General features: G+C 38.0%; 3 protein-coding genes across 3 annotated transcripts; all 3 read right to left on the bottom strand.

The window, feature by feature from the left end:
• Positions 1–12,432: 12,432 nt before the first annotated feature.
• On the bottom strand, positions 12,433–13,356 carry LOC118015572 (olfactory receptor 4A15-like). The gene has a single exon (XM_035012314.1). The coding sequence runs from the start codon at positions 13,348–13,350 to the stop codon at positions 12,433–12,435; it is 918 nt and encodes a 305-aa protein (XP_034868205.1). The 5' UTR covers positions 13,351–13,356.
• Positions 13,357–31,747: 18,391 nt separating this feature from the next.
• LOC118015571 (olfactory receptor 4A47) lies at positions 31,748–32,677 on the bottom strand. Its single transcript, XM_035012313.1, has one exon. It carries the CDS (start codon positions 32,675–32,677, stop codon positions 31,748–31,750), a length of 930 nt encoding a protein of 309 aa, XP_034868204.1.
• Positions 32,678–42,164: 9,487 nt separating this feature from the next.
• On the bottom strand, positions 42,165–43,076 carry LOC118016270 (olfactory receptor 4C12-like). Its single transcript, XM_035013712.1, has one exon. It carries the CDS (start codon positions 43,074–43,076, stop codon positions 42,165–42,167), a length of 912 nt encoding a protein of 303 aa, XP_034869603.1.
• Positions 43,077–65,549: the final 22,473 nt, after the last annotated feature.

Genomic DNA, 65,549 nt, shown 5'->3' with positions numbered 1-65,549 from the left:
ACAGGGTAACAACAATCAGAGAGGGTGGATTGCCTATCCCAAATATAGTCTTTGTGAGTTTTGTTTTGTTTTGTTTTATAATTTTGCAGGGGTGGCCCTAGATACCCACAGTGTACTTTATAAGAACTCAGGTTCTATATTCTGGTTTGGAATCTAAGCCTCAGAATCTATACTTACCAACTGTGTGACCTTGGGTAAACTACTCACATTATCTGCATAATGAAACATAATGGCATCTAACACATAGGATGGTTTTAAAGATTAAATACAATAATCCAAATAAAGCTCTCCAAAAACTATCTGACAGGTAATAAGCACTAAATAAATTCAGGTTATTATTTACCTTTATTTGTTTCCCCATGTAACTTTAGTGCCACATCTCTATAATTAGTTTTACATGAGTTTACATGAGTCACTATCTTCTCTCATAACACAAAGGGACATTCCCTGAGGGATGGATGGATTGACTGGGTCATTGTCATATACAATTACAGAAGCTGTCCTTTCTTTATGCTTCACATCACTGTGTGTAAATGCCCTGTCTCTTTCTCCACATCTCATTCTCCTCTTTGCAATGTATCGTTAAATCTAAATTCAATCAAAGGGGTCTTCATTTTAAAAATAAGAGGTCAACTGGGTACATAATACAATGTGTCCATTTTATTCATAATATTTTAAGACCCGAAAAATAAGAAAATATCCATGTAATTAACCCATAGGCGGACATAGATACTGGCATTTTCTTTAAGATTCTATAGATCTCATATCTAATAAAATTCATGTATTCCATTTTCACAGACACTAAAATTCACTTTCTAATAAGGTATACATATTATAGGTCAATGAATCTAACAAGTAACTAAATTTCTCTGACCTCAACTTTCCACACTGTAAGTTTTAAATTTCCCTTTGTAATAAAGGTTATTAATTTAAATATCAAACTGTTATTTGAGGTATATACACACAAGAATAGAAAGCAGAGATTCAAACTGTCATTTGTACACCAATGTTCATAGCAGCATTATTCACAATAGCCATAAGGTAGAAACAATCCAAATGTCCAAAAACTAATGAATGCATATAGTGTGGTATGTATAAGACAATGGAATAATATTCAACCTTAAAAAGGAAAGAAAGTCTGATACATGCTATAACACGGATAAAGCTTGAAGACACTATGCTAGGTGCAATAAGACAGACATAAAAGGGAAACTATTTATAGTTTCCCTTTTATAAGGTATATATAGTCATAAATAAACAGTCATATTCACAGTATAGCAATGTTTACCAGGGGCCAGGGGAAGGAGGAAATGGGGTGTTATTGTTTAATGGGTGCAGAGTTTCAGTTTGGGATGATGATAAAAGGTCTGGAGATGGATGGTGGTGATGAATAGACAATAATTAATTATGTATATTTTACCTTAATAAAAAAATACCAACAAAATAAAATGTCCACACAGGTCCAAACATTTAAAGATACTATATACAAAGTAACAATTTATAAAGGGCTATAGTAATCCTTACTACTATCCAATATATTAAGATACAAACTAAGTAATTGTTGGATTCTTCAAATTATATAAAGCAATCTTAAAAAGTTATTTTGAAGACCATATATATGTCAGGTTTACTGCTATGATGTGATTTATTTTTCTCAGTATATATTTAAGTAGTTCTAATATAAAATATTGGAGAAAATTACTGCCACTGTACTTATTCCAATAATATTTTATAAAATAGAGAAAATGCATGTACTTACTATCTTATTCCTGGAGTATCTGGCATAAATATTTTAGATCAAATGGTAAACCTGTTCCTTAAGAAAGACACATAATTTATTACAAGTAAGTCTATTTTGCCCTATTCTCATAGCAGTGAAGAATTTTTCTGAGTATGTTACCTGGTTTTTCTGTTTCCTCTTTGGTCACTTGTTCCAAATCCACACTTCTGAAATTCTATTTTTGGTCCTGGGAGATAACGGCTTATTTGGATGAAGATAAATCAGGATTGCCACCACATCAACCCTGGTGTGATGCAGAAAAAATGTCAGGACACACTTTGTCACTGCAGCCAGAAATGCTTTGTCACATGAGGATTTTTCTCTCTCTGCCTGCACAAAGCATGAACTTTCATAAAAATTTAACAGTTTGGATTATGGAATTATCCAGAGTTGATTTCAAGAATGTACAGTTGACATGATTGACAAATCATTGAATTTGAAAGCCATCATTGACATATGTACCAAAAATCAAATGTAAAACTCCATTATTATGTGTAACTGACCAAATTAATTGAATAAACATTTAATAGCATTTTTTGTCCATAATGCAGAGATCTGGGTAGTCAAAGAAATGGATATTTTGGATTGTTTGGGATATTTCTGAAAGCATTCACATGACTGTTTTAATATGGTCCATGCCCAATAATGTAATGGGTTGTTGTTGTTTTTTTTTCCCTCCTGACAGCAATATTAATCCCCAAAGAGAAACCTTCTTCCAGGTAAGGAAAGATATGATGGGGCACTAAATCAACAATGAACAACAAATTACTTGGCTGAATTATTAAAACAGTTTGTCCCCAAGGCTGTTTGTTCAAGATTAAACTCACTGAGGATTCATGCTCTTGAGAACTGAGGTTTTCCACATGATCCATATTTTCAGAGGATTCTCCTGGCCAATCACTTCAGGAGAATTAAGTGGGGGAAAAAAACAGCAATATAACAGCAAGGAGAAGGTCACTTACTAATAGCAAAGATATAAGGTTGCATGAATAAGAATTCTTTATTTTCAATTAATCAGCGTATATTTGAATTTCTCAAGTTGAAGAGGGTACTGGAGTGACGTAAAAAGCCTGTGTCTTTGTATATAAAAGACATACTTAATAAGAATAGCACAGGATTATTGGTAATCAATACACTGAAAGTTTCCATTTAACTCAGAGGGGGTAACACCCACATACAAAATTCCAGCTCAGAAGTTTGGCACAAAAGAAGAGAGTCTTTCTTAAAAAGAAATACAGGGGCGCCTGGATGGCTCAGTCGTTAAGCATCTGCCTTCGGCTCAGGTCATGATCCCAGGGTCCTGGGATCGAGCCCCGCATCGGGCTCCCTGCTCTGCAGGAGACCTGCTTCTCCCTCTCCCACTCCCCCTGCTTGTGTTCCCTCTCTCGCTGTGTCTCTCTCTGTCAAATAAATAAATAAACCTGAAACCTATTTTAAAAAAAAAGAAATACAGAAACAGGTGATTAGGATGTATGATTTGAAAGCAACTATTGCAAAGTAATATAAGGGAAAAAAAACATAAAGACTAAATCCAGAAATATTTGACATTTGATATTCAGATGTCTTTTATAAAATGTGTTAAATCTGAATCTCTCTACAAATGCTCTGAAAAACATACTATTTCTTTATTTATTTTATTTTATTTTATTATGTTATGTTAGTTACCATATAATACATCATTAGTTTTTGGTGTAGTGATCCACGATTCCTTGTTTTCATATAACACCCAGTGCTCCATGCAGTACGTGCCCTCCTTAATACCCATCACCAGGCTAACCCATCCCCCACACCCCTCCCCTCTAAAACCCTCAGTTTGTTTCTCAGAGTCCATAGTCTCTCGTGGTTCATATCTCCCTCTGATTTCCCCCCTGCATTTTTCCCTTCCTTCTCCTGATGTCCTCCATGCTATTCCTTATGTTCCACAAATAAGTGAAACCATATGATAATTGACTTTCTCTGCTTGACTTATTCCACTTAGCATAATCCCCTCCAGTCCCATCCAGGTTGATGTAAAAGTTAAGTATTCATCCTTTCTGATGGCTGAGTAATATTCCATTGTATATATGGACCACATCTTCTTTATCCATTCATCTGTTGAAGGGCATCTCGGCTCTTTCCACAGTTTGGCTATTGCGGACATTGCTGCTATGAACATTGGGGTGCATATGGCCCTTCTTTTCACTACATCTGTGTCTTTAAGGTAAATACCCAGGAGTGCAATTGTTAGGTCATAGGGTAGCTCTATTTTTAATTTTTTGAGGCACCTCCACACTGTTTTCCAAAGTGGCTGTACCAACTTGCATTCCCACCAACAGTGTAAGAGGGTTCCCCTTTCTCCACAACCTCTCCAACATTTGTTGTTTCTCGCCCTGCCCATTTTTGCCATTCTAACTAGTGTAAGGTGGTATCTCAATGTGGTTTTGATTTGAATTTCCCTGATGGCTAATGATGATGATCATTTTTTCATGTGTCTGTTAGCCATTTGTATGTCTTCTTCAGAGAAGTGTCTGTTCATGTCTTCTGCCCATTTTTTGACTTGATTATTTGTTTTTTGGGTGTTGAGTTTGAGAAGTTCTTTATAGATCTTGGATACCAGCCCTTTATCTGGAGTGTCATTTGCAAATATCTTCTCCCATTCTGTGGGTTGCCTCTTTGTTTTGTTGACTGTTTCCTTTGTTGTGCAGAAGCTTTTTATCTTGATGAAATCCCAAAAGTTCATCTTTGCTTTTGTTTCACTAGCTTTTGGAGATGTATCTTGAAAGAAGTTTCGGGGGCCGATGTCAAGGAGGTTACTGCCTATGTTATCCTCTAGGATTTTGATGGATTCCTGTCTCACATTGAGGTCTTTCATCCATTTTGAGTTTATCTTTGTGAATGGTGTTAGAGAATGGTCAAGTTTCATTCTTCTGCATGTGGCTATCCAATTTTTCCAGCACCATTTATTGAAGAGGCTGTCTTTTTTCCATTCCATATTTTTTCCTGCTTTGTCGAAGATTATTTGACCATAGGGTTGAGGGTCCATATCTGGGCTCACTATTCTGTTCCATTGGTCTATATGTCTGTTTTTGTGCCAGTACCATGCTGTCTTGGTGATCACTGCTTTGTAATATAGCTTGAAATAGGGCAACGTGATGCCCCCAGCTTTGTTTTTCTTTTTCAACATTTCCTTGGTGATTTGGGGTCTTTTCTGATTCCATACAAATTTGAGGATTGTTTGTTCCAGCACTTTGAAAAATGTCATTGGAATTTTGATTGGGATGGCATTGAAGGTATAGATTGCTTTGGGTAGCATAGACATTTTAACAATGTTTAGTCTTCTGATCCATTAGCATGGAATATTTTTCCATCTTTTTGTGTCTTCTTCAATTTCTTTCATGAGCGTTCTGTGGTTCCTAGAGTATAGATCCTTTACCTCTTTGGTTAAGATTATTCCGAGGTATCTTATGGTTTTTGGTGCTATTGTAAATGGAATCGTTTCTCTAATTTCTCTTTCTACAGTTGCGTTGTTAGTGTATAAGAAAGCAACTGATTTCTGTGCATTGATTTTGTATCCTGCCACATTACTGAATTGCTGTATGAGTTTTACTAATTTGGGGGTGGAGTCTTTTGGGTTTTCCATAAAGTATCATGTCATCTGAAAAAAAGAGACAGTTTGACTTCTTCTTTGCCAATTTGAATATGTTTTATTTCTTTTTGTTGTCTGATTGCTGTTGCTAGGACTTCTAGTACTATGTTGAACAATAGTGGTGAGAGTGGGCATCCTTGATGTGTTCCTGATCTTAAGGGAAAGGCTCTCAGCTTTTCCCCATTGAGGATGATATTCTCTGTGGGCTTTTCATAGATGGATTTTATGAATTTGAGGAATGTTCCCTCTATCCCTATACTCTGAAGAGTTTTAATCAGGAAAGGATGCTGAATTTTGTCAAATGCTTTTTCTGCATCAATTGAGAGGACCATATGGTCCTTCTCTCTCCTCTTATTACTGTGTTCTATCACATTAATTGATTTGCGAATGTTGAACCACTCTTGCATCCCGGGGATAAATCCCAATTGGTCGTGGTGGATGATCCTCTTAATGTATCGTTGGATCCTATTAGCTAGGATTTTGTTAAGGATTTTGGAATCCATATTCATCAGGGATATCAGTCTGAAATTCTCCTTTTTGATGGGGTCTTTGCCTGGTCTGGGGATTAAGGTAATGCTGGCCTCATAGAATGAGTTTGGAAGTTTTCCTTCTGTTTCTATTTTTTGAAACAGCTTCAGAAGAATAAGGATTTCTTCTTTGAATGTTTGGTAGAATTCCCCAGGGAATCCATCAGGCCCTGGACTCTTGTTTTTTGGGAGGTTTTTGATCACTGCTTCAATCTCGTTACTGGTTATTGGCCTATTCAGGTTGTCAATTTCTTCCTGTTTCAGTCTTGGCAGCTTATAGGTTTCCAGGAAGGCCTCCATTTCATCCAGATTGCTCCATTTATTGGCATATAGTTGTTGATAATAATTTCTAATAATTGTTTCTATTTCCTTGGTGTAGGTCATGATCTCTCCGCTTTCATTCATAATTTTATTATTTTGGGTCCTTTCTCTTTTCTTTTGGATAAGTCTGGCCAGTGGTTTATTGATCTTATTAATTCTTTCAAAGAACCAGCTTCTAGTTTCGTTGATCTGACCTACTGTGTTTCTGGTTTCTAATTCATTATCTCTGCTCTAATCTTAATTATTTCTCTTCTAATGCATGGCTTAGGCATTGTTATCCAGCAAGGCTGTCATTTAGAATGGATGGAGAGATGCAGAGCTTCCACGACTGGCAGAAACTGAAAGAGTATGTGACCACTAAGCCAGCCCTGCAAGAAATATTAAGGGGGGGTTCTATAAAAGAAGAAAGACCCCAAGAGTGATATACAACAGAAATTTATAGGGAAAATCTATAAAAACAATGTCTTCACAGGCAACATGATGCCAATTAATTCATATCTTTCATAATCACTCTCAATGTGAATGGCCTAAATGCTCCCATAAAATGGCACAGGGTTGCAGATTGGATAAAAAGACAGGACCCATCCATATGCTGTCTACAAGAGACTCATTTTGAACCTAAAGATACATCCAGACTGAAAGTGAAGGGATGGAGATCCATATTCCATGCCAGCGGACCTCAAAAGAAACCTGGGGTAGCAATTCTTATATCAGACAAATTAGATTTTAAACTAAAGTCTGTAGTTAGAGACACAGAAGGACACTATATCATTCTTAAAGGGTCTATCCAACAAGAAGATTGAACAATTGTAAATATCTATGCCCCCAACATGGGAGCAGCCATCTACATACGCCAACTGTTAACCAAAATAGTCATATTGATATCAATATGTCAATTGTAGGAGACCTCAATACTGCACTCTCAGCAATAGACAGATCATCTAAGCAGAAAACCAACCAAGAAACAAGAGCTTTGAATGATACACTGGACCAGGTGGGCCTCATAGATATATACAGAACACTCCACCTTAAAACAACAGAATACTCATTCTTCTCGAGCGCACATAGAACTTTCTCCAGAATAGACCACATACTGGGTCACAAATCAAGTCTCAACTGATACCAAAAGATTGAGATTATTCCCTGCATATTCTCAGACTACATGCTTTAAAACTGGAACTCAATCACAAGAAAAAATTTGGCAGAAATTCAAACACTTGGAAGCTAAAGACCACTCTGCTCAAGAATGTTTGGATCAACCAGGAAATCAAAGAAGAACTTAAACAATTCATGGAAACCAATGAGAATGAAAACACCTCAGTTCAAAACCTATGGGATACTGCAAAGGCAGTCCTAAGGGGGAAATACATAGCCATCCAAGCCTCACTCAAAAAAATAGAAAAATCCCGAATTCACCAACTAACTCTACACCTTAAAGAAATAGAGAAAAAGCAACAAATGGTGCCTTTGCCAATTTTTTAACCAGTGTCTTGTTTTGATTTGTTTTTTCCTATTTAGTTGTATATGTTCCTCATACATTTTGAATAGTAACCCCTTATAAAATATACGACTTGCAAATATTTTCTCCCATTCCACAGACTGCCTTTCCATTTGGTGCAGAAGCAGTCTGGATTTAGAACTTGAGATCCTGAACTTCAAGCTAATGTCAGGATGAATTGAGATCTTAACTGGCCTAATCTCTTCTGTGTCCTCCCTCTGGAAGCCCTGAACTGCCATTTTACAAGTCTGACATACTCACTGGAGAGACAGGCTACATGGAGAAGGAGAAGGAGCCAGAAGATCCCAGTCTTCCAGCCATCCCTGCCAAGGCACAGCTCACATGAGTAAAGTCATCTTAAACACTCCCTAATAGCCCCTAATCAGCTGAATACCAGAGAGGAACCTCAGTCCATGCCACATGGGACAGAAGAATTGTTCAGTCAAGTCCTCAACAAATCTATATGCAGTCAGATAAAGACTTGTGTATGGCAATATATAGCGCTGTGTGTAGACAGATACAGGCTTATGTGTGATGATACCAAATACTTATATATACACATATGCATTCATATGGGTAGTCAGATACTCACCCTTGTGTTGTCAGATACAGATCTCTGTGTGTCCACATATAGACACACATATGAAGTTGGATACAGACCTACAGATCATTGAATATGTACCTACATGTGGTTATACAGAGCTACGAGGTCAGATACAGATCTCTGTGGTTGGATACCTACTTGTGTATTGTCTAATGTAGGCCTATGAACAGTTGTATACAAACATACACCCATGCCTTTCAGGACTGTGCTGTAATTCATGCCAGCAAAAGACACAGAGCCCTTTCTGATCAGCTCATTGAAAATGTGAACAAACTGAGGGTTATGGAAGGGGAGGGGGGGTGGAGGAATGCGGTAACTGGGTGATGGGCATTAAGGAAGGCATGTGATGTGATGAGCACTGAGTGTTATATGCAACTGATAAATACATCTGAAACTAATGATGTACTATATGTTGACTAATTGAATTTAAATTAAAAAAAAGAAAATGTGAATCAAATGTAAATAAGACAAGCTGCTTTTTAATTAAGAAAACCAAAAGGCAAGATTTATGTACTCTATGGAAATGATTACAAAATTTTATTGAGACATTGATCAAGCCTTCACAATATATGTCTCATTCTGGATGGGAAAACAAGATATGAAAACATGCCATTTTCCTCAAAATCAATGTGGAGGGTCATGAAATTCTAAATATAGTTTTATGGGAAGGTTTCAAACTTCACAAAATAATCCCAAAGTTTATCAGGAAAAGTAAGTATTTAGAAATTGCAAGAGACTTGAATAGGCTGAGTAATTAAGGGAGATTATTCCTACAAGGTTTAATACACGTTAAAATCCTTGACTACTGACATAGAATGTTAGTGGTAGGGAAATACACCAAAGGAAAAGGAGGATCAGGGGGAGGAGGAGGTGAAGGGAGCAACAGAGGAGGAGGGGAAATGGGCCCCAAATCAAGCATATTAATTGTATAAAATTTGACATATTAAATTTTTTTTTTAATTTTAAGATTTTATTATTTGACAAAGAGAGACACAGCGAGAGAGGGAACACAAGCAGGGGGAGTGGGAGAGGGAGAAGCAGGATTCCCGTTGAGCAGGGAGCCTGATATGGGGCTTGATCCCAGGACCTTGGGACCATGACCTGAGCCAAAGGCAGACACTTAACCACTGAGCCACCCAGGTGCCCCAAATAGAAAAATTTTAAATTATTACTGAAATTAATAAACTTTGCAGATTATTTTTCTTGTTAGAGGAAAACAGACTTAGATATGTCCTCATCACAACAAAAATAAATCCTAGATCATTTAAAAAGAAAACTTTTGGGGGAGTTATTTTTTTAAAAAATATTAAAATTTATAAATTCACTGAATGACAGTAAATGACATTTTCCAAGTGATGTACTAGAAGAAATCAAAATGTAAAAGAACATTAAAAGATAACATCTTTATATAAAAACACCCATAATTATAACAAAACAACATATTGTAGCAAATATCAAAGAAGACTAAATATTTGTTGCAAATACACACATTTAATGAAGAAAAGACTCAAAATTCTCACTCCAGTAATTCAAGAATTTGAGAATGCAAGTAACTGTCAAAGTTCATGGAATGGATTTTATGTCCCAGACATTGTGCAAATACAGAGTACAAAGGCAATTAAGTAATGTTCCCTGCCTTAAGGGAACTTACAGACCAATGAACATAGATAATTAACCAGGATTTTTATCTCATCGCTTGAAATAAGTATACAAATTTGGAAATTAACTAAATGTCTATCTAAGTCCATTTGAGTTGCTATAACAGAATACCATGGACTGGCTTCAACATCATTTACTTCTCATAGTTCTGGGGTCTGGGAAGTCTAAAATCAAAACACTTGCAGATTCCATATCTGGTGAGAGCCTGCTTCTTAGTTCACAGTTTACTGTCTTTATTCTGTTTCCCTACATGGCAGAAAAGGCAAGTGAGGTCTGTAGTGTCTCTTTTTATTTATTTTTTTAAATATTTTATTCATTTATTTGACAGAGAGAAAGGGAGAGAGAGAACAAGCAGAGAGCATGGCAGGCAGAGGGAGAAGCAGGCCCCCCACAGAGCAGAAAGCCCCACGAGGGACTCAATGCCAGGGTCCTGGGATCAGGACCTGAGCCAAAGGAAAACACTTAACAGACAGAGCTGCCCAGGCATCCCTGTGGTATCTCCTTTTAAAGAGACACTAGTCCCATTCATGAGCGCTCTACCTTCATGACCAAATCACCTCCCAAACACCCCACCTCCAAATACCATGTATTATACAGGATTTAACTCATGAATTTTGGGGGGAACACATATATTGAATCTATAGCAAAATCTAAAAGATGACTTAATTACATAACTTCTGATAAAATCAAATGTTTACTATCATTTAATGAATAGTGTCATTTTGGGGAAGACTTTGAGATGACATAATATATCTCCATGTAATAATAACTGGGATAAAAATTGGGATATAAAGTTTTTCATACACTGTTACTTACCAGCGAAAAGGCTCCATTCCCCATAGCCTGAGCACCTCATGAATCCAGACTAAATAAGGGAGGCAAAATCATGAGTTTCTTTGACCACATGCTTCCTACACTATTAGAGACAGATAATATTTTCTTTCAAACCTCATCCAGAGGGCGCCTGGGTGGTTCAGTTGGTTAAGCGGCTGCCTTCGGCTCAAGTCATGATCCTGGAGTCCCGGGATTGAGTCCCACATCGGGCTCCCTGCTCAGCGAGAAGCCTGCTTCTCCCTCTGACCCTCCCCCCTCTCATGTACTCTCTCTCATTCTCGCTCTCTCAAATAAATAAATAAATCTTTAAAAAAAAAAAAAAAAAAAAAACCTCATCCAGAGAGAGGGAGGCTTATGAAAGAGGTCTCCATTCAAGAAATCTGTATATATTATGGCCTCTTAATTGCCTAATAATCTGCATTGCATTAACAACAGAGGTAAGAATGGCATGCCATGTTATCAACATCTTTCTTAACAATGATATCACCCAAAATATCTGGTGTCAGGTTCTGTATTGCATACTTGAAGCTGATGAATTATGCATTATGGTAATTCCATATATGAAAGGAAGGGCCTAGGTCCCTAAAGAAGGCTATGAAACACTGTAAGCAAGAGTAGAGATGGGGATACTGAAAAACGGCAGAGATATTATCAGATAGTCTAAACTATCAGGGAAGATTAATGGATCATATCAATGATAATATAACACCAAACAAAGCTTCTCCACATGAGGAGATAATAGGATTCCCCACTCAGAAAAATAAGTAAATCTAACTTATATCTACATCTTTTGTTCAGATTTTTTTTCTTCACTTAACTTCTTTATGACTAATATTATAACTTGGAAGGAACATTCCTTTTCAATCCTATATGCTAAACAATGAACAAGATTATATAATTAAATAACTTGCAAATACAAAAATAAGACATATACTTCAAGTATTAATAGGGGTTGCCTTTGTATGGAAGGAGTGAACCAAGTATTTATGTCATATTTCTTAAATTGTTTCTCAGAAATACATAACAAGCACTATTAATTCTGAAAAAGTACAGTTATGTGAGAGAGAAATGTGTGAAAATTGTCCAGTAATGAAAAAAAATGTACAGTATTGACTATAGCATAACTCATCACGTAGAACATAAGCCTATAGTTTCAACAAAGACATTTTATACTCAAAAACTACATACCTATTTTCCTAACAATTTATGAAAATTTTAGAAATCTATTTTGATCATTGGAAGATTTACATCTTTTTTTTTTGAAGATTTTATTTATTTATTTGAGAGAGAGAGAGAATGAGAGAGAGCACATGAGAGGGGGGAGGGTCAGAGGGAGAAGCAGACTCCCTGCCGAGCAGGGAGCCCGATGCAGGACTCGATCCAGGGACTCCAGGATCATGACCTGAGCCGAAGGCAGTCGCTTAACCAACTGAGCCACCCAGGCGCCCTGGAAGATTTACATCTTAAATGCTTTCATCATATGCAAGTTCATTAAACCTGAAGATAAATTTACTACAAATATATAATCCTTTCCTGCATGGAGCAGCTCTTCATTGAAAAAAGGTAACACATTTCTCTTCGGCCTCATTTTCTTCTTCTGGTCCACAGCTTTTTCATGGCATTTTTCATGTCTCCATTTCTCAGCGTATAGATTAGAGGGTTTAACATAGGGGTGATAACTGTGTAAAACACAGTCAAGAATTTATCGATGTGTAAGGTAGAAGGAGGTCTCACATACATAAAAATGCAGGGGACAAAGAAGAGGACCACCACTGTAATGTGGGAGCCACAGGTGGATAAGGCTTTGCGCCTCCCTTCCTGACTATGGGTCTTCAGGGAGTGCAGAATGACCCCATAGGAAATGAGTAAGACTGTAAAGATGACCACACAGATTGCCCCATCATTGGCAACCACAGTGAGGCCAATAACATAGGTGTCAGTGCAGGCAAGTTTTAATAATGGGTACATGTCACAGATGAAGTGGTCGATGACATTGGGACCACAGAAGGGAAGGTTGTAAACAGAGAGAAGTTTAACTACAGCATGCAAAAAACCTCCAGACCAGGCCGACAGCAGCAAGAGAACACACAGCCGTTGATTCATGATTGTCAAATAATGCAACGGTTTGCAGATGGCCACGTAGCGGTCATAGGCCATGACTACCAGGAGTAAAATCTCAGCACCACCAAATAAGTGCCCTATAAAGAGCTGGGACATGCAAGCTTGGAAGGAAATGGTTTTCTTCTCATAGAGTAAGTCTATAATCATATTTGGAGTAACTGTAGTAGAATAAACAGCATCCATAAATGTTAAGTAACCAAGAAAGAAGTACATAGGGGTATCCAGGGTTGGGCTGACCACCACAGTCACCACAATGAGTAAGTTGCCCACCACTGTCACGATGTAGATGATCAAGAACACAACAAATAATATTTTCTGACCTTGGAGGCTCTCAGTGAGCCCCAAGAGGACAAACTCAGTCACATTGTTTCTGTGTTCCATATGTTCTTTTGCATGTCCTTTTTTCACAGTTCAAGACAAAATTAGCTATGAATATAATGATTACTGGTGTCTTCCTGAAATCTAAAACAATCTGTTTATTCATTTACCTAATAGGCATTATAGTTTCTTATGTTCCAGTACTTTTAGAAATTACAAGAATACAGGCTGATTAAAACATGCTCCCTAACCTCAGCAATCTTGCAGACTAATGGAGAGACAAGTCATTGAGACATGTGTGAAAAGGAAACATTATTAAGTAAGTGGGTTGCTACAACCAATTTTCCATATGGAAGCTAGTAAAATTATACATATGGCGAATTCCTCATACAAAATTTTTTAAATGGATTATGGTTAATGGAAACCTAAAACAAGATTTATATTTACTTCCCAGTTAATAAAAGAGATGACTTTCTAACTTCTAGAATAGAATCCTCTTAACTAGTAAGTGAAATCCCAAATTGATATATTTCACAATTTCAAAACATCTTAAGGATTTAAAAAATATATCATAATGTCAATAGATAAAAGTAGATGGGGAAAAGATTTACATTTCAGAGGACATACAGAGTTAATATCAAAATAGACACAGAGCTCTAAGCAATTAAATAAAAGATAAATGAACCAATGGCAATGTGAGTAAATCATATAAACAAGCAATTAAAAAATGGCCAACACACATATGCTATGATACTGAAACTCACCTGTGAACAGAAACATAGGAACTGAAGTAATTGCTTGCTTATGAAAGTGTGACTTTGGATTCTTCAAAATCATTCATTCAAGTCTGTGGATGCTACACCATCCTCTAAACTTTCACAGATCAGCAAACAATGTTCAGAGAACATGTCAACTGAAACCATCTGTAGAGTTAGAAGTATCTTGCCCATCAAAATATCCTTAAACCTCAAACTAGTTTCTAAAAACACTGATGTTAGAGAAAGTATATTTATTCTGTATCTTTATATATGAAAATAGCCAAAAAGAGTGTTACAGAACTGAGCTAATTTCCATATATTCTAGTAACCATAAAGAATCCCTAATAGAGCTGACTATCAGATTCACACAGGAGAACTTTTAAAAGACTGAATTCCAGCACCGTCAACATGTAAAATGTAAAGCCTACTTTGGAGTCTTACATCTGATTACACTTCCTGAGTTACCTGCATGCTGAAACACCATTCAATCCAGGGTTGCAGTCCCTTCTCCCTTCTCTTTTGTGCATTGATGCCATCTCTGTGCACACAGACCAAGAAAACACATGCACCATCACTGGACCTTGAACTGTCTCCGTGTGAACAATGCTTTCCACGTTCGCAGAAAGTTGTATTCATTTCAGTCTTTCAGAAAAAGGTTACCTCTTAAATTGCTGGGATTTTCAAAATGAATACAAAGGTCCTGTAATCTAAACAAGTCTGAATATTGGCTGTGAACAAAGAGACTCAAAATCTTCATTGATGGCAGAATTTGTCACAATAACAAACGAATGATAACCAGCATTTTGAGGTTAAAAAAAAAAAAAAGGAAAAGGTCAAGTGGGCACCTGGGTGGCTTGGTCAGTTAGGTGTCTGCCTTTGGCTCAGTTCATGATCCCAGAGTCCTGGGATCAAGTCCTGCATAGGGCTCCTGGCTCAAAGGGGAGGGGGTTTGATTCTCCCTTTGCCTCTGCCCCTTCCCCCTGCTCGTGCACTCGTTCTCGTTCTCTCTCTCTCTCTCTCCCTCTCTCTCAAATAAATTTAAAAAATCTTTTAAAAAGGTCAACTTTGTGGGAGAGAAAGTTGTGAATTGTTAAAAAAAGTTTATGTGGTTATGTGGTCAGTTATATCGGTCTGTCTTCACAAAGCATAGTTAAACATTGGATTCCCTGTATGGAGAATAATTTCATGTACATACTTCATTATGTTCTGAATCCTTCATTTCGATTCCTTACACCAGTCATTGAACACTGATCCAAACACTCTCCTAGATCAAGACAAAGTGTGTAAACACTTCATCTGCATTTGAAATACGACACAGATTGTTGAGCCATTCAAGTGGTACATCTCCAAGGGTGAGTCTTCCCTAATTAAATTCATTGGGACCTTCATCATAATTTTGAGGGTAGACCTGCATCTCCAGAGATGCCACCAAGATAATCACCATGTACAACAGAACTTGAAGAAACATGTCCTCTGGGGGTCAGAGGGGGAGGACATGGAATCCTCAAAGAAAAACTTGAGAGTGAATCACCAAAAGAGAATTGTCCAGTGTGGACAGAAATAAAATATGTAAAAAATCCCTTCTTTCAAGCATGACTTTCAAAATAGGTAAAGCTATTTCAGTTAGGTTTAAGCAATGTCTTTGCACACAGACACCCAAACTGACTTCCAGAACATCATGAAAGCAAATTTCGTACAATCCATTTAAACGTTGCCTCAAATGTAGATAAGGCAAGATTCTCCCCTAAGGAGAAGAGTCTTAAGTTTGTCACATAGGGGCACACAGGCAAGTTGATAGAACATGTGTTAGTATGGGAGTGGGGAGGGAGAAAACAATGTGGGAGGATTCCACTTACCTCAGAGTGCTCAGAGAATATTCACCAAAATAGACACTACACTTGGCCAGAAAACAAGTTGCAAAGGACTTCAAAGGACTTAAATCATACAGAATATATATAATGAAATTCAACATAAATATAACAGTGTTTCCCAATTATTTACAAATTAAATAACATAAATTCAAATTACCATGGATTAAAGAAGAAATATCAGTGAATAGTTTTTATTTATTTTTATTTTTTAAAGATTTTATTTATTTATTTGTCAGAGAGAGAAAGAGTGCAGCAGGGGGAATGGCAGGCAGAGGGAGAAGTGGCTCCCTGCTGAGCAAGGAACCCAATGAGGGACTAGATCCCAGGACCCTGAGATCATGACCTGAGCCAAAGGCAGATGCCTAACCAACTGAGCCACCCAGACATCCCAGTGAATAGTTTTTAAAATAAAGTTTCAACAGAAAGATAATGAAAGGGATGTGTGTGTGTGTGTGTGTGTGTGTACTGGGTGCAGTTAAAGGAGTGCTTAGAAAGAAATGTATAGCTGTAAATAGAAGTATTAGGAACCAAGAGACATTACATGAAATGAAGTAATAAGCCTCCATCCTAAGAACATTAGAAAAGGAAAAACAAAATAAACCCAGAGAACATTGTAGAATGGAAATATTAAATAAAAGATAGAAACCATGGAAAGAGAAACTAATTGAATAGAAATTGGAATACAAAATAGAATAGAGAAAATATATAAATCCAGGAAGTGGTTCTTTCAAAGATTCATAAAACTGATAAGTTCCCAGCAAAATGGATTAAGAAAAACTAAGAGAAAGAACAAAGGATAAGAATTAAGATTGAAGAGTGCTCCATCACTCCATTCTACTGATCTGAAAATGATAATAAAAGAGCATCATAAATGAATTTATGGTGGCATACATGCCATCTAAGAAAGTGGAGCTCTGTTATGAAAGATACAACCTTCTAAAGAGACACAGAAAAATAATTAAAAACTGGAATAATCTGGGGTGCCTGGCTGGCTCAGTCAGTGGAGAATGTGACTCTTGATCCTGGGGTCATGAGTTCAAGCTTCATGTTAGGTGTAGAGATTACTTAAAAAATAATCATAATATTTTTTAACTGGAATAATCTAATACTGTTAAATAGATAAATTCTTTAAAATCCTTCCCCCAAAAACAAAAATTTCCTTCCCATACACCTTTATCAATGTAAAAATTAATCAATATAAATTAAAAATTAATCAATATAAAAATTAATCAAAACATAGTACCAATCTTACATAAACATGTTCAGAAATAAGGGGAAATTAAAATACACCCTGACTCATTTTAGGCATCCAGCATAACCCTTACACCAGAATGAAACAAGAGCATCACAAGAACAATAATCAGACCAATCTTTTAAAATTTCCCTATTCACAGGCAAAATAATTTCATGCCTAGAAAATCTCAAAGAATCTATAAAAACAGTTACTAGAATTAATTAGTGAGTTTGGTAAGGTCATAGGATACATACATGGTCAAAAAATTTCATCATATATCTATAAACTGACAAAAAACAACTTGAAATTGAAGTGTTTAAATGTGCCATTTAAACTAACAATAAAAATCATGAAATCCTTAGGCATAAAATGCATAAATATATGCTGTAATATGCTTAAACTACAGGGCGCCTGGGTGGCTCAGTTGGTTAAGCGACTGCCTTCGGCTCAGGTCATGATCCTGGAGTCCCGGGATCGAGTCCCGCATCGGGCTCCCTGCTCAGCACGGAGTCTGCTTCTCCCTCTTCCGTTCCCCGCTCTTGTTCTCTCTCTCTCATTCTCTCTCTCAAATAAATAAATAAAATCTTTAAAAAAAAAATATGCTTAAACTACAAAATACTAATGAAAAATGTCAAAGGAAAACTAAATATGTGGAGAGATATACCACAGTCAGGAATTGGAAGACTCATTACTGCTAAAATCTCAAATCTCTTCAAAATGATCTATAGATTCAATGCAAATCTCAACAAAATCCCACTAAGATTTTTTGTGTGTGTAAAAATAAGTTGATTCAAAAACTTATTTATAAAGGTAAAATAACAGGATGCCTGTGTGGCTCAGTTGGTTAAGCATCTGCCTTCGGCTCAGGTCATGATCCCAAGGTTCTGGGATCAAGCCCCATCTCGGGCTCCCTGCTCAGCGGGGAGCCTGCTTCTCCCTCTGCCTGCCGCTCCCCGCTGCTTGTGCTCTCTCTCCCTCTCTCTCTCTCTCTCTCACAAATAGGTAAATAAAATCTTTTTTAAAAAAAGAAAGGTAAAATAATAGAATAGCCAAATTTAATTTTGAAAAGAACAAGTTCAAGAACTTAGATTACCTGGTTTCTAGACTTAATATGTAGTACTGGAGTAAGGGTACATATGTAGGTCAATGAAATCAAATAGTCTAGAGAGAGACCCTCATATTTGATGACTTATGATAAATGTGTAGAGGCAATTCAATAAAGAAATAATAGTCTTTTCAACAAATGGTGCTGTAATAAAAGGATATCTATTTGCAAAGAGTGAACTTTGATCCATGCCTCAAGTCATAAAAGCTAATCCAAAATGGCTCAGAGCTAAAGGTTAAACCTAAAACTATAAAACTTCTCTAATGAGAACATCAGAGATCTTTGTGACCTTGAATTAGGCAAAGATTGCCTAGGTATAACAATAAAAGAATAATCAATTAAAAACGATATATTGAAGTCCATAACACAGAAATTCTGCCCTTTAAAGTATATTTTAAACAAAATGAAAAGATAAGACACAGACTGCAAGAAAATATTTGCAAATTATATATCTGACAAAGGACTTGTTTTCAAAATACATAAAGAACTCTTAACTTTCAATAATAATAAACAACTCAGCATACAATGGTCAAAGGAACTGAACAAACATTTCACCAGAGAAGATACATAAATGGCAAAAAAGCACATGAGAATTGTTCAACATCATTAGCTATTTGGGAAATGCAAATTAAAACTACAACAAGATATCACCACTGACCTATTCAAAGGGCAAAATTAAAACCCTGACAATACCAATTTCTGACAGAGATAGAGAAAACCTAGAAATGTCATTTGCTGCTAGTAATATGCTACACTTTGGAAAACAGTTTAAATAAAAGTGTTTTATGAAATCATACACCTACCATAAAAATCCATCTCTTCCACTCCTCAGAATTTATCCAATTGTAATGGGAACTTATATTCATGCAAAAACCTATACATGAATATTTATAGTAGTTTCACTCATTATTTCAAATATCTGGAAATAACCAAAATATCTCTTGATTGAAAAAGGGATAAATAAACCTCTCATATATCCATAGGGTGGAATAGTATTCAGCAGAGATTTTCGATAAAGATGGCGGAGGAGTAGGGGACCCTATTTCAACTGGTCCCTGGAATTGAGCTGGATACGTACCAGACCACTCTGAGCACCTACGAAACCAGCCTGAGATGTAAGAAGATCTGCATCTCTACAAAGAGAACATCGCAGGCAGTTGGTTTTGAGGTACAAAGCAGGGAGCCATGATTCTGCGGGCAGATATCAGAGGATAAATGGCAGCGGGAGGGTGCCTGGCCATGGGGATCCTACACCACTGGTGAGCGACAGCCTTGCATGCTGGGGATGGGGCACAGACTCGCAGACTGGTAATGGCAGGGAAAGGACTTTAGGGCAGCCCCTGGGGCGGAAACCCGGAGCTGCGTGGTCGTGTGTGGAACTGGGAGTGGCTGGCGGTTTTAGAAGCACAAAGGGCAGAGACGTGCCCCGACCTGGAGGCAGGTCTGGGAGCGCTGCGGAGGGGTGCACAACCCAGGACGCTGCAGTTTATAGCAGCACGGACAGAAATGGAGACAGTGTGGCCTGGAGAGCTCACTGAAGAACAGGAAAGTCACTTTGTTGTGCTGGGAAAACTGGTTATCAATAAGCAGAAGAATGGAATTGGACCTGAGCTATTGGGGAGCTGTTTGCATTCCTCAAAATTCATATTTTCAAATCCTAATGTCCAATGTAATGGTATTAGGAGGTGTGCCTTTGGGAGGCAGAGCCCTCATGAATGAAATGAATGCCCTCATAAAAGAAGCGTATTGGTGAGGACGTAGAAAAGTTGAAACCCTGTATGTTGTTGGTGGGAATGTAAACTGGTGTGACCACTATGAAAAACAGTATGAAAATTCCTAAAATAGTTGAGTATAACTATCCTATGATACAGCAATCCTACATCTAGGTATATATCCAAAGGAAATGATTATCAGTATTTTTAAGAGATATCTGCACCCCCATGTTCATTGAAGTATTATTCACAATAGCCAAGATACAAAAACAACCTGTCTACTGATGATGAATGGACAAAGAAATGGGGCATGTATAAACAATGGAATATTATTCAGTTATAAAAAAGAAAATTCTGCTTTTTGAGACATGGATGAACCTGGAGGACATTAAGTGAAATAAGCCAGATACAGAAAGGCAAATGATCTCATTTATATGTGGAAGCTAAAAAAAATAAAAATAAAAAAAAATAAAAGTCAAATTCATAGAAGCAGAGAAGAGAATGATGATTGCCAGGGAGTGGAGGTTGGGGAAATGTTCAAAAAGCTTTCAACCTTTCCCTGCTGAATGTGATGCTAGTTGTGGATCTGTCATATAGGGCCTTTATTATATTGAGGTACATTCCATCTATGCCCAATTCGTTGAGAGTTTTTTTTTATCATGAAAACATATTGAATTTCTGTGCTACCAATTAATAATCCACAGAGGATTCAGAAAACAATTTCTTTTACTAGAGCATCAAGAGGAACAAAATACTTAAGAAAAAGCTTAAACAAGGAGACAAAAGTCTTCTACACTGAAAAACTACAGTGTTGCTGAAAGATATTCTAGAAGACACAAATAAAAGGGAACTTATATGGTTCATGTTACTAAGTTGTCAGTGCTACCTAAAGTGATAAACAGATTCAATGCAATCCCTAACAAAATCCAAAGAAATGTGTTTTTGTTTTTTTTGTTTTTTGTTTTTCAGAAATAAAAAAATCCATCCTAAAATTCAGGTGGAAATTCAAGACACTCCAAGCAGCCAAAATAACCATGGGGAAACAAACAAACAGTTGGAGGATGTCCTGATTCTAAAACTAACTACAAAGCTATGGTAACCAAAACAGTGTGATATTGGCATAAAGACAAACACAACAATGGAATAAAATACAGATCCTAGAAATAAACCTTTGCCTATGTGCTCAAATGATTTTTAGCAGGTGACAAGGGCATTCATTGGGAAAGGACAGATGATTCAAAAAATAGTACTGTGAAACTAGATATCCACATGCAAATGAATGAAATTGAACCCTTAATAACATACACCATACAAAAAATTGACTCAATATTGATCAGAGACCTAAACTACCACCTGGAACTATGAAACTCTTAGAAGAAAACTTCATAACTTTGGATTTGGTAATGATTTCTTGGGTAGGACACCAAAACCATAGGCAAGAAAAGAAAAAAATACATAAATTGCACTTTATCAAATTTAAGAACTTTTGTACATCAAAGGACACTATCAACAGAGAGAAAAGGCATTCCACAAATGTGAGAAGATATCTGCAATTGATTTATTTGATAATGTGTTTGTATCCAGAATATATAACAAACTTACACATCTCAAAAACACACATACAAAAAAAACCACCATCCTGATTAAAAATAAGCAAAGGACTTCAATAGACATTTCTCCAAAGAAGATATGTGAATGCCCTATAAGCACATGAAAAGATGCTCAATGTCACTAATCATTAAGGAATGCATTTTGGAACCATAATGCAATACTATTTCACATCCAACAGGAGAGCTACGGCCACAAAATGTAAAAATTGTAACACATGTTCAGAAAGATCGGAACAACTCTGCACTGCTGGTGGGAATGTATAATGATGTAGTTACTATGGAAAATGTTATGGTACTTCCTAGAAAATTAAGCAAAAAAATATTATATGATCCACAATCCCACTTTGGGGCATATACACAAAATAATGGCTATCACAGCCTCAAACAGATCTTTCTAGACCCATTTTCATGGCAGTATTATTCACAATAGCCAGAAAGTAGAAGCAGCCAAAGTGTGTACTGACAGATAAATGTACGAACAGAATGAGGGTACATGCACACAATGGATTATTATTCACCCTTAAAAATTAAGGAAATTCTGGCATGTGTTAAAACATACATATCCTACAATGAACTATGCCATATGAAATGAGACAGTCACAAAAAGACAAATATTGTATGATTCCATATACATAGGTACTTAAGGTAGCCAAATTCGTAGGCAGTAAGAAAACAGAATGGTGGCTGCCTAAGGCTCCGAGAGAGGGAATGGGGAATTAATGTTTAATGAGTGTGGAATTTCAGTTTGGGAAGATGAAAAAGCTCTGGAGATGGATGGTGCTGATGCTTGCATTACAAACATCAGTTAACTTAATTAACCATCATGACAACATGAATTAACTCAATGCCACTGAACTATGCACTTACAAATGGTTACAAACATAAGCTGGAGTAGCTGAGATGGCAGCATAGTAGGAGGACCCTAAGTTCACTTTGTCCGTGGAACACATCAAGATAACCTTCAAATCATTCTGAGTACCCAAGAAATTGACCTGAGAACTGACAGAACAAATTGCACAACTAGAGGAAGAGAAGAAGCCACAGAAAGGAAGGTAGGAAATGTGGAGATGTGGTTTGTGGGGAAAGGGATCCCAGATGCTGCGGAGGGGAGGGAGTACTGGTTGCAGAGAATGGTGAGAGAGAATGGAGCACACAGGGATATACATAAGGAGAACATTTCCCCAAAGCCATTGGTAGGGAAAATGAGAGGGGCTGATTTTTGTAAGTTTTTGCAACCAATGGGCCTCAAACACTGGAGTTTTAGAGGTCCCTGGGCATGGCTAGGACAGAGACCTGAGGAAGTTGCCCTACTCCTGGAGAAGAGGCAGGCAGGTAACCAGGCCAGACAGCACAATCTGAGGATCACCTAAGGTGCATGGGGAGAGATTGTTTTTACTTTTTAGTGCACATCTCTGAGATGTTGCATTGGTTTTCTGGGGACAAAAGATTCAGCAGGCTCCATTTCCTTTCTCCACCCATTAGCATAGGCACAGAGACACCTGCTGGGAGTGGCTAACCTGGACACTGGCTCTTTAGCCTGCTTTTCTCCAAATACCATGCCCCTGCACTCTGTCAAAATTGCCCTTCTGGCTCAAACCTGCAAGAGTCCCAGCACAGCAAGACCATCCTCCAGAAGACCAGGGCAGGTTCCTGCCACACTGAGTCCTAAAAGTTTAGAGTTTTAAAAGTCAGCAGGCTTGGCTGGGTTAGTGCCCAAGGTGCACTGCGCTGCTCCAGGCAGGCAAGCAACCCAGAGACAGTGTGAAATCAGAGATCTAGAAAACACTGGGACACATGAAGGAAAATTATTTACTCCTCTGAAAGTGCTTTCGTGAGAGCAGCAAGCATGGACTCCCCTCTCTGGGGACAAAGAGCTTGCTAGTGCCATTTCCCTCCCCCACCCCTCAGCATAGACCAGCTTCGGTAAACAGCACATTGTCAACACTGGCTACCTAAACTGCTTACACCAAGTATCTTCCCCCTGTACTCTACCGGTAATGCTTTTCTTGGGCAAGGGTACCTAAGAACTAGAGCAGCAGGTCCCTTCCCCAGAAGACCACCAGAAACCCCTGCATTCACCATGTCTACTGACCATAGAGTCCTTCAAAGCTTCACTTCTAGTGGAAATATCATCAGGTCTCCTTTAACAAGCAGACCAGAGCATACTTAGTTAAAACTTGCCACACTCTGCCCAAGGACCAAACAATCCCCTCTGCAGGCAAACAGAACCTTTGCATGCAATTGACCTAAGCAACAGAGCAGCCCAAACACAGTAGCAAAGTACATGCAGCACACACCAGACACTTCCTGAAGCACCAGACCCTGGACATTATATGATCTCTTCTACATAAAACCATTACTCTCAGGAACAGGAAACATAACAGACTTTCCTAACACACAGAAGAAGCAGAGATCTAGTCAAAATGCCAAGATGGAGGAATTCATCCCAAAAGAAAGAACAAGAAAAGGTCATGGTCAAGTATCTAATCAAAACATATATAAGTAATAAGCCTGATGCAGACTTTAAAGCAATAAGCATAAGGATACTAGCTGGGATTGGAGAAAAGCAGAGAAGACATCAGGGAGACCCTTACTACAGGATAAAAGAGCTAATTAATCATCAGGCTGAAATGAATAATGCAATAACTGAGATTCACAACTGACTGGATATAATGACCACAAGAATGGAAGAAGCAGAGACATGAAAAAATGATATAGAAGACAGAATTATGGAAAATAATGAAACTGAATAAAAGAAAAAGGTTTGAATCATGAAAGTAGACAGGGAATTCAGTGACTCCATCAAACATAACATTTGTACAATATGAGTCCCAGAAGAAGAAGAGAAAGAAAAGGTAACAGAAGGTTTATTTGAGGAGATTGTAGCTGAAAAGTTTCTTAATCTGGGGAAAGAAACAGATAACCAAATTCAGAAGACACAGAGAACTTCCATCTAAATCAATAAAAGCAGGCCAAAACCAAGATATTGTAGTTAAATTTGCAAAATATAGAGATAAAGAATAATCCTAAAAGCAACAAGACAAAAGAAGTCCCTAACTTATAAGGGAAGAGAAATAAGGTTAACAGCATATCCCTCCACAGAAGGTTGGCAAGACAGAAGGGAGAGAAATGATATATTCAACATGATGAATGGGGAAAATCCACAGCCACAAATACTCTAACCAGCTAGGAAATCATTCAAAACAGAAGAAGAGATCAAGAGTTTCCCAGACAAAGACCAAAGGTGTTGTTTCATTGAGATAAGTATATAACAGTTTCCTTATACTTCTACCCATATATTTGAAGACACTCTATACTTCATAATTTAGTTGAAAGATACATTCTACACAATACTGTTTCATTGAGTTAAGTATATGGCACTTTCTATACATTTCCACTGATACTTATGGAAATGCTTCTAACTTAATTAAGGAAAATGTTGATAGAAAGATGCATTCTATGTTGAAAAAAGAAAACCAAAGCTGGAGGCACCACAATTCCTCACTTCAAGCTGTATTACAAAGCTGGAATCATCAAGACAGTATGAACTGGCACAAAAACAGATACATTGATCAATGGAACAGAATAGAGAACCCAGAAATGGACCCTCAACTCTATGGTCAACTAATCTTGGACAAAGCAGGAAAGAATATCCAAGGGAAAAAAGACAGTCCCTTCAACAAATACTGTTGGGAAAATTGGACAGCCACATGCAGAAGAATGAAACTGGACCACTTTATTACACCATACACAAAAGTAGACTCAAAATGGAAGAAAGACCTAAATGTGAGACAGGAATTCATCAAAATCCTAGAGGGGAACATGGGCAGCAACCTCCTTGACCCCCACTGCAGCAGCTTCATACTAGACATGTCTCTAAAGGCAAGATAAAAAAACAAAACAAAACAAAAAAGCAAAAGTGAACCATTGGGACTTCATCAAGATAAAAACCATCTGCAAGCAAAAGAAACAGTCAACAAAACTAAATGACAACCTACAGAATGGGAGAAGATACTGGCAAATGTCTTATCAGATAAAGGGCTAGGATCCAAAACCTATAAAGAACTTACCAAACTTAACATCCAAGAAACAAAAACTCTGGTCAGGAAATGGGCAGAACACATGAAAAGACATTTCTCCCAAGAAGATATACAAATGGCCACCAAACACATGAAAAAAAAAATGCTCAATATCATTTGGCATCAGGGAAATACAAATCAAAATCATAATGAGGTACCAACTCACACCTGTCAGAATGCTTAAAATTAACAATTCAGGAAACAACAGATGTTGGTGAGGATGCAGAGAAAGGGGAACCCTCTTACAATGTTGGTGGGAATGCAAACTGGTGCAGCCACTCTGAAAAACAGTGTGGAGATTCCTCAGAAATGTAAAAATAGAACTACCCTATGACCCAGCAATTTTACCACTAGGTATTTATCCAAAGGATACAAACATAGTGATTCAAAGGGGTACATGAACCCCAATGTTTATAGCAGCATTATCAACAATAGCCAAACTATGGAAAGAGCCCTGATGTCCATCGACTGATGAATGATACAGAGGATGTGGTATATATATAAAATAGAATATCGCTCAGTGACCAAAAAGAATGAAATCTTGCAATTTGCAATAACATGGATGGAGCTAGCTATGCTAAGTGAAATAAGTCAGAGAAAGACAAATACCATTTGATTTAACTCATAGGTGGAATTTAAGAAACAAATCAGATGAACATATGGGAAGGAGGTATTATCCAAAGGATACAAACATAGTGATTCAAAGGGGTACATGAACCCCAATGTTTATAGCAGCATTATCAACAACACAACTTACACAACTCAATGCCAAAAAAAACAAATAATCCAAATAAAAATAGGCAAAAGACATGAACAGACATTTCTCCAAAGAAGACATACAGATGGCCAACAGACACATTGGAAAGATGCTTAACATCACTCATCATCAGAGAAAATGTAAATCAAAAATACAGGGAGATATCACCTCACACCTGTCAGAATGGCTAAAATCAAAACACAAGAAACAAGTGTTGGCGAGGATGTGGAGAAAAGGGAACTGTTGGTGGGAATGCAAATGGGTACAGCGACTGTGGAAAACAGTATGGAGGCTCCTCAAACAATTAAAAATAGAATTGCCATATGATCCAGTACTTCCACTACTGGGTATTCACCCAAAGAATATGAAAACACAATTTTTTAAAAAGATTTATTTATTTATTTTAGAGAGAGACAGAGAGAGAGTTAATGAGAGAGAGCATGAGCTGGGGGAGAGGGAGAAGCAGGCTCCCTGATGACCAGGGAGCCTGACCCAAGGCTCGATCCCAGGACCCTGGGATCATGACCTGAGCCAAAGGCAGTTGCTTAACTGACTGAACCACCCAGGCACCCTAGTGAACACACTAATTTGAAAAGATATATGTACCCCTATGTTTATTGCAGCATTATTTATAATACCCATATTATGGAAGCGTCCATTGACTGATGAATGGATAAAGATGTGGTATATGTATATGTACAGTGGAATATTATTCAGCCATAAAAAATGAAATCTTGCCATTTGAAACAACACAGATCTAGACAGTATAATGCTAAGTGAAATAAGGCAGAGAAAGACAAATACCATATGATTTAACTCATGTGGAATTTACTGAAAGAAAACAAATGAGCAATGGGGGAAAAAAGAGATAAACAAAACAGACTTTAAACATAGAGAATTGGTGGTTACCAAAGGGGAGGTGGGCAGGGTGATGGGTGAAATAGATGAAGGAGATCCAGAGTACACTTATCGTGATGAGCACTGAGTATTGTATAGAATTGTTGAACCACTATACTGTACACCTGAGACTAATATAACACTGTATGTTAATTATACTGGAATTTTAAAAAATAGGAAAAATTTAAATAGGAAGTTAAATTTAAAATTTTAAATAGGAAAAAAAATTTTTAGAGTGCCACAAGAAAGAACTAAGGTGATTTCACTAATAGGTTCATGTGGTGAATACAAATTATAGAATAGCTAGAGTATATGCAAAGATCACTGGCTTCAGATACACCAGCGTAATTTGTCTAAAAGTAGATATGTCATCCAAGAACAAAACTAGTAAATTAAAATCTCCAGAGCTGTATTCTGACAGTCTGGATTTTACAAAAAATCTAACTAAGTCTCACAGTACATTGAACTTTGACAACCAATTAGACAATATATAAATCTAAATAGGATATTTTTACAATGATAAAAAGTTTGTCCCTGGACCTTTCCTTACAATGTCTATATGTCAAAATAAACATACTTTGGACAAATAGTGCTCATGTTCCTCTGTAACATAGAAATTATCTTTTTTCTGTTCCATTCAATAGACAAATTTATCTTATAAAGTTATAGATATCTCTCAAACTTACCATTTTTACCCTAGAACTTCCTCATGGCATTTTTCATCTCCCAATTTCTGAGTGTACAGGTTTAAGTTTAATAAAGGAGGTCCCATGCTATACAACACAGCCACAGCCTGATCAGTGGAGAAGGTGGTGATTGGGTGCAAATATATAAATATTCAGGACACAATACTAAGACCACCACAGTGATGTGAGAAACATAGGAGGACACAGCTTTGTGTCTCCTCTCCAAGCTACAGGCCCTAAGGGAGCATATGAAGGCCAGCTAGGAGACCATCAAGAGGAAAATGTTCACAGGCAGATGAATGCACTGTTGACAGCAACAAAGAGACCAAGTGTATGAGTGTCCATGCATATGAGTTTCACCCAAAGATTTACATCATGCACGAATGGTCTATGACAGTGGAGCCACACACAGGCACCCACACTGTGAAAAGGACCTGAATGGTTGCAAGGACAAAGCCTCTAATACATGCCACCTGAAAGAGGAAGCCATATCCCTGTCACTCGTGATGATTTCATAATACAGGGCTTCACAGATGGCCACACGGATGCTCAGCAAAGACATAAGTCACACACTTCCTGAAAGAGATGGTTTTTCTTACAGCAAAAGTGCCAAGAAGCATTTCAGGGGTCATGGATGAAGAACAGCAGATATCTAGAAGGGATGAGTCACAGGCAGAAAAATGGAAGCAGTACCCAAGGTCATGAAAGATGACTTGTTGAATGAAAAGACCTGCTCATGGATAACAGTTCTCAGTCCTGGAAAGCAGTAAACTCTTCCTAAATAAATCTCCTTAAATTGAATATTCTTGAACATAATAACTGACTTTGTTTTGTAACTAAACTCACTTTAACTTAATTGTCAACTTATTTTAATGTTAAACATTTATCTTATTTACATGTAAACTTATTATTTTAAACTTGAATTTGAAACATCAATATGTAAGACTAGGTATAAATCTGAAAAAGAACAGAAATGAGAGACCACTAGTCTCATCGCATATCAATATGTGCTATATATCGAAACATATATTTATGTCAATTGGGACACGAATAAAGAGATCAATAAAACAGAATAGTCCTGAATTGGATCCAAATACAAATGGGACATTAGAATATAATAGTCAGGATTTCAAGTCAATGGTAAAAAAATAATTATGCAACTATAAAAAAAAACAACTAAAATTTAGAAAAACAAAATTCAATCCCTGTTTAATTCCTATATCAAAATAAATTCTCAATGAATCAACAGTTTTAATATAAGACCAAAAAAAGTACTTAACAATTAAGCGCTAAAAATAGCTGAAGAATATTTTGGTATGAATGAAGTGAGGAAAGTCTTTTTAAACAAGATACAAAAGAAAAAAATTAAATATAAAATGTAAGAAAAATTGTTTACATGCCAAAGGATGTAAAAAAGTTAGTATAGTATAAAAAAGTTAAAAATATCACATATACATAGGATAAAAATTTAAAAATACCTCAAGCCAGAAAAATAATAATTATATATACAATAGTAGAAGAGATCATTTCTTTTTTTTTTTTTTTAAGATTTTATTTATTTATTTGAGAGAGAGAGAATGAGAGAGAACACATGAGAGGAGGGAGGGTCAGAGGGAGAAGCAGACTCCCTGCCGAGCAGGGAACCCGATGTGGGACTCAATCCAGGGACTCCAGGATCATGACCTGAGCTGAAGGCAGTCGCTTAACCAACTGAGCCACCCAGGCGCCTGAGAAGAGATCATTTCTTTAGTATATAAATGACTCATAAAAATCAGCATGGGAAAGGTCAACAATTGAGTGAAATAGACTTTGATAGATAATCCACAGAAGAAGAAATACAAATCATGTTAAATATATGAGAAGGTGCTCAAACTCAATTATATGAAAAGGATTTGGGGGGAAAAAAAGGATTTTGGTTAAAGTATAAAAATGAAATAAAATAATTTTAATCAGATTGTTCCATGCTTTAAATATTTATTAGGTACAGGTTGTTGAGAATGTGGACAGAAGGCCTCTCAGACTGTGAGCAGCAGTGTAGCTGTAAGTACCACCTCAAGGATGACAGTTTGGCAATAACTATGAATATCAACATTTAACTATCAGACCATTGATTGACTCAAATACATATATCAACAACTCCACTCCTGGAAACTCATCTTTGCACATATTCAAAAACATGTATTTATTGCAAAATTCTTTGTCATACAGAAAGTTTAGGAACAATCCAAAGAGAAATGCATACATTAATTTTAGTATATATTTATAAGGGAGTATTACCTAGTACAAGAAAAACTAAGAGATCTGTATAGACTGGTATGGAATGTCTTCAATGTTGCAGATGATGTCACTTATACATAAAATCTAAAAAACAAACAGAAACAAAAACAGACTCAAATACAGAGAACAAACTGATGATTGGAAGAGGGGAGGGGCTGCGGGGACTGGCAAAATAGATGAAGGTGATTAAGAGGTACAAACTTCCAGTTATAAAATATTCAAGTCAAAGGGTATAGTGCAGCATAGGAAATATAGTAAATACCACCGTAATACCTTTGTATGGTGACAGATGGTGACTATACTTATCATGGTGAGCATTTTGTCATGTCTATAATTGTCAGCACCAAGTTGCACACCTGAACCTAAGACAGTATGTCAAGTATACTTCAATTAAAAATGAAAATAAAGGGGCACCTGGGTGGCTCAGTTGGTTAAGCGACTGCCTTCGGCTCAGGTCATGATCCTGGAGTCCCAGGACCGAGTCCCGCATCAGGCTCCCTGCTCAACAGGGAGTCTGCTTCTCTCTCTGACCCTCCCCCATCTCATGTTCTCTGTCTCTCATTCTCTCTCTTGCAAATACATAAAATCTTTAAAAAAAAAAAAAGAAAAGAAAAAATATACAAAAACTATGCTAAAATTAAAAGTGTATTTAAGAAAGATGTTGCATGGACAATAAGCAGGGCACATGATGTAATGAGCACTGGGTATTCCCAATGAAAAACCGAACTCTGCATCTGAAATTAATGATACATTATATGTTAATTAATTGAACTTAAAATAAAATAAACATTTTTAAAGATGTTGCATAGTAAAAGCAAACATCTACATAAGCAGAAAAAACACACATATACGTATTTAAATGCACATGCATTTGTAAAGATTATTACCTCATAAATCTTAAGAAACCGATGAAGTGACTGCAAGAGGACTAGAGATCACGCTGAGAGATAAGTAGGAAACTTATGCTGCACCTTATCCTATTTTGTAAGGTTTTCATTTTTGCTATTATTACCTATTACACTTCCAACTTTTCTTATATAAGGCAACTGAAATTTAACAAGGAAGACATTCTATACATGATTGAATATTTTAAATAGTATAATAAAATGATTAAATGACAAGAATCTAATTAAAAATAATACCATGTCTCAGAAAAAATGTAAAAGATAAATGCACAAATTGATTAAAATTTAGTGTAATCATATAAAAATTTCCTCACTAATGCATTACCTATTATGGATTCTTTGCTATAAAGGCATTATACCAATCTAAGTGAAGTGATACACAAGACATTATAGATCTTATATTCTAGCAGGGAGGAAAACTTATTACAGTACAATCATCTTGTCCATTCTTAATTATAATTACCAGAAATTCTTTGACGAAAGGAAAGTCAGAATCAGATTTAAGACTTCTGCATTCTAAGGAAATGAACCCTAATGCCAAATGACTCTCTTTGTGGTGGAAGATGTGCTCATTTACTACAAGATATGATGTTTCTTCCCCAGAGCTTCTTCATAGCATTTGTTATCTCAGAATTTCTCAGAGTGTAGATCAGTGGGTTCAGCATTGGCGTTATGACTGTATAAAACACACTCAATGATTTGTCAATGGAGAAGGTCTTAGCAGGTCTTACATACATGAAAATACATGGAACAAAGAAGAAGACCACCACAGTGATGTGGGAACCACAGGTCTGGAGGGCTTTCCACCTCCCTTCTGGACTAAGGTTCTTTAGAGAGTGCAAGATGACACCATAAGAGATGAGCAAGAGCACAAACACAATAGTGCAGATCAGTCCTCCATTGGCTGCAACTAAGAGGCCAATGACATGGGTGTCTGTACAGACCAATTTCAATAAGGGGTACATATCACAGAAAAAATGATCAATGACATTGGGACCACAGAATGGGAGCCCATAAATAATACTAACTTGAATTACTGAATGGAGAAAACCTCCAACCAAGGACATTGCCAGCAGCACAACACATACCCACTGCCTCATGATCACCAAATAATGCAAGGGCTTGCAGATGGCCACATAGCGGTCATAGGCCATCACTAGCAGAAGAAAGACCTCTGATCCACCAAAAAAGTGCTCTGTAAATAGCTGGGTCATACAAGATTGGAAGGATATGATATTTTCCCCAAAGAACAAATTTGAAATCAGTTCAGGAGAAATAGATGATGAATAAATGACATCCATAAATGATAAGCTAGCAAGAAAAAAGTACATTGGCGAGCCCAGGGTCTTACTGACAGAAACAGTCACCACGATGAGTAGGTTGCCCACCATGGTCAAAATATAGAAGAGCAAGAACATAACAAAAAGTACTTTCTGCTCCTTTGGATTCTGTGTGAGGCCCAAGAGGACAAAGTCAGTAACATTGTTCTTTGTTTCCATTTCCTTGGCTCTGTCTATTCCTTATAGGTGCTGACCTAAGTTATTAGAAACAGTTTACCTTTAAAACAAAGGGAAAAAACTTTTAATACATTATAAGCTCATTTTTTTATTTATTCAATAAAAAATGGACATGGAAAATCTATTTGTGTCAAACCTTTCACAATTGGTATCACCCAGTTGAATACAACATGGTTTCTTCCCCTCAGTGATTTCATATATAGGGTCAGACCATTACACACCAATTTCATAAGTGTCACTATAGGTATATTCATGCAGACTACGAGTTCCCTGTGCCAGAACACATAAATCAACATGGACTCTGGGAAGGCTTCCTAGAGAAAGCAGTACTTTAGCTGAGTTTTAAAGGAGAAGTGAAAGAACAAGAGAGGATGGAAAGGGGACTCCATGAAAGATGCACCATGTATAAAGTCATGCATAAAGTGTAATTCCTAAGTGAAGAATCACTTAAGGTAATTTACATATTCAAAGTGGGAGAACAATGTATGAATGGCTTTCTGTATACAACTACCTAAATGACATTTCCAAATGGGTATCAATTAAGCATTTATTAAGATAAGTTTTTAATTTTCCACAACAAACCTATTCCTTCCTAAATGACCTCCATCTCATTACACAGTACAAAATATTTTGATGAGAGGAAATGCTGCAAGAACATCTATTATTTGTCATGCACAACTATATATATATCACATATTTCCACATTGTGTGTATGTGTAATATATGTACACCTATATATATATATTTATATATCTACATCTATATATGCACACATATATAGAATCACATTTAATGTACAATGTCTTATCTTTACTGTAGCAAGTACTGTTACCCCACTTTATAGTTGAAGAAACAGGCTTAGAACACTTAATTTTCTCAAAGTCATACACCCTTCAGTGACAGAGATGGAATTAAAAACTAACTTTGATTGACTTCAAATCTCTTGTGATTCCAAAGAACTTTTCAACCTTTCAATACTTATAAACTCAAGTTTATAAGAATTTCCTGCATAATAAAATAATTCACACAATTGAAAAACCTGGCTTCCACCATTAACCCTCATAGGCTTACTTTTTGAAGACTTGTTCGCAGTCAGCAAGAGGACTTTTTAACTAACTCATAAAGACCTGGAAATGTCTCTTCCATCCAGTATCACCACTGAGGACAAAAAGCTGCATTAGTACTTCAAGATATATTTGACTTCACATGACTGTGTCTGTCCATTTTCCACACAGAGTCCTCTAAGTAATTCGGAAAATTGTTATTATTTGATTGTAGACTATTTAAAAGGAATTCCACGATGCAAACAGAAAAAAATTTTCCACATTAGGGTAATTTATCAAGGCAGGCAAACCTATGTAACCTAAGAAGTCAATAACAAGCTCTTTTAAAAAGGCAATTGTTCCGTAGAAACTAACTTCTTTTCTAGTACCTTCAAAAAAAAAAAAAAAAACCTACCATTCCCATTTTGGGGCCATCTCATTCTGTTAGTATGGCAAAATTAATTGTACTGAGATCTTGAGAGGACATGTGTGAAATGTCCTCCTGAAAGAGTTGTAACAGTCCTGAAGAGAACAGCAACTTCTCCTCCGTAAAGACAAATATCACAGGTCATTTTTCACCTTCTAACCAGATATATCATTGAGTCATGCAATTGGGAGTATGTCCAAGACTGACTCCTGCTTTATTCTATTCACTGTGATTTTCCACCAAATTTTAAAAATTTAAAAGAACATCTATATGTAAGGATACTTTTAGACCTATTACCTTATGGAGAGGTTGGACAAGAAGCATGGTGAACTATACAGTCCCAGAGAAAAGAAACCAGAACAGAATATGCAAGAATGGTGGGATAACTACCAAAGGGGTAACATATATGTAGTAGGAATACCAGAAAAAGAAGAAAAAGTAAAAAGAACAAAAGCCCTATTTGAAGCAATATGACTTAGAATTTTCCCCCAAATTAATGTCGAAAACCAAGCCTCTGGAAGCTCAGAGAATACTTCATAAGATAAATGCCAAACAAACAAAACACCATATAGAAGTATGTCATATTCAAACTTCAGAAAATCAAAGATAAATTTTTAAATCTTGAAAGCAGCTAGAGGAAAAAACATCTTACCTATAGAGGAGTGAGTATCTGACATTAAGCTCTAGTAGTATAAGTGCTTGACATTAAGTTTTTGATTGCCAAAGCATCCATTTCAAAAGGCATCCATCTTGAATAAACATATTGCCAGCTTATGACACAGCTACTAGGAAAGGAACAGGATACGGAATTAAGTCACCTCCACTCATGAAGTTCCCTCTTTCAGAAATCCCTGGGTAACTTCAATAACTGACCACTTGAGTGACCCTGCTTCTCCCTTTCCATGCTCTAATTCCCACTCTCGTGCTTTATATTAGCCAGTAAAGACTGAACCCACGAAACCCTAGATACCTCCTTACCACCTCCAGACCCTAGCAGAGGCAGAGCACCAGGTCTGTTCTCTCTCACTCTCTTCACCTGCAACCTCGGGTGTGGCCCTCGGATATGCCGTGTACTAGTCCTCCAGGACTAGGGCATAATAAATCTTGTACCTCGAAGTTCCCTGATCATTTCTACTACAGTCAAGTATGTCCTGCAATCATAATAAGAACCACAAGAGCCAGTCCAGCCACAACACTGGCCTCAGCAGGGGAAATGTCTGTGGGGACTTAACTACAAGTAATCCAGGTCCAGGTGAGTGCCACAGGCATTCCTGGGCAATAGCATCACTATCAGTAGTCTGGGACTACCACCACAAGGAGCAGAGGCACGGATTACATCCAGCTTCTCCTCAGAAACCACGCAGGAAAGAACTGAATGGAGTGAAGTATTTAAAGTGTTGAGAGAAAAAACACACACCAAGCTAAATTTCTGTGCTCTTTGTAATTATCCTTCAAAAGTGAAGAAGTCAAACTCAGAATCAGAACAGAGCAGTGGTTGTCAGGAGCTGGGGGTAGGGAAAGGGGGAGATGTTGGTCAAAAACTACAAAATTCCAGCTTAAGATGAATAAATTCTGGATATCTAATAATCAGTACGGTAACATAGTTAACAATACTGTGTTATATACTTGAGAGTAGATCTTAAATCTTCTCAACAAAAAAAAATTTAATTATGTGAGGTGACCAATGTTTTAACTTACCTTTTTGTGGTAATAACTTCACAATATATATGGTATACCAAATCACATTGTACATGTTAAACTTATAAAACATTATATGTCAATTATATTTTAATCAAGCTGGGAAGAAAAAAACCTACACCTGGTTTTTCTAGCAACTTTATTCATATTAGTCAAAACATGAAAGCAACCAAGACACCCTTTGGTAGATGAGTGGATAAATAAGCTGTGGTACATCCAAACAATAAATATTATTCAGCACTAAAAGGAATAGCTATCAAATCAGGAAAGGACATGGAAGAAATTCAAATGTGTATTACTAAGTGAAAGAAGCCAATCTCAAAAGGGTATATACCCTATGATTCCAACTATGTGAAATTGTGGAAAAGGCAAAACTATGGAGACAGTGAAAAGATCAGTGGCTGCCAAGGAGTTCGGAGAAATGGAGGGATGAGCAGACAGCCCACAGAGCATTTTTAAGGCAGTGAACCTACTCTGTATGATGCTACAATGGTGACTACATGTCATTAGACATGTGTCCAAACCCATAGAATGTACAGCACCAGGAGTGAACCCTAATGTAAAGTATGGACTTTGTGTGATAATATTTCAATATAGGTTCATCAGTTGTAACCAATGTACCACTGCCATGTGAGAGGTCCATAGTGGGAGAAATTTGCATGTGTGGGAACAAGGATTATACAGGAACTCTCTGTACTTCCTGTTCAAATAGCCAGAAGCTGAAAACTTTCCTAAAAATAAAGTTTATTAATTTTTTAAGGTGATATGTGTCCAGGAAGAGGAAGCACGCAAATGCATGTGGATAAGCTGGACGGCCTGAGGGCCTGCATTAAGAGCCAAGGTCCAAACAGAGATATGAGGCAAGATGGAATGAGCTTACCATTTTGAACCTAGCCAATCGTGGATTTTAAACAGAATTCCAAATATGTTGGAGAGAGGTGACCAGGATTAATTAGTCTTCTTATTTACAATAGCATAACTTTGGGAACATTATTTTAAATAGCTGTAAGCCTCATTTTTTAGCTCTAAGAGAATAATATGTACTTCAAGAAATGATGATGATTGAATGATATAATGTATGCAAAGTGCTTGATGACAGTAGTACAATACATTTTGGAGTGATTTTTTAAAAGGATTAGAGTCACTAAAGTAAGATAAATGTTTTTGTTTCTCATTGAGAAAAGCTTCCTTCTAATAAACAGTTCAAAATTAGAGTAGAAGAGGTATTTGGGAAGGGCTACTGCATCAATTGCTACACTATGCTAATGCTACGAGGTGAAGGACCATGCTCTCCCTATGTGTTTCTACTTCAGCACTAACCACAACTATTAGCACAGGAGGTATTCAGTAAAAATAAATGATATGAATAACTCTATGGTATCAACAATTTTCCTGCTCTCAACTTCTTGTGGTCCTTCATTTCTTCTGCTTCTCCTCCTAGGTGTAGGACAGAGACTGGGACCCCCTTAGATATTAAAAACTAAGGGATAAATGAAACCCATTTTGTGAGCTCCCATCCCCACTGTGCACATCCAGAGTGTGTGGCTGCCCAAAAATCTCTTAAAAGCATCCTGCACATGTTAGTTTCTAAAATATGTATCACTTTCCCAACATAAAATCCAAAGAACCTCATTTTTTTTCCCTGTCACCCTGCCACTTGGGTGCAGGCATGTGATGGGTTCTGCCAACCAGGAGCATGCGTACAAGTCTTGGAATGGAAGTCAGATATCTGGGGATAGGTGGTTCCAAGCATCGAAGTGGCTCTGAGGTCAGGAATGTGTGTACCACTGCAGTCTAGCCAGGGCAGGGTGATCCTGGTTACGGCACAGGCAGTAAGTAGCTCGCTTAGCATGCCAGTCCAGTCAGGTATGCTTCTGCAAGCTCTTCCTGATCACTCAGCCTAGAATCTGTGATTCCCACTCTTCCAAATATCCATAAGCTATTTAACTGCATATCATATATCCCTTCTCCTTAAGTCAGCTACAGAGATCTGCTTAGTATATCAGCTAAGAACCCCAGCTGATATACTAACTGAACTAAAATTCTCCATTTCAATTTTATCACCAAGAATGGAAAGTCACCAATTTCAGAAGCTTCCAGTTAACAAGGTACCTTTTAAAAATGCATTTATTCTTAAGAGAGTTAAGTGGAGATGGTGGCCTTTTATTCAGTAAGCATTCATGAAGCATTTACTATATGCCAAGTCTACTCTAGTTGCTGGAAATACAGTGGTGAACAAAACAGCCAATGCATCTACTTTCATAGAGCTTACATTCTAATTGGAAGAGAGAGAGAATAAACAAGTAAATGAGATAATCAGATGGTGGAGATGCTATAGAGAAATTGGGAGTGATGTAACAAAATAACTCAGGGAGATAGAGAATGGCTTTACACGGTGGGTAAAGAAGACCTCTAAGGAAGTGGCAGTTGAGTTGCAAACTGACTGGGGACAACGATCCAGGCATAGGAAGGTCTAGAGGAAGAGTCCTGGGGAATAAGGACCTAGTTCAAAGGCCTATAGGCAAAAATGAAGCCATTGCAGCTGGATCTAGTGGACAAGGGAGAGAATAATATGTAGGGTCAAAAAGATGTGCTTGAGTGGGACAACTGTATGGAGATGTACAATTTAAGCAAATGCTTTCACATGGGAAAAAAATGTAGAAATTAAAGAAGCTATGAGGAGGCAAAGTGGAGATCAATGTCATTGGCTACACCAAATCCACCAAAGAAAACACCTGCCAGAAAGCACAGGCAAGTTCTAGGGAAAGACAGTTGCTTGAGTACAGATGCTTTATTTCATTTCATCTTGATTTTTTAATGATTTTATTTATTAATTTGAGAGAGAGCAAGAGAGCTTGTGAGTAGAGTGAGAGAGCACAAACAGTGGGGGAGAGGCAGAGGGAAAGGAAGAAGTCGACTCTCCACTGAGCAGAGAGTCTGACAAGGGGCTCAATCCCAGGACCCGGGGATCATGACCTGAGCTGAAGGCAGATGCTTAACCCATTGAGCCACCCAGGCTTACCTCACTTCATCCTGATTTTAATTAGAGCTGAAATAATTGTAAGGTTAATGTTGCTTGGTGATCCCTGAGTCAGAAGAGAGTAGTTAATGACACTCACCCATGTCAGATAGAAATCCCCTTCACACATACGGAAACTCCTCTCTAGTGTTTTTTTTTTTTTAAAGATTTTATTTATTTATTTGACAGAGAGAGACACAGCGAGAGAGGGAACACAAGCAGGGGGAGTGGGAGAGGGAGAAGCAGGCTCCCCGCAGAGCAGGGAGCCTGATGTGGGGCTCGATCCCAGGACCCTGGGACCATGACCTGAGCTGAAGGCAGTCGCTTAACCAACTGAGCCACCCAGGCGCCCCTCTAGTGGTTTTACTCATGACCTTTCAGCTCACTGTCTCTCATACCTGAACACAGATATGCGCTATAAATTCTTGCTTTGGGGTCTTCCTTGAACACAAAACTTAGAGAGGCCCCCTGCCTTCTGATTCATTATATCACATTCTTCAATTTTTAAGCACTTTTCTCCTTGAATGTTACTTTTTTATATATATGTTAACTTACTTATTGCCTCTTTCCCGCCACTAGAAAGTGTTATGTGATCTGTCATTATTATGATGTACATCATAGTGTTTAAGAGTACAAGTTCTAAATCCCATCTTGGGCATTTTCTAGTGTGACCTACACTAAATTATTGAAATTTTCCACACTTCAGTTCTTCTAGAAAGCAGGAATAACATTATCTATTTCGTAGAGATCTTAGGGGATTAAACAGTAACTTGCCTTTGTAGCACCAGCCAAAGTGTAATAAGTAGGAATCACTTTTACTACAATTACTAATTATTGTACTACAGATTTTTTTATTTGTCATAAAAAGCGTATTAAATTTTGGTGTCTTCCTTAACCTAACTGTAACTTTGGAGACATTCACATTTTTAAGGTGAATTTTTTAAAGAGTGAATCTCATCCATCTTGTATAATTTTGAAGGCTTTACTCTCAGAATTTTGAAGTGCCTCATGACCTCTTAATAGAAATGTCTACATGGAGTTGAATAACATGTATAAATCAAAGGGTTTTTTTTAATGTATAAATCAGAGGTGTTTTTCTTTCTAAAGTCAGATAGAAATAGAACACAAACAAAGAAGTGAGAGAGCAACAAAGATAATGACATTTATTAAGTACCCACTGAGTGGCAAGCATTGTCCTGGGTATTTGGCATCCAGTGTCTCATCTAATGCTTAAAACTACTTTATGAAAAATGTATTACCATTTCATTGTCCATGTGAACTAAGATTAAAATAAGGTCCTGAGAGCTGATGAAATTCACACAATGTTACATAAACTTAACGAGACAGAATTCAATACTAATTCTGTTTACTCCATAACCCAAATCTTTCCACATCACCCAAAATGGCCACTAACATTAACTTCCAGAGGCTGAATAAAAACCTAAAAGTCAATAACGCCCTTACTTAAAGTTCAAGGGAAAAGTTATATGACGTAGTATTGATCATACAAAGAGCTGCCTTTTTCACCTAAGGAACAGGACCAAGGCAAGATCCACAGAGGTCCTGACCCAGACATAATGAGGGCCTTGCTAGTTCAAGAAGAGATATAAGCAAAAATCTGTCTGTATTAAGAGTAGGGTCAGCATCAGGGTTTTTTTTTTTTTCCTTTTAAATATACTTTTTTAATGTTTACTACGTGCCAGGAACTTTCATTTAACATATATAAGCCCCACTTAAATAGCCCCAAAATAAGTTATGAAATAGATATTATTATTACAATTTTTATGGATAAAGAAAATATTACAGAAAGGTAAAATAACTTCCCCAGGACACATTCAAACCCAGGAAATCCGACTCAAATCTACTCTCACCACTGCAACACACCACCTCTTCTAAACAAATATCTCACTTAATTCTGTTCATATTCCAGTTGCCTGCTGTTGTTGACCTCAGGTCCATAATAAAATGCCTTCTTTGGCCCTTCAATTCAGACTTGTCAGAAGAAAATCATACCCATAAGTGGATCAGCCCCAAGGCCTAGGAGACATGAGGACAATGGAAGTGAGAAAAACAGGAGAGTGTGGGAAAGTAATGGCCAAGGATAATGGGAAATATTCCAGCCCCCAAGAATTTTACAAGGCCAGTGAGCTCAGAGTATTATTCCCCACAGAAGGTACAAAGAAACTATGTATTATCCATTCTAATGCTCAAAAATAGATTAAGTGGTTCTGTAATGTTATAGAGACTCCAGTAATAAATGTCATAATAGCTAACAGCTATTGAGAATTTATTGGTAATAAAAGATTTACAAGAATTATTTATTAATCCTGATAATATCTCTATCACTCTCCTTTAACTCAAAGAAGTTGTAGTTTGCTAAAGTCCACACTGTATGTGGCAAAACTAAGTTTTGATCTCAGAACTATCTTACTTAAAACTATTCTCTTAAGGATTGTAATATACTAAACCCATTCCACCAAATATGTATATAAAAATGATATATAAAATCTCCTTCACATAGCAAAATCATGAAAATAATGTTCTCAATGTAAATGACCAGTTAATATTACAGTAACAATGAATTTTAGTCCAAATAATCCAGCAAGAATAGTGGAACTTCCCTTTGGAAGTAAAAGAGGAAAAGAGAGAATCAGACCAGATGTAGCAAAAGATTCAAAAGTATAGAAAGTAAAGATAAAGAATACAGAAAGCTTTTCTACCTTCACAGGATACTACATTTTTGGCAAAGGTGGTGAGCTTGCATTACATGACTTATGAAGAATTGAGTTTCATGATGCTCATAGCATTTTCTATGAAAGATACTTCCCAGGAAATGCTTTAACCAAGTGATCTGTTAATAGACCAATGATGCAAACATAATCTATAGCATTATTGCTCAAAGTGTCTGCATACATCACCTGCTTAGAAACATCTGCATAATTTGTTTAAAATGCAAATATGCCAATCCAGGAACAGTCCCACTGAATTAGAATCTCTAGAGCCTGTATCCTGGAAATGTGCATTTTAATAAGAATTCCAATTGATTCTGAAAGTAATCAAAGTTTGAAAACTAAATGGGCAATAAATAAATCTAAATGGGATATTTTTAAATGATAAATAACTTCCTGCCTGGGCCTTTCCTCAGAGGACTTAAATACCAACATCAACATGCTTTTACATATAGTGTTCACTGGCCCTGAACCATAGAAATTATATTATTTTCTCTTTGCCATTCAAAAGATAAAGTCATTTTACACTGTTGTGATTATTTCTCCACTGAAGTCACCTTATGATCCAGAGCTTCTTTATAGCATTTTTCACCTCTGAATTTCTCAAGGTGTAGATTAAAGGGTTTAACATGGGAGTTATCATGGTATAAAACACAGCCACAGCTTTATCAATGGAAAAGGTGATCACTGGACGCAGATACACAAATACGCAGGGCACAAAAAATAAAATGACCACAGTGATGTGAGAGACACAGGTAGAGAGGGCTTTACGCCTCCCCTCCAAGCTATAGGTCCTTAGGGAATGCAAAATGACCACATAGGAGACCACCAAAAAGAGGAAGTTTAACAAACAGATGAACCCACTATTGGCAGCAACAAAGAGACCAAGGGTATGAATGTCCAAGCAGACAAGTTTCAACAAAGGGTTTAAGTCACACATGAAATGATCTATGACATTGGGGCCACAGAAGGGCAGCCAGATTATGAAGAAGATCTGAATGGTTGCATGGACAAAGGCTCCAGCCCAGGCCACTCCCACAAGGAGGCTACACACCTGTTGCCTCATGATGGCTGTGTAGTGCAAGGGTTTGCAGATGGCCACATAGCGGTCATAGGCCATCACTGTGAGAAGGATAATCTCAGCAGCACCAAAAAAATGCTCAGCAAAGACTTGAGTCATACATCCCCGAAAAGAGATTATTTTTCTCACAGTAAGAGAGTCAGCAAGCATTTTAGGGGTCATAGAGGAAGAACAACAGCCATCTATAAGGGATAAGTGAGACAGGAAGAAGTACATGGGGGTTTCCAGGGCCCTGTTGATGCTGATGGTGATCATGATGAGTAAGTTGCCTGCCAAGGTGACCAAGTAGACAATTAAAAACACAACAAATGAGAATTTCTGAAGTTCCACATTTTGAGTCAAGCCCAGGAGGATGAATTCCGTCACATTATTCATCTTGTCCATCAATTCAGTTCAGGTGACAAGTGACTTCCCTGAAAAGAAAGTCAAACTCATCCTCAATAATGACACCTTTGCCTAATGAATAAATATTCATGGAGTGCCTTAATTTTTCTAGTTTTACAGAAGGCAAAAACAAGCACAAGACCCTATCAACTGTTTCATTTTTTGTATTATTACAAGTGAGAATATAGGTGGTATTTTTTTGTTCTTTATAATTTCCTGATTTTGTTTTTTTGTTTTGTTTTGTTTTTAGAGAGAGAGAAAGAGAGAGAGCACAAGTTGGGGGGCAGGGCAGAGGGAGAGAGGGAAAGAGTGAATCTTAAGCACACTCCACAACCTGTGCAGGCTCAATCCCATGACCCTGAAATCATTACCTAAGCTGAAAACAAGAGTCAGAGGCTTAGCCAACTGAGCCACTCAGGCACCCCTTTTTTTAATTTTCTACAACAAAAATGTGTAACATTTAAAATCAGAAAAGAGGGCGCCTGGGTGGCTCAGTTGGTTAAGCGACTGCCTTCGGCTCAGGTCATGATCCTGGAGTCCCTGGATCGAGTCCCACATCGGGCTCCCTGCTTGGCAGGGAGTCTGCTTCTCCCTCTCCTGCTCCCCCCTCTTGTCCTCTCTCTCTCTCTCACTCTCTCTCTCAAATAAATAAATAAATAAATCTTTAAAATCAGAAAAGAAAAATACCATGCATCAATTTGGAAGAGCCAATCCATGATATAGCCGTACATGTGGCACATTCACATACACCCAAAGATTTATATATTTTACCTCTAAAATGTCTGGACATGTTTACCAGTGAAAAATCTAATTTGTTCTAATTGAGGTCATATGAAAAGACTCAAAGACATATAAAAATTCTTTCACAAGCCATACTGTTTCCTACTTTACTTGTCTGCTAGCTTCTCAGCTTCCTCAAGACTAAAAATGGTGTTGCTACCTCCTCCCAATCTCAGAGAAGGTGGGAAGTGGCCCTTAGGGCACCTGCCACATTGTCTCATACTCATCTCTTGTTCTTCAACAGGGTATGTCCTTGAAGGCAAATATGTGCCTTACCGAAATTGTAATCTTATTCATTTTTGTATTCCCAGTGATGGCCAAAAAGTAAATACTCATAAAACATTCACTGAGAGTGGGAGAAGAAAAAAATAAGCAAAAGAAGGAGGGAGAGAAATAAAGGAAAAAGAGCAAAGAGAAATGGGTTTAAAATCCAAAGCCTTAGGGCGCCTGGGTGGCTCAGTCGTTAAGCGTCTGCCTTCAGCTCAGGTCATGGTCCCGGGGTCCTGGGATCGAGTCCCGCATCGGGCTCCCTGCTTGGCAGGGAGTCTGCTTCTCCCTCTGACCCTCCTCCCTCTCCTGCTGTCTGTCCCTCATTCCCTCTCTCAAATAAATAAATAAAATCTTTAAAAAAAAATAATTTAAAAAAAAATAAAAAATAATAATAAAAAAGTCCAAATCCTATGAATTGTTCTCTTGATATTCCAAAGAACTAACATAAAGTTTCACTGTTTTAATTTTTATGTCCATGTAACTAAAGGTGTGTAGATGACTTCCCATAGAAAATATCGTCAGTCTATTGGGGCGCCTGGGTGGCTCAGTTGGTTGAGCGACTGCCTTCGGCTCAGGTCAGGATCCTGGAGTCCTGGGATCGAGCCCCGCATCGGGCTCCCTGCTCAGTGGGGAGTCGGCTTCTCCCTCTCCCACTCCCCCTGCTTGTGTTCCTGCTCTCGCTGTCTCTCTCTCTGTCGAATAAATAAATAAAATCTTAAAAAAAAAAAAAATCCAAAGACTTAGCTTGGAATCTGGGATGCACCCCTGATTAACTACATAACATCAATTTATTTGATCTGTGCTTCAATTTTTTCATCTGTTAAAGTAGGGACTAAATATATCTGTATTTAGGAGTGATGTGAAGATTAAATCATTTTAAATTTACTATTATTTTTTAAAAGATTTTACTTATTTATTTGACAGAGAGAGACACAGCGAGAGAGGGAACACAAGCAGGGGGAGTGGGAGAGGGAGAAGCAGGCTTCCCGCCGAGCAGGGAGCCTGATGTGGGGCTCGATCCCAGGACGCTGGGATCATGACCTGAGCCGAAGGCAGACGCTTAACCGCTGAGCCACCCAGGTGCTCCTAAATTTACTATCATTGTTAATATGATTTTACTGTTCTCATGGGAGTATCACCAAAGAAATCCCTCAAAATTGTCTCTGAACATCTTCAAAAGGCAAAGATTCTGAAAATGTAAGCTAAACAAGTGAGAAGAAACAGGAGAATAAGAAAAACAGTGATAAATGTCAAAAAGAAAGGTCATCAGATTTAAAAAAGAAAAATTTTAAAGCAAGTGATTAAAAAAATCTTTAATATAAATACTTAATTTTTATTTAATTTGCTTGCTTTGTGAGATTTGTTGTCTATTCATTAATTGATTTGCTGAAAACATATCCCAAACATAAAATAATATACTCCTTCCAAATTTGATTCTATGACCAAGTATGGATTTTTCCAGGAAACTAAATGTAAATTCTGTTCACTATTCAAATAAATGCTTTGTACAGTGCTGTGTTTTACTAGTTTTATAACCCTACTCAATTTTACATCCACAGTGATAGCAAATATTAGATATTAGAAAGCATTTAAGAGAGAGCAACAAAGGGGATGTAGAGACAGAAAGGGAGGAGAGGAGAAAAAGTAAAACCAAAAAAGGAGAAAAAAAGGCAAGAGGAGAAAAAAGGACACACTACAAAATCATCTAAGAAAGACTTAATAAGTGTATTGTAATATTTCCAACAAGTGCTGTCTTAAAGTCTGAACTTTTTATCAAACTCACTTGCTGATTATGGCCCTTAGGATCAACATCAGAGAAAAATGCTGACAAATCAAGAAGTCATAGGTTGTCCTTACACACAAACTGGTCAGAAAAAAAAGTTATTTTTGCCTAACACAGTGCTGAGGGTTGTAAACTACTGTCTTGTCAACAGTTGGTCCTCGGCAGACTCATCAATACTTAAACTCCATTAGGGTTTTCTTCAATTCAAGGTATATGAAACCAGAGTCTTGGTCATGTTAATTTATGTAAACTTACTGTTCAAAAAAAAAAAATCAAAGTGTTCCCAGCAAAGAAAATTCTGAAGTAAAATCAAAAAGAAGAAAACTGTGCTTTTCTTACATACCTATCCTCCCCATATCTCTGGGACTTCTCACCCTGGCCTGACCTGTTCAGATAATAAACAATCCCAGATAGCAGACACATTCACTTTGTATTTAAAAGGAATTTGGGTTGCAGGGAGCGGGGGAGATTTCTGCAGCTTAGCACATTTCTATTTCTATGAGATTCACAAAAATCTATAGGTTTTTAATTTTTTTCTGTAGAACTTGGTGTGAGAGACTTGATATAGACCCTAAGAACATGGCAGCCGTTTCTAGAGCCAAAAAAGCAAATCCAATTACCAAAACATCAGCAGTTGACTAAAAGTCTCTGGGATGAGGAATCTCTTGAAGCCAATTCTTCTGAGCCTTTTTTCAGAACATCCATGCTCAGTGCTGAGTTACAGACTTTGGTCCTCAGGATGCACCCACTTTCTCTCATCATTTCACTAGCTCCGCATGTCTAGCCACAGATGTAGTCAGGGAGAGGCACTGCCTTTGTGGTTCACTCTACCTCACAGTCCTGCTTCTCTACTCCTTCAGTTCTCACAAGAAAGAGATACCAGTTTTATTTAAGTAGTGACTCACCTCTATGCTATTTTCCCAAGGGAAGAGTAGTTACTTTTAGCAGCCCTTGCCAAAATGGCAGTGAAATGCTTCTCCCTTCCTACTATAGTCCCTCTGACCACAGAAGGACTTTTTTGACACGGGCTAGAATTGATCTACAGGAATAGGATAATTATCAGGGTACAGTTAGAACCTAGATTCTTCATTTCTTTTTTTTTCTCCAATGAATGCTCATGGAACATCTAAAATATACCAGGCACAGTGTTGTTCAATAATAATAATGACAGTAACTAACTACTGAGTGCTAAATGCCAGGCCCTGTATTAAACACATTACATGAGGTACCCTTTGTGATTGGCACTATTATTTTCATTATACAAATGAGGAAACTGAGGCACTATGAGTATAGGTAATTTACCCAAGATCAGAAGTGAATAGTGGTGGAACTAAAATTCATTTATTTATTTTTAAAGATTTATTTATTTATTTATTTTAGAGATACACAGAGAGAGAGAGTGAAAGAGAGAGAGGGCATGTGCAAGTGGATTAGAGGCAGAGAGAGAGAGAGAAAAAAAAAATCCTGAAGCAGACTCCCCACTCTCAATCCCAGGACCCCAAGATCATGACCTGAGCCAAAATCAAGAGTTGGAGGCTTAACTGACTGAGCCACCCATAAAACTAAAATTTAAATACATACCTGCCCTCACAGCCCAGATAGTGTCTCTGCCCTCATATGCAAGAATTCAACTATTAAAAAAAGAAGAGAGTGGTGAGCATTATAAAAAAGAACACAGTGCCGTAATGAGAACAAGCCTTAAACTGGGGTGGAGGTGGAATGTTCAGGGACAAAGTGATGTTGAAGTCGAAACCAAAAAAAAAAAAAAAATTTACCCATGGTTGAGATTAGATATATAGGAGAGGGGATTGAGCCAGACTATATCATTTGGTGAATGTGATCAATGAACAAGATCTCTGTGTGAGCCCACCAAAGCATTTGTGGTTCCATTCTGTTAGAGTTAAGTCCAATCAATTGTTCTTTTCCAATCGCATATTCCAGTTGACTATAAGCTTTCACTGTCACTATCAATTAGCTGAAAATTACTTGAGCAGAGAGTTAAAATACATCAAGCAACTGAAAAACCCCAGTTATAACTGGCTCATTTGAAAGAGGAGCAAAGATAACTTAAAGCACCTGGACCTCACATAAACACAGACCCAGCCTCCCATTTAAGCAGTGCCAAATGTTTTCTTACCTTGAAATAAGTTATTTACCTTTCTCAGACTTAACTTTTCTCATCTTCAAAAAAGGGACTAACAATACATGTTATTATTTTGAGGATTAAAGAGACATATGGGAATGAATAAATGAATGAATGACAGTCATATTTCTTTTTCTTCCTTTTTTTAAATTTAAATTCAATTAGCCAACTTATAGTACATCATTAGTTTCAGATGCAGTGTTCAATAATTTATCAGTTTCATATAACACCCACTACTCATCACATCACATGCCCTCCTTAATGCCTGCCCATCACCCAGTTACCCATTCCCCCACCCACCTCCCCTCCAACAACCCTCAGTTTGTTTCCTAGAGTTAAGAGTCTCTCATGTTTTTTCTCCCTCTCTGATGACTTCTCATTCTGTTTTCCCTCCCTTCCTCTATGGTCCTCTGCCCTGTTTCTTATATTCCACATATGAGTGAGACCATATGATACTAGTCTTTTTTTGATTGACTTATTTTGCTCAGCATAATATCCTCCAGTTCCATCCATGTCTGATGTAAATGGTAAATATTCATCCTTTCTGATGATGGAGTAATATTCCACTCCATATAGAACCACATCTTCTTTATCCATTCATCTGTCAATGGACATCTTGGCTCTCTCCACAGTTTGGCTATTGTAGACATTTGGCAGCCATATTTCTACTAAAAAAAAATCTCAAACTTGAGATGAAATTTTCACCAAAATTTTGAGAATCTGTTTTCAAGTGACTAAAGAAATCACCTTCTCAGACATTTTTTTTTCATTTTCATGAATTATTTCCCATCACAGAATAATTAATATGCTCACCCCCTCTCTCCTGAACCACTTGCTCTGCAGACCTCCGGTGCTCAAGTCTGAAGTACAAGTCTGTATCCTGAAGTACATTCTTTGGGCACAGGCAAAATTCTCCTGCTGGTGCTGATGCTTCACAGCTGATGTTGGTTGACAGATTTCTGGGTAGTTCCACATATTCAGTATTACTGACAGGCTGCTGTGAAGACTCTGGCACACAGCTCCAGATGTACACATGCCAACTATTGCTTGAGTATGTATCTAGCAGTTGAACCTAAGAATCAAGGTTATGGGGGGGCGCCTGGGTGGCTCAGTCGTTAAGCATCTGCCTTCGGCTCAGGTCGTGATCCCAGGGTCCTGGGATCGAGCCCCGCATCGGGCTCCCTGCTCCGCGGGAAGCCTGTTTCTCCCTCTCCCTCTCCCCCTGCTGTGGTCCTGCTCTCACTGTGTCTCTCTCTGTCAAATAAATAAATAAAATCTTTAAAAAAAAAAAAAGAATCAAGGTTATGGGAAGTTCAAGATTACTAGATATACCTAATTATTTTCCAAAGTAGTTGTATTAATATATACTTCCAGCAGCAATGTAAAATACATCCCATTGGTTCATATCCTATACATCACATGGTAGTCTCAAACTTCTTAATTTTTGCAAATTAAATGAATGTAGAATGTTACCTTATTGTGGGTTTCCTTGACATTTCCAAAATTACTAATAAGCTGATTATCACCCCACATGTTTATTCACCACATCTTTCTTTTGGTGAAATGCCTGTTAGTATCTTTGGCCCATTTTCCATTTGTCTCTATTTTCAATTTGTAGAAGCTCATTATGTATTGTAAGTAATAATTATTTGTAACTTCAATGTCTTGCAGATTTTTTTTATTCTTTGCATTCATTTTAAGGTTCTTCCATTAACAGCACTTCATAGTTTAAATATTGGTGTTTATATATCTGTTATTTATGAAAAAAAGGTTTTTATGTTTCCTTTAAACAAAAAATTTCACACCTCAAGGTTACAAAGATATTCACCTATATTTTCTTCTAAAATATTTGATGTTTGGCTATTGATATTAAATTCTAAAACTAACTGATGTTAACTATGAAATCTTTGTTAAGCCCGTCTTCATAGATATGGTCCAGTTTTCTTCTAGAAGACTTATAGTTTTTACTCTTATCTTTAGGTGTGTGACTCATCTCAAATTAATTTCTTATGTGATGTGACTTACAAGCTGAGGTTCATTATCATCCATATGAATATTTACTTATTCCAGCACCTTTTGGTGGAAAGACTTTTCTTTTCTCCATAACTGTTTTAACAATGTTTTGTGAAAAGCAAGTAACTCTGTGTGTGGTGGCTTATTTTCAGACTCTCTATTCTGTTCTATATATCTATATGTTTATCTTATGTTGGTTACTGTATCTTTATATGAAGTCTTGAAATCAGGTAGTGTAAACTTTCCAAAGTTCTTTCACATAATCTATTAGGTTTATTCCTAAGTATTTTCATTTTTATGTAATGTCAATAGTGTTTTTCAATTTAATTTTCCAATGTTTTTATTCTTGGTGCAGAGAACATATTTTCATATATTGACCTTTTATACAGCAATATGGCTACATTCACTTATGCAGTCATGATTTTTCTACATACAAAACCATAAACTTTGGAAATCCATAGTTTAATTCCTTTCCAAACTCTACCATTTTTTTATTCTTTATTGCAGTAAGACCTCCAGTCTTTACAAAAATAGTTTAGAAAGTCACTAAACCAACAAATAACTACACCTCACCAAAAAGCCTCCTTCATAAAGTCAGAACAATACAAGAATGTCTACCCTAAATACTTCTATTCAGCATTTCATTACAAGTTCCTACCATGGAAATTAGGTTTAGAAAATAATAATAAAAGGCATCCAAATTGAACAGAAATAAGTACAACTATCTGTATTTGCAAATGAGGGGAATGCAAATAAAAATCACAATAAAATACCACTTTACATCCTTTAAGTAGACATAATTTTTTCCAAAAAAAAGGAAATTAGTAAGTGTTGGCAAGGAAGGAGTAATTAGAAATCTGATACATTACTTGTAGGAATGTAAAATGATCTAGACGGGCACCTGGGTGGCTCAGTTGGCCTTTGGCTCAGGTCATGATCTCAGCGTCCTGGGATCAAGCCCCATGTCAGGCTCTCTGCCCAATGGAAGCCTGCTTCTCCCTCTCTCTGCTGCCACCCCTACTTGTACTCTCTCTTTCTGTGTCAAATAAATAAATTAAATATTTTTAAAATAGATTGAGGAGGATCAAGATGGCGGAGGAATAGGAGACCTGGATTTCCTCTGGTCCCATGTATTCAGCTGGATAGGGATCAAACCATTCTGAACACCTACGAACTCAACAGGAGATTGAAGAAAAGAATAGCAACAACTCTCTGAGCAGAAAAGAGATCACTTTCTGGAAGGTAGGACGTGTGGAGAAGTGAATCTGAGGTGATATATGGGAGGATAGATGGTGGGGGAGGGGGCCTCCATCTGCCACTTCTGGCAAGGGAAAGAGCAGCAGAGCACAAAATCACAACTTTTAGAAGTCGGCTCCGCTGAGGGATGTCACTCCAGTGGCTAAGTGGGGGGTGGAACCCTCGTGGGAAAGTGTGGTCTCAGGACCCTCGGGGTCATGGAAAGACTGGGGGTGCCTGAGTGCAGCAGAGTTCCCAGGTATTGGAGTGGGGAAGCCAGCTGCAGAAACAGAGCCGAGGCACGAGCTCTCAGCTTGGGGTTGCCATAAACCGTGATCTGTGGCACAGTCAGGCCAAGGCTCCTCCATCAGGGACCCAACAAGCAGCAGATCCGGGGAGACTCCCCTTCCTCCCCCAGGAGGAGCATGTCGGGAGCACACCACAGGGATCTGCTGGGTTTGGAGACTCCGTACGGGGTTGGGTGCGAGATAGAAATGCTCGGTCACAGGCCGGGTGAGCATGGAGTGCGGCTGGAGACCAGGGAGACAGGAGTGATTGCTTTTCTCTGGGGGCTCACTGAGGAGTGGGGCCCTGAGTTCTCGGCCCCTCTGGGATGGAGACTGGGAGGCCGCCATTTTGACTCTCATCCTCCAAAGCTATACGGGAAGCTTGCAAGGAACAAAAGCTCCTGAGAGCAAACCCAAGCAGATTACTTAGCCCGGACCAGGCAAGGGCGGGGCAATTCCGCCTCCGGCAAAGACATTTGGAAACCATGGCAACAGGCGCCTGCCCCAGAAGATCAGCAAGACAGCCAGCCAAGACCAAGTTTAACAATCAATGAGAACGGCAGAACTCCAGCGCTAGGGGAATACTGCACATAGAATCCATGGCTTTTTTACCATGATTCTTTAGTCTTTCAAAGATAATTTTTTTTTAACTGTCCTTTTTCTTTTTTTTTTTTTGAATTTTTCTTTTTCCCTTTTTCAACCAACATTTTATCAATCCCTTTTTTAAAAAACATTTTTATTTTTCATTTTTAGAGTCATATTCTATCCCTTCATAGTAGTTACCCTTATTTTTGGCATATATATATAAGTTGTTCTCTCTTTAAAATTTTGAGATACAGTTTCTTCTAACAGATCAAAATACACCCTAAATCTCTAGTGTATGGCTTTGTTCTAGTCTCCTGCCTGATCACATTCTCTCCCTTTTTTTCTTTTTTTTTAATCCTCTTCTTTCTTTTTTCAAACAACTTCTTATCTTATCAATTCCTTTTATAAAATTTTTTGTAGTTTTCATTTTTACAATCATATCCCATCCCTTCATCATATTAACACTTATTTTTGTACATATATAAGTTTTTCTTTCTTTAAAATTTGGGGAAGCATGTTCTTCTAACAGACCAAAATACACCCAAAATCTAGTGTGTGGCATTGATCTATGCACCAGCCTCATCATATTTGATCATATTCTGTTTTTTGTTTTGTTTGTTCTGTTTTTGTCTTTTTCTTTTTTCTTTCTTTCCCTTTCTTTTATCCTGGTTTCAGGTCTTTTCTGATTTATTTAGAGTATATTTTTTAGGGACGTATTTACCCTGTTAGCATTTTGTTATCTCATTCATCTATTCTCCTATGGACAAAATGACAAGATGGAAAAAATCACCACAACAAAAAGAACAAGAGGCAGTACCAATTGCCAGGGACCTACTCAATACGGACATTAGTACGATGTTGGAACTAGAGTTCAGAATGATGATTTTAAAGATACAATATGGGCTTGAAAAAAGTATGGAAGTTATTAGAGAAACCCTTTCTGGAGAAATAAAAGAACTAAAATCTAACCAAGTCAAAATCAAAAAGGCTATTAATGAGGTGTAATCAAAAATGGAGGCTCTAACTGCTAGGATAAATGAGGCAGAAGAGAGAGTTAGTAATATAGAAGACCAAATGATGGAAAATAAAGAAGCTGAGAAAAAGAGAGATAAACAACTACTGGATCACGAGGGCAGAATTTGAGAGAAAAGCAATACCATAAGATGAAACAACATTAGAATAATTGGGATACCAGAAGAAGAAGAAAAAGAGAGGGAGGCAGAAGGTATATGGAGCCAATATAGCAGAGAACTTCCCTAATTTGGGGAAGGAAACAGGCATCAAAATCCAGGAGGCACAGAGAACCCCTCTCAAAATCAATAAAAATAGGTCAACACCCCAACATCAAAAAGTAAAACTGACGAGTCTCAGAGACAAAGAGAAAATCCTGAAAGCAGCTCAGGACAAGAGATCTGTAACCTACAATGGTAGAAACATTCAAATGGTAACAGACCTATCCACAGAGACCTGGCAGGCCAGAAAGGACTGGCAGGATATATTCAGAGCACTAAATGAGAAAAATATGCAGCCAAGAATACTACATCCACCTAGGCTGTCAATGAAAAAAAGAGAAATAAAAAGCTTCCAGGACAAACAAAAACTAAAGGAATTTGCAAACACAAAACCAGCCCTACAAGAAATATTGAAAGGGGTCCTCTAAGCAAAGAGAGACCCTAAAAGCAACATAGACCAGAAAGGATCACAGACAATACACAGTAACAGTCACCTTACAGGCAATACAATGGCACTAAATCCATATCTTTCAATAGTTACCCTGAATGTAAATGGGCTAAATGCCCCAATCAAAAGACACAGGCTATCAGATTGGATAAAAAAACAAGACCCATCGATATGCTGTCTGCAAGAGACTCATTTTAGAGACAAAGACACCTCCAGATTGAAAGTGAGGGGATGGAAAACCATTTACCATGCTAATGGACACCAAAAGAAAGCTGGGGTGGCAATCCTTATATCAGACAAATTAGATTTTAAACCAGACTGTAATAAGAGATGAGGAAGGACCTATAGCCTACTTAAAGGGTCTATCCAACAAGAAGATCTAACAATTGTAAATATCTATGCCCCTAACATGGGAGCAGCCAATTACATAAGCCATTTAATAACAAAAGCAAAGAAACACATTGACAACAATATAATAATAGTGGGGGACTTTAATATCCCCCTCACTGAAATGGACAGATCATCTAAGCAAAAGATCAACAAGGAAATAAAGACTTTAAATGACACACTGGACCAGATGGACTTCACAGATATATTCAGAACATTTCATCCCAAAGCAACAGAATACACATTCTTCTCTAGTGCCCATGGAACATTCTCCAGAATAGATCACATCCTAGGTCATAAATCAGGTCTCAACCGGTACCAAAAGACTGGGATCATTCCCTGCATATTTTCAGGCCACAATGCTTTGAAACTAGAACTCAGTCACAAGAGGAAAGTCAGAAAGAACTCAAATATGGAGGCTAAAGAGCATCCTACTAAAGAATGGATGGGTCAACCAGGAAATTAAAGAAGAATTTAAAAAATTCATGGAACCAAATGAAAATGAAAACACAACTGTTCAAAATCTTTGGGATACAGCAAAGGCAGTCCTAAGAGGAAAGTATATAGCAATACAAGCCTTTCTCAAGAAACAAGAAAGGTCTTAAATACACAACCTAACCCTACACCTAAAGGAGCTGGAGAAAGAACAGCAAATAAAGCCTAAACCCAGCAGGAGAAGAGAAATAATGAAGATCAGAGCAGAAATCAATGAAATAAAAACTAAAAGAACAGTAGAACAGATCAATGAAACTAGGAGCTGGTTCTTTGAAAGAATTAACAAGATTGATAAACCCCTGGCCAGACTTATCAAAAAGAAAAGAGAAATGACCCAAATCAACAAAATCATGAATGAAAGGGGAGAGATCACAACCAACACCAAAGAAATACAAACAATTATAAGAACATATTATGAGCAACTATATGCCAGAAAATTAGATATCCTGGAAGGAATGGATACATTCCTAGAGATGTATCAACTACCAAAACTGAACCAGGAAGAAATAGAAAACCTGAACAGACCTATAACCACTAAGGAAATTGAAGCAGTCATCAAAAATCTCCCAACAAACAAAAGCCCAGGGCCAGATGGCTTCCCAAGGGAATTCTACCAAACATTTAAAGAAGAATTAATACCTATTCTTCTGAAAGTGTTCCAAAAAATAGAAATGGAAGGAAAACTTCCAAACTCGTTTTATGATGCCACCATTACCTTGATCCCAAAACCAGACAAAGACCCCCTCAAAAAGGAGAATTACAGACAATATCCCTGATGAACATGGATGCAAAAATTCTCACCAAAATACTAGCCAATAGGATCCAAAAGGATTATTCACCACAACCAAGTGGGATTTATCCCTGTGCTGCAAGGTTGGTTCAACATCCACAAATCAATCAATGTGATATAATACAGTAATCAAAGAAAGAACAAGAACCATATGATCCTCTCAATAAATGCAGAAAAGGCATTTGACAAAGTACAGCATCCTTTCTTGATCAAAACTCTTCAGAGTATAGGGATATAGGGTACATACCTCAATATCATAAAAGCCATCTATGAAAAACTCACAGCGAATATCATTTTCAATGGGGAAAACTGAGAGCTTTCCCCCTAAGGTCAGGAATGCGGCTGGGATGTCCACTATCACCACTGCTATTCAACATAGTATTAGAAGTCCTAGCCACAGCAATCAGACAACAAAAAGAAATAAAAGGCATCCGAATCGGCAAAGAAGAAGTCAAACTCTCAGTCTTTGCAGATGATATGATACCTTATGTGGAAAACCCAAAAGATTCCACCCCAAAACTGCTAGAACGCATACAGGAATTCAGTAAAGTGGCAGGATATAAAATCAATGCACAGAAATCAGTGGCATTCCTATACACCAACAACAAGACAGAAGAAAGAGAAATTAAGGAGTCGATCCCATTTACAATTGCATCCAAAACCATAAGATACCCAGGAATAAATCTAACCAAAGAGGCAAAAGATCTGTACTCAGAAAACTATAAAATACTCATGAAAGAAATTGAGGAAGACATAAAGAAATGGAAAAATGTTCCATGCTCATGGATTGGAAGAACAAATATTGTGAAGATGTCAATGCTACCTAGAGCAATCTACACATTCAATGTAATCCCCATCAAAATACCATCCACTTTTTTCAAAGAAATGGAACAAATCATCCTAAAATTTGTATGGACCCAGAAAAGACCTCGAATAGCCACAGGAATGTTGAAAAAGAAAAGCAAAGCTGGTGGCATCACAATTCCAGACTTCCAGCTCTATTACAAAGCTGTCATCATCAAGACAGTAGGGTACTGGCACAAAAACAGACACATAGGTCAATGGAACAGAATAGAGAGCCCAGAAATGGACCCTCAACTCTATGGTCAACTCATCTTCCACAAAGCAGGAAAGAATGTCCAATAGAAAAAAGACAGTCTCTTCAACAAATGGTGTTGGGAAAATTGGATAGCCACATGCAGAAGAATGAAACTGGACCATTTCCTTACACCACACACAAAAATAGACTCCAAATAGTTGAAAGACCTCAATGTGAGACAGGAGTCCATCAAAATCCTAAAGGAGAACACAGGCAGCAACCTCTTTGACCTCAGCCGAAGCAACTTCTTCCTAGAAACATTGCCAAAGGCAAGGGAAGCAAGGGCAAAAATGAACTATTGGGACTTCATCAAGATAAAAAGCTTTTGCACAGCAAAAGAAATAGTCAACAAAACCAAAAGACAACCGACAGAATGGGAGAAGATATTTGCAAATGACATATCAGATAAAGGGTAGTATCCAAAATCTATAAAGAACTTATCAAACTCAACACCCAAAGAACAAAGAATCCAATCAAGAAATGGGCAAAAGACAAGAACAGACATTTTTCCAAAGAAGACATCCAAATGGCCAACAGACACATAAAAAAGTGCTCACCATCACTCGGCATCAGGGAAATCCAAATCAAAACCTCAATGAGATACCACCTCACACCAGTCAGAATGGCTAAAATTAACAAGTCAGGAAATGACAGATATTGGCAGGGATGCGGAGAAAGAGGAACCCTCCTACACTGTTGGTGGGAATGCAAGCTGGTGCAGCCACTCTGGAAAACAGTGTGGAGGTTCCTCAAAAAGTTGAACATAGAACTACCATATGATCCAGCAATTTTACTACTGGGTATTTACCCCAAAGATACAAATGTAGGGATCCGAAGGGGTACATGCACCCCAATGTTTATAGCAGCAATGTCCACAATAGCCAAACTGTGTAAAGAACCAAGATGTCCATCGACAGATGAATGGATAAAGAAGAAGTGGTATATATATACAATGGAATATTATGCAGCCATCAAAAGGAATAAGATCTTGCCATTTGCAACGACGTGGATTGAACTGGAGGGTATTATGCTGAGCGAAATAAATCAAACAGAGAAAGACACGTATCATATGACCTCACTGATACGAGGAATTCTTAATCTCAGGAAACAAATTGAGGGTTGCTGGAGTGGTGGGGGGTGGGACGGATGGGGTGGCTGGGTGATAGACATTGTGGAGGGTATGTGCTATGGTGAGTGCTGTGAATTGTGTAAGACTGTTGAATCACAGACCTGTACCTCTGAAACAAATAATATATTATATGTTAAAAAAAGGAAGAAGATAGCAGGAAGGGAAGAATGAAGGGGGGGATATCAGAGGGGGAGACGAACCATGAGAGACTATGGACTCTGAGAAACAAACTGAGGGTTCTAGAGGGGAGGGGGGTGGGGTGTTGGGTTAGCCTGGTAATGGGTATTAAAGAGGGCATGTACTGCATGGAGCACTGGGTGTTATACGCAACAATGAATCATGGAACACTACATCAAAAACTAAGGATGTAATGTATGGTGATTAACATATAATAAAATTTTTTTAAAAAGAAAAAATAAATAAATAAATACAAGATGTTTTATGTAAACTTCATGGTAACCACAAGCAAAAAGCTGTAATGAATACACAAAAGATAAAGAGAAAGGAATCTAAGCACACCACTACAGAAAATCATCACAAAAAAGGAGCAAGTCAAAAAGAAAGGTGCAAAATAATTACAAAGAGCCAGGAAACAACAAAATGGCAATAGTTAGTCCATACCTATCGATAATTACTCTAAATATAAATGGACTAAGTTATCCAATCAAAGACACAGAGTGGCTGAATGGATTAAAAAACAAAACCCAACTATAAGCTGCTTACAAAATTCTCCCTTCAGCTTTAATAACACACACAGACCTAAAGTGGAGAGATGGAAAAAATATTCCATGCAAATGGAAACCAAAAGAAAGCAGGGGTAGCTATACTTATATAAATAAAATAGACTTTAAGCAAAAGACTATAATAAAAAACAAAGAATGTCATTATATAATGATAAAGAAGTCAATCCAATGAGAGTATACAACATTTGTAAATACCTATGCACCCAACATAGAAGGATCTAAATATATAAAGCAAATATTAAAAGACCTGAAGGGTGAAATAGACAGCAATAAAATAATAGTAGGGGACTTCAGTACCCCACTTTCATCAATGGATAGATCATCAAGACATAGAATAAATTAGAAAACACTGGAGTTAAACTACATGTTAGACCATCAGCACATAACACACATTTACAGGACATTCCATCCAACAGCAAAAGAATACACATTCTTCTCGTGGACACACAGAATGTTCCCCAGGACAGATCATATGGGAGACCACAAAATAAGCCTTAAATCTGAGAAGACTGAAATCATATCAAGCATCTTTTTTAACCACAGTGGTATGAAACTAGAAACTAATTACAAGAAGAGAACTGAAAAATTCACAAATATATGGAGATTAAACAATATGCTACTGAACAACCAATGGGTCAAAGAAGAAATTAAAAAGAGAAATTTAAAAAATATCTTTGAGACAACAAAACAGAAACACAAATACCAAAATGTATGGGATGTAGAAAAGCACCTCTTTTTTTTTATTTTGTTATGTTAATCACCATACATCATTAGTTTTTGATGTAGTGTTCCATGATTCATTGTTTGCATATTACACCCAGTGCTCCATTCAGTACGTGGCCTCCTTAATACCCATCACCAGGCTAACCCATCCCCCCACCCTCCTCCCCTCTAGAACTCTGTTTGTTTCTCAGAGTCCATAAACTGTCATGGTTCTTCTCCCCCTCTTCATTTTTCCCATCCTGCTATCTTTTTTTTTTTCCAACAGAGTTCATAGTGATAAATATCTACATTAATAGAATGATCTCACATAAACAACCTCAGAAAACTAGAAAAAGAAGAACAAACAACACCCAAAATTAGTAGAAAGAAAGAAGTAACAAAGATCAGAGCAGAAACAAGTGAAATAGATACTTAAAAAACAATAGGAAAGATCAATGAAACTAAGAAGTAGTTTTCTGAAAACACAAATAGACAAACCTTTAGCAAGACTTAGGAAGAAAAAAAAGACAGGACTCAAATAAAAAATTAGAAATGACAAATGATGCCACACAAATACAATGGATTATCAGAGACTACTATGAAAAATACATGACAACAAATTCGACAATCTAAAAGTAATGGATAAATTCCTAGAAACATACAACCTTCCAAGACTGAATCATGAAGAAATAGAAAATCTGAACAAACTAATTACTAGTAAGGAGATTGAATCAGTAATCAAAAACCTCCCAACAAAGAAACAACTTAAGTATCCATCAATGGTTGAATGGATAAGGAAGACGTGGCATATAAATACACAATGGGATATTATTCACTCATAAGAAGGAAAGGAATCCTGCCATTTGCAACAACATGGGTAGACCTTGAGGCATTATGCCAAATAATTCAAATAAATACTGCATGGTATCACTTATATGTGGAATCTAAAGAAAAAAAGTTAAGTCAAACTCATGGAAACAGCAGAAAAGTGATTGCCAAGAGCTGGCATGGCGGAATTAGGGATAGGCTGAGAAAAAGGAACAAACTTTCAGCTACAAGATGAATAAGGTCAGAGGATCTGATGTAAAACGTGGTGACTATAGTTGATAACACTGTATTGTATTATTGAAATTAGCTAAGAAAGTAGAACTTAAATGTTCTCACACACCACCACCCCCAACTATGTGAGGTTGTGAGGTGATGGATGTATCAATAACTACACGGGGGAACCCTTTCACAATGAATATATATACATATATATCAAATCACTATAATGTACAGTTTAAATATCTTACAATTTTATTTGTCAATTATACCTCAGTAAATCTGAAAAAAAAAATTTTTTTAAGAAAAAAAATGAAGGGTGCCGTGGACTGAATTGTCCCCCAGAAATTCATATGGTTGAAGCCCTAATCTTCATTGTGATGTGATGGTATTTGGAGATGGGGCCTTTGGAAGGCAATTAGGGTTAGATGAGGTCATGAGGGTAGGGTCCTCTCGATGGGATTAGCAGCCTTCTAAGAAAAGGAAGAGAGAGAGAACACTGTGTCCCCCACACATACTCCCTGCACCATGTGAGGACACAGCAGAAGGCAGCTCTGCAAGGCAGGAAGAGAGCCCTCACCAGGACACCAGATCCACCGGCACCTTGATTTTGTACTTCTGGCCTCCGGAACTATGAAAACTAAACTCATGTTGTTTAAGCCATTCAGTATGGTATTTGTTACAGCAGCCTGTATACTGATATTGAAAGAACTTCAAAATATATCAAGTAAAAAACGACGACGAAAACAAAAAGTGTGCAAACATCATAGTATAGATGTAAAAATGATAACAATAGCTTGTTCAAATCCATGTATTCTCAGTTGTTTCCATTAACTCTCTACAACTTGGATATCAGCCTCTCTGCATTTAGCAGGAAAAGTTCTCTGCTGCTATAATCATCATCAAGGGAAGAAAAAGAGCCAATTAGTTTTCCGTTCTGTGCAATCAATGATCAGTGCCCACTTTCTGTGGCCCATGCCCAGTTTTATGGCATGATGCCTTTGGCAACTAATTATACTCTAAGGAGCCGAGGCAAAGAGTGAGGAAAAGTTTGCAAAGAAGCAAATTAATGTCATCCCTCAGGGGGTTTTCAGAGCTGAGTATTCTTTTACCTCTTTGAGATCCCCAGGAGCTGTAGGTAAGTGATTAAAGGCATGATTGGAGGCTGTGAGAATGCTGATGATCCAGCGCTTACAGCTCCAGACTCCTCCTGTAACCATACTGTGCACCCAAACCAGGACTCAACACCGCCCAGCACCTCTGTTAGATCCACAAAACAAGACATTTAGAAGTAGCTGGGTTGCCATGCCAATGCAGGAGCGCAGAGGCCATTTCTTTCCCATCTACTCCTTCCCCAAACAGGTGTCTCTGGAAGGGTGGAGGATACCACCATTTATGGAATCCCTGCCAGGTGCCAGGCACTGTGCTAAGCACTTTATCCATTGGCTTGACCAATACGGCACAGAACATCGGTGCTCAGGGATACCCTCAGTTCTCCTCCACCTCCTGGGTACACAGCTAAATGCTATTTCCCTGTCAGTGGGATGCAGGTGAAAGTGATATATGTCATTTCCACACTTGGCCCATAAAAACCCCCCACACAGTGTCTTCCACTTTCTCTTCCTCATCTGCCAGATAGAAGGTGACACTCTGACCTTAAGAGGTTTGGGTTAAAGGGGATGGAACCTGTACCAGCCTGGGTCTTTGAATGGGACCAGACACATTAAACTGTGGCATGGCTACTAAGCCACTGAGATCTGGGCCTTGTTTGTTACAACAGCAGTTAGTTTACCCAAGTCATACAATCTATTTCACCATCTCGAAAACACAAATTAAATCACATCTTTTACTTATCCAACTAATGGCTCAAGGCACACTTACCTTGTTAACAGAAGTCCACTATCTCCCACATAATGCTGAACCCCATCTCCATCCCAAATTGTCCAAGAACTTCTGAGGAACTCCCAGCCCAAAGGACTCCTGTTGCCAAAGACCATGTGGGAAGAGAGGAATTAAAAATCTGACTAGGCACAGTCTTTGGTCATTGCCATGTAATTGGTCCTGTGTAATCTGATGGATATGGGTCTACTGCCCAGGTCTAGACCTCTGTCATGTCATGGTCACACTCCATATGTGAGCCTCAAGGTCATAGTTCTGTTTGTCCACTCTCACACGCTCAGCTATTGCTCCCCCAAAACACAACAGTCCAGTATGGCTGGATCCAGAGGAGTTTCCAGCCCCAGGGACATGCTGTACCAAATCAAGCCTCCCACACAAACCCTGGTGCTGAACCTATAATCACCAACACTGGTCCCTCTTTCCCTCATGGAGGGCTCCCTTTTGAGGCTTTTAATATTCATTTATGCTGATGGATCATGGTCAATGTTACCACAAACCAGCAAAATAGGTTTCCTTCATTGCAAATCTTAGAGACCAAAAGTTGGGGGTTTTGGCCCTTCCTTCCCAGAAAGCCCCTTGCTCTGTATGAAAATTGTGCATACCGAGGGGAGGCACTTTTTACTCCACCTCAGGAAAAACATCATAATAATAGGTCCCCACACTTACTATATCTGCTTTACTAAGCAGGGCGCTCAATTAACTTCTCAGAATAAAGACATCTACTCCAAAGAAACTTCCTGCTTCTGCCTATATAAAGAAGCAGCTACCAGTTAATCTTGAATTTTGTACACAGAATCTCATTTAAAGCTATGAGTAAATGCTGTCATGTGACACAGCATTATGAGTAAATGCTATTTTTTTTTAAAGATTTTTATTTATTTTTTAGAGAGCGAGAGAGAAACAGCATGAGAGGGGCAAGGGTCAGAGGGAGAAGCAGGCTCCCCGCTGAGCCGGGAGCCCGATGCGGCACTCGATCCCAGGACCCTGGGATCATGACCTGAGCCGAAGGCAGACGCTTAACCATCTGAGCCACCCAGGTGCCCGAGTAAATGCTATTATTCTCACAAAGAACTAGAGGTTCAAAGAAGGGAAGTGGCTTGTCTGCAGGATCACAGCTAGTAGGTGGTCAGCTAGGCCCCAAATCGTGTTTATCTGACTCCAAAGCTTAAAGCAGTTTCTGAGGATCGGGAACCTGGGAGTGGCTTAGGGGGATGGTCTGGCTCAAGGTCTCCCAGGAGGCTACAGTCAGGCTGTAAGCCCGGGCTGCAACCATCTGAAAGCTTGACTGCCTCTGGACACCCTGCTTCCAGACCACCTGCCTGTTGGCAAGAGGTTCAGCTCCTCACCATGTGAGCCTGTCATAGGGTTGCTCCTGAGAGAACAAGAGAAGCAGCAGAGACGTTTATGACCTAATCGGAGAAGCAACATACCGTCACTTCTGCTGCATTCTACTGGTCACACAGACCAACCCTGGTACAACGCAGAAGGGGCCCACAGCAGTGTGGGTCCCAGAGAGCAACCGTCATTGGGGGCCATCTTGGTTGGAGACCACGCGGGATTCTTTCCACTCTTTTTCTTATCTAAATTTCCTAAATTTTTTTTAAGTGAAGATTTTATTTATTTGTCAGAGAGAAAGAGAGCACAAGCAGGGGGAGGGGAGGAGGGAGAAGCAGACTCCCCGCCGAGCAAGGAGCCTGATGCGGGACTCGATCCCAGGACGCTGGAATCATGACCTGAGCCGAAGGCAGATGCTGAGCCACCCAGGGGCCCCTAAATTTCCTGATTTTTTACCATGAACATACTGTATACTAAATGATAAAGAAAAAAGCTACCGATTGCTGGCAAGGATACTCTTCAACCCTGTTGTTGATTTTTTTTTCTAGTGATTATTTTTTTTAATTTTATTCTTATGTTAATCCCCATACATTACATCATTAGTTTTAGATGAAGTGTTCCATGATTCATTGTTTGTGCACAACACCCAGTGCTCCATGCAGAATGTGCCCTCCTCAATACCCACCACCAGGCTAACCCATCCTCCCACCCCCTCCCCTCTAGAACCCTCAGTTTGTTTTCCAGAGCCCATCGTCTCTCATGGTTCGTCTACCCCTCCAATTTCCCCCCCTTCATTCTTCCCCTCCCGCTACCTTCTTCTTCTTTTTTTTTTTCTTAACATATATTGCATTATTTGTTTCAGAGGTACAGATCTGAGATTCAACAGTCTTGCACAATTCACAGCGCTTACCAGAGCACACACCCTCCCCAGTGTCCATCACCCAGTCACCCCATCCCTCCCACCCCACCCCCCACTCCAACAACACTCAGTTTGTTTCCTGCGATTAAGAATTCCTCATATCAGTGAGATCATATGATACATGTCTTTCTCTGTTTGCCTGTTGTTGATTTTTAAGCACTCCCTCTCTGCCTTCTAGTTCCTTTTCCAGTCCTATTTTCCTCTATCGCCTTCCCAACGGTGTAACCAAGGATTGCTTCTTCGGCACCATCTAGTGGCCACATTCGAAATGGCTGCCCCTGCCAACGTTATTCAACTTTAGGATCCGAGGGTCTACCTGCCTTCAGGAAAAGTGACTTTGATACCTCGTAAAGCCTAGGATCTCATGTTTTTCCTCAGAAGTCCCAGAGATCTTCCAGTACAGTCCCAAAGGGAGCTGTGAAACCCCAGAAGGGACAGATGGGCTGTGAGAACTTTTGAGAGCAGGGATTAAACCTGTCTCCTCCTTCTACTCCCCAGATGCCAACTAGCCCTCCACCTTGGCAGACCAACATTCAGCCAGGAGCACAAAGGTCCCTTGTTTCCTCCAGCTTTACAGCTCAGAACCTAACTTCCAAAAACTTAACTTTCTCTTTTAACAAACTGCTAGCAGCTGGAGGTAGGTGCTCAAAAAACAGCCCTGGGCTCACACTCATTTTAGAGAACTTTGTAAAACTTGACAAATATATTTTAAAATATGCTATAACTTATTTTTCTCATCAAGGAGAAAAGAATATTAGGTTTCAATTACTTGAGTAGTCATTGAGAGAAATTAGAAAAGTTAGGCAAGTAAAAATAAAAATAAAACCACTCATAATCCCACCATTACATTATTCTGGAGTTGTCTTTCTTCTATGCATTTATCTACTTTTTAAATGGGATTATTCCCTACTTACGGTTCTATAAATTGCTTTTCTCAAAGTTTACATGTTAGAAGAGCACAGGTTTCTGATGTTTATTTCCAATGATACCTCAGTTTCTTGGCTATACCTGAGTAATCTTTACCAAACTAAGTGCTAGAAGCAGAAAACACTTAAATGTGGGACCATTTTTGCATTTTAGCCTGGTTTTTTAAAAAGTCGGGGACAGAATATGAAGGTTTCTTGCATCCTCCTGCTCACCTAGACCAACAGGGT

This window comes from Mirounga leonina, unplaced genomic scaffold, assembly GCF_011800145.1.
Source record: "Mirounga leonina isolate KUSES-001 unplaced genomic scaffold, KU_Mleo_1.0 Mir_166, whole genome shotgun sequence".
In the NCBI taxonomy this organism is placed as follows: domain Eukaryota; kingdom Metazoa; phylum Chordata; class Mammalia; order Carnivora; family Phocidae; genus Mirounga; species Mirounga leonina.
This window is presented reverse-complemented; position numbering and strand designations above follow the sequence as displayed.

Bases quoted from the DNA above. Each gene is read 5' to 3' on its own strand.
- LOC118016270 (XM_035013712.1), bottom strand. From the start codon at position 43,076: ATGGACAAGATGAATAATGTGACGGAATTCATCCTCCTGGGCTTGACT.
- LOC118015572 (XM_035012314.1), bottom strand. From the start codon at position 13,350: ATGGAACACAGAAACAATGTGACTGAGTTTGTCCTCTTGGGGCTCACT.
- LOC118015571 (XM_035012313.1), bottom strand. From the start codon at position 32,677: ATGGAAACAAAGAACAATGTTACTGACTTTGTCCTCTTGGGCCTCACA.